This window comes from Lactuca virosa, chromosome 8 (assembly GCF_052849685.1).
Source record: "Lactuca virosa cultivar CGN04683 chromosome 8, Lactuca_virosa_CGN04683_v6, whole genome shotgun sequence".
Lineage (NCBI taxonomy): Eukaryota > Viridiplantae > Streptophyta > Magnoliopsida > Asterales > Asteraceae > Lactuca > Lactuca virosa.
The window spans coordinates 181,514,939-181,587,027 of NC_136433.1; the positions used below are offsets into that span (position 1 = coordinate 181,514,939).

The 72,089-nt window shown below is 35.5% G+C and overlaps 5 protein-coding genes across 6 annotated transcripts; 2 read left to right on the top strand and 3 right to left on the bottom strand.

The window, feature by feature from the left end:
• Positions 1 to 5,841: 5,841 nt before the first annotated feature.
• On the top strand, positions 5,842 to 7,770 carry LOC145128966 (BRISC complex subunit Abro1-like protein). The gene is made up of 3 exons (XM_079063730.1): positions 5,842 to 6,763; positions 6,856 to 6,941; positions 7,470 to 7,770. Exons 1-2 carry the CDS (start codon positions 5,882 to 5,884, stop codon positions 6,901 to 6,903), a joined length of 930 nt encoding a protein of 309 aa, XP_078919856.1. The 5' UTR covers positions 5,842 to 5,881; the 3' UTR covers positions 6,904 to 6,941; positions 7,470 to 7,770.
• A 1,592-nt stretch (positions 7,771 to 9,362) lies between these two features.
• LOC145128965 (MATE efflux family protein) lies at positions 9,363 to 12,789 on the bottom strand. 2 transcript variants are annotated; one of them, XM_079063729.1, is made up of 13 exons: positions 12,369 to 12,789; positions 12,109 to 12,230; positions 11,812 to 11,979; positions 11,577 to 11,716; positions 11,337 to 11,472; positions 11,170 to 11,266; positions 10,984 to 11,084; positions 10,712 to 10,875; positions 10,552 to 10,623; positions 10,341 to 10,457; positions 10,164 to 10,259; positions 9,947 to 10,068; positions 9,363 to 9,857 (listed from the first exon to the last, which is right to left on the bottom strand). In XM_079063729.1, the coding sequence occupies exons 1-13, from the start codon at positions 12,680 to 12,682 to the stop codon at positions 9,821 to 9,823; spliced, it is 1,686 nt and encodes a 561-aa protein (XP_078919855.1). In that variant the 5' UTR covers positions 12,683 to 12,789; the 3' UTR covers positions 9,363 to 9,820. The 2 variants fall into 2 exon arrangements, with proteins under 2 accessions (XP_078919855.1, XP_078919854.1); XM_079063728.1 differs by having other exon boundaries at positions 9,363 to 9,862.
• A 1,479-nt stretch (positions 12,790 to 14,268) lies between these two features.
• LOC145131112 (uncharacterized) lies at positions 14,269 to 14,879 on the top strand. The gene is made up of 2 exons (XM_079065845.1): positions 14,269 to 14,589; positions 14,708 to 14,879. The coding sequence occupies exons 1-2, from the start codon at positions 14,269 to 14,271 to the stop codon at positions 14,843 to 14,845; spliced, it is 459 nt and encodes a 152-aa protein (XP_078921971.1). The 3' UTR covers positions 14,846 to 14,879.
• Positions 14,880 to 20,767: 5,888 nt separating this feature from the next.
• LOC145133861 (protein trichome birefringence-like 35) lies at positions 20,768 to 23,597 on the bottom strand. The gene is made up of 6 exons (XM_079068818.1): positions 23,268 to 23,597; positions 22,459 to 22,741; positions 22,204 to 22,375; positions 21,892 to 22,088; positions 21,457 to 21,609; positions 20,768 to 21,222 (listed from the first exon to the last, which is right to left on the bottom strand). Exons 1-6 carry the CDS (start codon positions 23,494 to 23,496, stop codon positions 20,892 to 20,894), a joined length of 1,365 nt encoding a protein of 454 aa, XP_078924944.1. The 5' UTR covers positions 23,497 to 23,597; the 3' UTR covers positions 20,768 to 20,891.
• A 9,906-nt stretch (positions 23,598 to 33,503) lies between these two features.
• LOC145134651 (protein trichome birefringence-like 34) lies at positions 33,504 to 37,546 on the bottom strand. Its single transcript, XM_079069497.1, has 5 exons — positions 36,938 to 37,546; positions 35,112 to 35,289; positions 34,567 to 34,763; positions 34,097 to 34,252; positions 33,504 to 34,004 (listed from the first exon to the last, which is right to left on the bottom strand). The coding sequence occupies exons 1-5, from the start codon at positions 37,279 to 37,281 to the stop codon at positions 33,650 to 33,652; spliced, it is 1,230 nt and encodes a 409-aa protein (XP_078925623.1). The 5' UTR covers positions 37,282 to 37,546; the 3' UTR covers positions 33,504 to 33,649.
• Between the last annotated feature and the right edge of the window lie 34,543 nt (positions 37,547 to 72,089).

Here is a 72,089-nt window from a genome sequence, read left to right on the forward strand (position 1 = left end):
TTCCTAGTCCATTCCTATATGTAGTGATAAAATTAGGCTAAACATATGGTTTTTAATGATTCTTGGAATCACCTATGTGAGAGAGAAGTGGGGTCGCTTCGAGGGGAATTATAGGGGCACAATTCCTAAAGCTCTTGCAGAACCAGGCTAGTGTTTATGACCAAAACGAACACGTCTATGAGGATATGACCTTGTCAGGGAGAATCCTGTGAGATTTACATTGTCGTCTACATAAATGGCAGCTTAGTTCAAAGACATCGAGATCTACTAACTGCTAGGAGATTAAGTGTAACTTCTTAAGGGAGGGTTCAAAGGGTAATACCTACCTATCCTATGCAGGATTCAACTGTTGAAAATTTCGTTTGGAAATTGGATGTGCAGAGATCGATCTCCATTCATGTGGGGGATTGTTGGAAATTTAGTATAAATATTTATATTTTTACTAACTTTGGACATATATAAATATATACATATGTTGTATATATAACGAACTCTAAGTGGGTTTGTGTTCTCCTCCATGAGGACTTCGAAACGATATATTATATGTCCAAAATAGAGTATAAGTGAATGAGATATCGATACTCAAAGATGGGTATTTGAGAATAAGTTTAGCAAAAGAGAGGAATGTGGGAATGAGTCCCACATTGATAGAGAGACCAAACTCAACAAGGTTTATAAGCTTCATTGCATGGAAGGGTTACAAGCTTGTGTCTATGGTTATGCTACAATTCCTACCCGCGCGCAGGGGGGGTGCAAATCTTGGTTCCGTAGACCAAAAACACCGAACTCGTGCATGGGCACGAATGCAGCTCCGAAAACTCGGGCGCGCGCTACCCTCGTTTTTGCTAAACTTGACAGTTTTGGTCCCTATTTTTGAATTCTGTAACGGATGCATTAATTGCGTAATTAATGACATTTATTGCCATTAAACGCTCAATCAATTAGTGATTTGTTTCCGTTTCAACTATAAAAGAAGACCTTGGTCGTCTCATTCAAACACACAGATGAAAATACTCTTCTTCTTCCTCCTTCTCTGTACTCCTGCTTCCGGCGATTCTTTCAGGCAAGTCGTCATATCCGGCAGTACACAATACTGCTAAGGTTGTTGTACCCTGGGAACAGACGGCGAATCTGTTTAAGGGAATCGAGTCCAACTCGAGCCTCAGCCACATCGTTTGCTGCTAATCTTTTCATTACAGGAACCATTCTTAAGAGGAAAACGAAGACCCTATACTAACATCAAGTTGGTTTATGATACCCTGTGGAGCTCTAAAGATGGACATGTGGAACGTAGGGAGGCTGCCAAGAACAGATTTAATGAGAGTGAGACGGCCCCCAAACGAAAAAGATATGTCTTTCCAACTTGATAATTTGGAAGATATTTTGTCAATAATTGGTTTCTAGTTCTTCTTCAGTGTCATGTTAGCACCCACCGGAACCCCCAGGTAAGTGAATAGAATAGTCTCAGACAAATTTGCATTTGATACTCCCGCACCGAATAAACGCGATTTGAAGAAGTTAACTTTTAGCCCTGAAGATATATCGAAACATTTTAGGATGCGGGACAAGTTTTTAATGTTGTCACGATCTCATTCCCCAACGAATATCGCATCGTTATCATAGAATAGATGTGAAACGGAAGGACCATCTCTTGGTAGTTTGACCCCACGAATTAGAGATTTTTCACAGGCACTCTTAATAGCAATATTTAGTCCTTCCATGGACAAGATGAAGAGAAATGGTGATAGTAGATCACCTTGATGGACCCCTCTGGATATTGGAAATCCTTCGGTTAGAGCATCGTTCACCAAAATTGATGCTTTTGATGAGTATAAACAACACAATATCCATTTCCTCCATTTGCAGCCAAATTTCATTTGACCCATGACAGAGTCCAAGTGCCCCCAGTTTATGGAGTCGAAGTATTTTTTTGAAATCAACCTTGGATAGCATTTTTTTTCTTTTGTTGTTTTGCCCATTGTAATAATAATTCATTCATTACCAGAGGCTCGTCGAGTATGTATTTGCCTTGAATGTATGCCGACCGACCCAATCATCTGTTTCAATCTGATTGCAAGCAACTTAGCCACCACCTTATACATGCATCCAATAAGGTTGATGGGGTGATAGTCACTGAGAGTTAATGGATTAGACACTTTTGGGATGAGAGTGATATTAGGTTTATTGTTTGTAATGGTTGAATTTTATGAAACTTAATTAGAAACCGGGTACCTGATACCGGAATCGGTCCTGGCGGTTTCGGATTTGGTTCCAAAATCTAAGGAATCGATGTAATTGGTTACAGTTCTAGTTCCAAAGTTTCAATATTCGCTTATGCTCACCCCTAGTTACAATGTAGCTTGGAGGCACAATGAATTGGACGACATTTGAATAACAAAAAACGTCAACCAAAAGATTAAAAGTTTCCATTAAACACTGAAATCTAACACGTAACCGCAACCAATCGAAAAGTTACCCCAAACTGAAAGCCACGTCAGTAAACAACAACGTAGCAAAGACTATTATACCCAAATAATGCTTAATTAGGCACGTCCCATAATATATGTGTTTTTATCCTTATAACAACTTAGCAAAAGTCATCTTATAAAAGTTATATAGGATATAGATAACAATTATATATCAAATGTCATAATGACATAACTACAAATTTAAATTCCATATCTATTTTGTATTTTCTTTGTAATGCAAAAAGGTTGGACGAAGACTCTTTATTAATTTCTCGTCTATAAAATAATATCCATGTCATCTATTTATAATCATCATAAAAAATAATATCAGAAAGTTTGTCCTATATGGTCTTATACAATATTATAATGATTAACAAATATAACATAAATATTAATACACATCAAATCATTACTTTATGAACTCGAATGTACGAGCATCTCTAATGGTTATCATATATTATCACTAAAAATTATTACCACCTTATCATTCAATTAATTTTAACTTATAATTAAATAACCTTTCCAATGGTTAACCTCTTTCAATAATTTTTTTCTTTAATTTTATATAACCTATCCTTATATGTTTAAATTGTTCTTTAAAATCCCCTCCATTTAATTAATCATTTTTAAACACATATTATATTTTAAAGATATTGAATGCCACAAACAAACAAAAATATAAATAAAAGTATACCGCGTCTTTATTTTATAAACGTAAAATATGAAATTTTTTGCGGCATAGTTATAAAAAAAGACTAAAAATATTATATAATCATTAAAAATTTATATTTCATAAATAAAATGTTATTAAATATTTGATAGAAATAATTAACTTGTAAATAAATTACAAATATTTAAAACTAAAATACAATTAAGGAATAAAAAGAAATATGATTAGAAGATGATGTGGTTAAATAAACTAAACATGAAAGTATATTGACCACTCAATATATATTGAGTGGTCAATAGAAAAAAAACAAATAAACTTATTGTTTCAATGGTAATAAGTATGGAAATCTATGTCTATAGTATACTATAAAAGATACATTTTCTTTTTGAAAATCTCATTAATAATCACTTGGCAACTTTTTTCGAGAGTTACTCATGCATGGAAATTTTGACATTCAGTTTTTCAATTATTTTAAACAATGGTTTGCTAGCAACAAAGGCCACACAATATGGTTTGAAAGATTGTAAAAATTAGTTCCCATTTTAAAATACATCTAATAATGTATCTGGCCTGCATTGGGATATGGATAGGATCTAACAAATGACAAATAAGAATAACTTGAAAAGCCAAATGTCTATCTGTTTCTGGCATAATGGTTTTACTACTTTAGTCCTGAGGTATATAATGTTGGATCATAATTGAAATTCTAGAATTTTCATTTCGAGAAATAAAAAGTAGATGATAACCATTTAAGAGCGTGTTAAAAGTGCATACATCTGGTAATATATCTCATTTGAAGCCATAGCCTAAGACTGCATCTTTGTCATTTCATCGAACACTTGGAGGGCATCATCGAGGTTGGTAACCAGTGTTTGACTATTGGTAAAAGCTGTTGACTGAAACGAAGCTGAAACTGCTTTGGGGGTAAAGTTTTCAGGTTCTGATTGTAAAAATGATGAAGGATGTGTGAATGAAAGGAGGGGGGAGTGAGTTTTGAATTTGTTGAGAGGATGAGAGACGACAAAAGACGCAAGATTTTTTGGTTTAGTCGTAAGCAGCATAACCATCGTTCAACCAGTGGCGGAGTTAGATGGGGCGTTGGGGTATTACAGTACCCCCAAAAAATTGTTTTATATATATATAAAATATTATTTGTAAACATGTTTCATGTTATTGTACCTCCAACTAAAAAGATTATAACATGTTTTTTAATGTCCGATATTGGATAACTACATATAATATATTGATAATGTTTGTACCCCATATCAAAATTCTGGTTTCGGAGCTTCAACTACTTGGGAAGGGAGACTGCTGCTTTTGATGATACAAAAGAAACGAAAGAAAAATGACCCGACCCGGTTAGAACTTGTAACTTTTACCATTTTTCTTATCAGTTTGCAAAACTTATAAGAACTTAAGTAGGTTTTTTTCTAATTTTTTTTAGTTTACCTCATAATTTTTATGCAACTTGTTTTACCATGATTCCATGTCTAAAGCCACAACACCAAACTTACAAAACAGGTTCTTGTGTTTTTTCTCGGTCTATATTTGCTAGAAACATACTTTTATTATTATTATTATTATTATTATTATTATTATTATACAAAAATATGTGTTTGTGTATGATTGTTTTTATATTCACCCTAAGAATTTAGGGGAATTGAATGAATGGTTATTTAAATACTTGTCGTTATTTACATTGGTTTTTAAAAAGAAATTTACAAATCAAACATGAGATTTAAATTGTGATTTTATTCATTACATGTCAAACAAATAACCATTTGGATAATCATATTGACCCATGTTCAAAACCTTACACTACTCATCCTATATGGTAATGAAAGTTCGTCTGCAGTGACTCAAAGACATGATGCATAACCTTATGTTTGCAGTGAAAGATTAGTCGGTATGCGAAAAATGACGCAAAACTATCGTTACGGAAGTTCCATTTCCAAAAACAAACATATGATTTGAACATATAGCATTCTATTCAATCACGTTTTAATTGATTTCCTTTAATATTTCTATTCCATTAGAGAATTTTATAATCCAAACAATAAAGTGTAGAATTCCTTTATAAACCAAAATATTGATAAGAAATATCATTTGTAGCTCACACCGATTTGACCACATCGAAGATTCAAAATGACTAAATCAGATAAAAAGTAGGTTATAATATTATCAGACTAGATCAACGGTATGTATTAATAATATTTTTGTACACGAGTCAACCTTAAACAAATGTCTTTAACACAAATAAACCAAGAATGGTCTTTTTTTTACAATGGCCAAACCGGATAAATACATTTTATGTGGAAATGTTTCATTATTTTGGAAATTTTTATATAAAATTTATAAAATTCTATTTTTTAAACAGAAAAGTTCTAATTATTTAATATTTTGCTCAAATTAATGAAAAAATATTTATTTTTATTTTAACAAGAAATACCGTGTAAATTAAATAATCAAGACTAGTCTATTCAAAAAAAAATTTGACTTTATAAAAAATTATCAAAATAATAAAACATTTCTAAAAAAAAGACTCCGATAAATAGCCCATATTAATGACTTACAAACAAGAAATTAAATGAGGACTGAAAGTATATATTTAGAAAACAAGGGGATTATAGTTGCATAAATTCGATACCTTATGGGTAAAACATGTCAATCTTAGAAAAACTAACCTTGATATTCCATGTCTACCTCCCTTTCGCAGACACCCACATAGTCAAAACCTTCCGCCATGGACGACATCTCCGTACAGAAGATTCAAATCTCCGGCACAACCCTTGCTTCCTTGATCCAGCGTGTTTCCTCCTCCGTCGGCGATGTCGATGGTCTACTCTTCGGCCGTGTAACTCACATAACCCCTTTAACTCTCTCCGACGATTCTTCCGCTTCCGCCACTGCCACCACCTCCGATCAATCAACTCTCATCGCCACCGTCACCTCATTCTACTCCTTCACCTCTACATCCACATTCTACTCCTCATCCGGCTACCTCGACACACCAACGCTCAACAACCTTCTCTCCACTTCCTCATCCTCCGACGATCGCCTCATCGGATGGTTTTCTGGCCGCCGTAAAACTAACCTCCGGCCATCCATGAGAGAAAGCTCCGTCACCTCTGCTCTCGCATCCAATACCCAGTTCTCCTCCCAAGTCCAAAACTCCCCCAAATCTCATACTTTCCCCCCTTGCATCTTCTTCCTCCTAACGACGCCGTTCCATGACCAATTAATCCACACTCACGAATACAAAGCTTTCCAGTTCCAATCATCAACCGATTCCTTCGACCCCAAAACCCTAGACGTGGTGAATTTGGGTCCAGCTTTCCGGGGTCATTACAGTGATTTCACACCCAAATCCCCATTTCCCGATCTGCCATTTGAGGTGAAGGGATTAAATTGCGAGTCTATGGTTGAAGATTTGGGTAAAAAGGAGAATGAAAAGTTCGAAAAATTATGTGACCAAGGGTTGAAAATCGAAAGATTGAAAAATCTAATGGGTTTACAGGCATCTAATTATACTGCTGAATTGGAAGAGCTGTATAATTCAATGCTTAAGAAGTTGAATGGATTAGCTAAGCTTGTTGAACAATCGTCTGCTAGGGTTCTTGAACAGGTTAGTTTATGTCTCCAATTGTTATAACCTATAAGCATTTAAAATTAACAATTTTTATGTCTTATCAATGATTTTTGTTGAAATATTTACAGGAAAACCATAATATGAAGTTGAGGTATAAAGTTGCAGGATTTGAATGATGCTTGAAGATCATCATGTGTTGTTTTTGCTCCTTGAGGTAAACCTTTCAGTTACAAATCCTTGATTCATTTGGAAATGGAATCTATTTCTGATTAGATGCAATAACATTTCACTTTTTTTTCCCAATTGATGCAATAAACTTTTTTTTTTATACAAAATAGGTTAAGATGTTTCATTTTATGGCCAAAAGATGCAATATTATCACTTATCAGTAATCTGTTTAATTGGTTGAAACGTGATTGCATAATTGTGTCAGTTTTATAAACCAAACAACATTGTTGCATAAATTGGGGAAAAATTGAAATCTTTGTAGTAAAATTGCTTTATAATTGGATAACATTGAGTTTTATCAAAGTATAGCGTTATAATAGGAAGAAATGAAACAGTTAAGCTTTTTTTCAAATTTGCTTTTAATCATTGATGTTCAGACTTTAGACAATCTTTCTTTTGTTATAGTTTAAGTTTCTCTCATTGTACTTTAAATATTTTTTTAAGGATAAATGTAAGAAATATCAACATAGTTTCATTTATTTGTTAATGTATTTAATTATTATTTTTTGTTTAGGGTTATGGGAAGTGAAGTTGAAACTTGAAACCAGAAGCTGGTTTTGTAAAATTTTAGTTATGAAGCAGCTGCTGTGGATTTGGTTGCTTTGGGGAAAAAGAAAAACGTGGGATTCATGATGTGTATAAGTAAGTTATTATGGATTGTATTTATTTATAAACCACTAACAAGTTTTCTTTGTGATTTGAATTGAATTTGAATCTATTCAATGTCTCAAAAGAGTCGGAGATTGGATGTTATTTTGTATTTTTGGAGGGAAATTGTTTCCTTTTGTTGGTTTCAAATTGCAACTTTTTAAGCATCTTTTGGCTTTCTTGAATCTTGTTATTGGCAATGTGATGGTAGTTTAACACAATGAACTATTTAAACTTTTCAAAAATACAACACCCAAACTATAAAAATGTTATGAGAAGGAAAGTTACTACTAGTGCATGTACATTTTATAGTTGGTTTAGTAAATTGAAAGGTTAAAGTTATGAATGAGTAAGAAACCATTTGAATTGTTCAAAAAACATTGTTAAACAAAATACGTTAACACATACATCAGCAATCAAAATTCACATTATAAAATCGAATTCCCAAAAGATAGATCCACTTGAATCTAATAAACTAACCAACAATCAACCATAGGGGTTTCAAGAAAATACATTTTAGTTGATTTCTTGATGATTTTGATGCAGAGACATTGTTAAAAAACGTTGAACAACTCTCCTTGAATTTCCTTATATATCACTTTAATGTTTTTTTTCATCATACTATTAACTTAGTCAATAACCCAAGCTCATAATTAATAACTAGAATTAATTAATTAGTCAATATTCTATAACCAATAATAAATAATTTTTTATTCATCATTGATTAGATAATATATAAAAATAGATATTTTATTTATTTATTTATATTGATTAATTAATAATAACATTTATCACATATAAATAATATTTATTTGATGTGTTATTAATCTTTATGTGTTTATATATAATTAACCGTGTAATTAATTTATTTGTTTCTTGCACATAAATCCAAAGATATGGGTTATGGTGGCAGCGGTTGTGAATAATTTTTGTAGTGCTCAAGGGTCTCTTTTGAACAATTTAAATAGGGAAAATTTCATTCATAGTCCTCATAAACTCTCAATATCAAAAGAGAAATTGATATTGTTATTTTGCACAAAAGAGAAATTGAATGAAAATCTCTATCAAAATTGTTATTTAGGTCTTGAAGTTAATATCATAAATTGACAACAAACTATTCAAAGGTAAGTTACTATTACAATTGCTCAAAAAAAATTCCATAATAAACTTATATATTGAAAGGTTAATGTCATATATTGAACAATTGTAATAGTAACTTACCTTTGAATAGTTTGTTGTCAATTTATGATATTAACTTCAAGACCTAAATAACAATTTTGATAGAGATTTTCTTTCAATTTCTTTTTTGTGCAAAAGATTGAAAAGCCTTCCTCATCTTTATTGTCAGAAACGGCTCTAAAAACGCTTGTCTAGTCTCATTGTCTCAAGGACCATGGTCGTGTGAAAACTAATATCGTTAGTCATGATAGATCTGATTGTATTATGTTTGATTTGTGTTGGATTTACACAGATATCAATGAGACAAAAAGTACAATTATGTGTTGCACCCAAAAAGGTGAGACAATCACCCACTCTTCATCTTTCATGTGTGCAAAAGATGTGTATGTCATACTCATCCTTATTATAAAAAATAGGCCAAAAAAGATTCTCTACTCTCATCCAATTTAGCCCAATCATATTCTCTCATGTCATGTCCTATGTATCAAATGCAGCAGCCCTCATCACACTGTTGTGTTAGAACCAATGGTTTAGTCATTGATAAAAATCGTCACAATTGAAGAAGTGAATCTAGAGAATATGATGCAAATAATCAAACTAGATATAACGATGCTTTTGGAATAAATAACGTAACAAATACGATAATCAACAATTATTACATATGAAAACTGTACAATATATATACATGTAACAAAAGGAGTTTCATTTTGAGTTAACATACTTTCTTCCCTCTTGTTATCCATGGTTACCTAAAAATCGTTTTTAGATGTATACTTTCGTTTATCGATCCATTCGGGCTTATATTCTTTAACTTTTGTGTTCTTTAAAGGTCCCCCCTTTGTGTTCTCAACTTGTGTTCTTGAAAGGTCGCTTCAAATACATTTTTTGTATCTAAAAACCCCAATTGTATGCTCAAATTTCCTTCATATGATTATTGCAAATGTCAACATACTTTTCTCTCTCTCTTCATATAAAGATTTTTCAACATAACTAACTCATCATCATCATCGATTATCTTGATCTTGATCTTTATTGGTTTCAGAGTAAACAAGTTTCCATGGTCCTTTCTTTGTTCCTAACCTAACAAGTAACACACATCAAATAAAAATAATTGAATCTTTTATTTTTTTTTAATAATTAATAAAATGTCAAAACTATTATTACCTCAATATTCCAGCCACTACACGCAATGTCATAAATAAAAACAATCCTGTCCAAACTCCATAAAGACCAAATTGAGGAACAACAAGAAGAAAGAACAAACAAGTTCCTAATCCAATCACCACCTTCAAATTATACATCAAACACCCAAATAAAAATCTTTTTTTTTTTAAATACAAAAAAGAGGTTTTAGATAATTGTATAAAAATAGAAAACACACCATGGAATATGAAGCATATCCAAAATCCAAAACTCCATAGTATAGCCCATCAAGAACAAATGCTATAGCATTCATCGGTTGAGATACAGCTACAAACTACATTATAATTTTTTTAATGAAACCAAAATTACTAAAAGGTCCTTGAATATAAAAATAATTATAAAATAAGTTTCTTACCAAAGTACCAGATCTTGCAATATTTAGAACTTGTAAATCTGTGGTAAATAAAGAAGATAATTGTCCAAACCCTAAGAACAACACAAAAGCCAAACTACCTCCAGATATTAATCCAATCTAATCAAAAAACAAAAATTTAGATTATTTTATTAGCAATATAATTTTTGTAAGTTAAATTAAAAACCAAAAAAGAATAATATATATTCTTAACCTTAAGAACTCTGTCTATTACTCTACGTGCTTCACCATAGTTCTTTTGTGAATAACTACTTGCAAGAATTGCCTATAAAACAATATAATCAGACAACTACAGGACAAAATAGAACAACAGCAACCTTGTACAGTTGTACTAGGTTAGTTTTTAAGGTTACCTGTCCTGCAAGTGCTAAAGCATCAGTAAGCAAAGAAAGAGCCAACCAAACTTCTAAACAGATCTGATAAGCAGCCATGGGAATAGAACCTTCTCTTGCAGCTATTGATGTAGATAAAGTCATAGTTACAAGAACAGCAAAACTCCTCCACATTAAAAGCCCCCCTAAGAAATCACTTAATCCATTAAGCTATATATATATATATATATATATATATATATATATATATATATATGGAAAATGGAAAAGTTATTATTTTTTTGACTTGATACCAGATTTTAAATATCGAGCAATTTTATCTCCATCTACATTTGGAGTAACAAGTTGTACTTCTTGATTTAGTTTCCAAAGTAGGATGAATGCAATCAGATATCTGTTCAAGATTTCAACAATGTGAATTTTTTTTTCAAGGATTATGTAATGAAAGTTAAAAGAAAGTGAAAAAAAAGGATACATACTCAGAAATTACCGTTGCGATTGCAGCTCCACTAATTCCAAGTCCAGAAAAGAAAATGAAAATTGGATCCAATATGGCATTTACCAAATTTCCAGCAGCTGTAATAATGTAATTATAATGTTAATATGTAAATGAAAATGTAATTTGGAAAAAAGATGTAATACTTGCCAATAGCATATAGAGGAGTTTTAGTATCCTTAAAGCCACGAAAAGTTCCTTGAGCAGCTAAGGCTAATACAATTGCTGGAGCTCCAAATGCTCTAATGGAAGTAAACTGTTGTGCTGGTATTCTCATTGGTGAATCCTGAAATAAAAGATTACCAAATATACCCTTTATCAGTTACAATGTAAACAAGATTTGGTGTAGATATGTTTCAATAAGTGTATGAATAGTTGTAAAAGACGTACAACAGGTATACCCATGGTGTTCAATAGTGATCCAGACCCAAAGAAAAGTGCTATGGTTTCCCCAATCCCAAAAGCAGCAGCTAAGGCTAAAGAAGTTGAAACAGATGGCAGAAACTTCTTCTTACTTCCACCCATGCTATCTAAACAAAAAAAGAAAAAAGAAAGAAAAAAGAACATTCATTAGGTTATGTAAGAGTAAGAAACAAGTAGTTATGGATACAGAAATTGGAATTACCATGGCTGAGAGAAGTGGAAACATCATCATCATCATCACCCTTGACTAATACTGCTTGTTCTTCAGCAACAAATGAGGTTGTGATATTGAGTAGGGGAATATTAAACAACTTTGCTACCAGGTTAAATATTGATATGGAAACACCAACAGCAGCCAATTCAGTAGAGCCTAAAAGAAGGAGTAAGTAGATGCATCAGATGCTTATATGAGAATTGTATGATTTTTTTGGAGAAAACATTGTAAATTGAAGAAACTTAATAAGATGCGTTGTAATGAGAATGAGTTTTTAGTTTTTACCTAAATGACCAACAAATGCAGTATCAACGAGTGAAGTAATTGGATCAGCAGCAAGAGCTAATGCAGCTGGCAATGCAATCGACATGATCTCCATTCCAAGTTCATCTAACTTAAGCTTCTCTCTGCACTCCAAAACAGATCAACACAACTAAATCACACATACTTGATACTGCCTAAATCAACTCGTTTAAAACTGCAACTAGAATTCTCGGATATTTAAAATCGATTGTACAAGTTAGACAAATGTGAAGAAATATTACCTAAAACTTTGAATCAACGATGCGAATGGCTTGGATGAAGTCGAACTGGAAGGTGAAGAAGGTGCGACTTCATCCAAGTTCTCGTCGTCATCATTTGAATCAATTTGGGATATAAATCCGGGTTTTTCTAGCGGGCGTTCTGGGGATGAGGTGCTAGGGTTTTGCCTGGATGATGATTTGGGTAGGTTTCGAAATCGAATTGAACAGTCAGGGATTTGTGTGAATGATTGAACTCTGAAACAGCGATTATCATGTTGAAAATTTCGTGAACGAATAAGAAGATGATTGTGGTGAAAGAGACAGATGCTGCTCATAATTTACAGAATCTTAGAAGGGGAAGAGCAACCGGAAACCAGATACAGAATTTGTTATCAACTAATTTTAACGGCTACAATGTAAAGGACTTCCATTGAAATATCTCCGCTCAATTTCTATGTTAACTAAGAAGCCACTCAACTATGTATTTCTTTTTGCTACGTAAGCGTTTTTTTTTTTTTTTTTTTTTTTTTTTTTTTTTGTGGATATTCATTAAAATTACCATATATTGGATCTTTATATTTTCCATACAACTTTCATTTTCTATGTATTTTGTCTCTTTCACACAGAAAGATCAACCTATTTTTTAAACATATGGATTATCGGTTGACAATTTGCTCCCATTGCAAATAAGTAATCAACAATCTTTTGATTTTAGTACATTTAACAATTATAAATGCTTTAAGAATATATTTGTGAGTAGGTTTTAGCCTTTTGTATAACATAGTAAATTTAAAGTTGTTGTAGCTTTAGAATACGTTACCATTTCCATTACTAAAACTAAAGTAGTGTTAAGATGACACTCATTAGTCATCAACGTGAATCATGAACACGTTTGTAAGTGTAAAGCAACAAGTTTGTAATGGTGCAGACTATCACATGGGTGTTTTTATCGCAAGTGTTTGATAATATTCATGTGGGTGTAAATGTATATTGCGATTGTGTAACTATATTTTCACGAGTGTTCCAATTTCCATCTATATTTTCTAAAATATCATTTGAATCAGCATTAGTTATTAGTAGATCCTATTGACCATCAATAGTAAGGTGTTCTTTATGGAGTGATGATATCCCTTTAATGCTCTTTATAGTTATGTTATGCACATAACACAAGCAATTTAACATAATCAAAGCTACATCAACATCATAGCAACCGTCAAAAAGGGTGTATTTCATGTAACATGGTCAACGTTGGAAAGGGGGTAGTGAAAGGTAAAAGTAAGGTAAACTATAGCGGCTTTTGTGTACTTTTCCATAAATTTAAATCTTGAAATTAGTTATGTGAGGCTTTTGTTTTTTACTTTAAAATGTTCAAATTTCATGTAGGATATAACAAGACATTGCAAGTAATTTGATTATTTGAGTCGATTGTCCCTAAATTAGCTAATGAATATTGTTGAAAAACCATCCTTAAAATTGAAGAAAATTTTAATATAACTACCACTAACACAATTAACTTATACAATGGTAATAAGGTATGTTTGTCTTTAAAACAAACAGAAAGCTAATGTTGTTTTTACATAAAAGAATATGACTAAAATAAAAAACAAAATTAATATAGTTACGACCAAAAAGGCTGCCAAAAGAGAACATTATCAGGGTTTCATCTTTTTCCAAATGCAAAATAATGAAGCTCAAACCAAAGTACAACACTCAAGCCGCAAAGTACATGCAAGTAAAGCATTATTACCCAATTCATGGCTAATCAAACACATGCTAAGGATAATGGAATAAAATCTTGTACTACAAGGAATAAAATCATGCATCTTCAGTGTTCTCTTCTTCCTTTTCAGATGTTCTTTTTGTCTCATGTTGTTCTTCAAGTTACTATAAATACGAAAACAGCCGATAGAAGATGCCAAAAATGGGTGGAGATCATCAGAAGACGGCGGAGAAAAGGGTGGTGAAAGGGTGCATCAAGTCGGGAAAAGGACCATGGGTGGTTCAGCGGACCACCAAAGACGGCCGTGTCATCACCAGATACCGGTTTCCCTCCGACAGGGAGAGGCTGAAGAACCGTGAAAGGGAGAGAAACCGGCGAAATGTTGCTCGGAAAATCTTTTCTGGGCTGCGGACTTTTGGAAACTATCAACTCTCAAAGAACGCTGACACCATTGATTTACTGAAAGCAGTTTGTGAAGAAGCTGGTTGGCATGTTGAAGAAGATGGGACGATTTATAAGAAGGTACTGTGTTTCTTTATTTATTCTTTTAGTTTCTTGGATCTCGTTTCTTTTTATATGTTATTAACTCGAGATTAATTAATTATAATTTCATGTTTATATATGGTGTTTGATCAAGAAGGTGTTGCATGATGAGGATGGTGGTTATTGCACTTGTGATGACAAGATGGATACTTATATGGAATCAAGATCGAAGATGCATCCTCAGAAAGACCATGATGATTTCAATGTCACACTTTCTCTCACGTTGGCTAGCTAGTTAGAAACTAGGGTTTTGCATGGTGTTTTAAAGAATATTGATGTTGTTAATTAAGTGATCTGCAATTCAGAAAAAGAATAGAAATTTCGTATTTTTTAAGTGTTAATGCATTATACGAATTCAATTCATACTCTGTTACTAATGGATGCAACTAAAGCTTGTTTGATGGTGGAATGAAAATAGTTTTATATTTCTTTTTCCCCAGAAAACTTGATCCAACATTTTCAAAACATATTTTTCTTTTAAACAAAAATAAATAAGTAATTATTATTATTATTATTATTATTTTTATCATTTAACAAACCAAGTCCTACAGTGGTCAACAATATGCTGTCGTTGTAGACTGTAGTAGTAGGCTGGTAGCCTAATAGGATTGTTGGAATTTGGCCTCGAGAAACAATTGACCAATATTTTTTTGAGTTGACCTACTGCGGCGACGGTTGCTCATGTAGGTGTTTTCTGTATTAACAAAATTAAATAATTTAATAAAAGTAATATCTAAGAGAGAATTTCAATATTAGAAATAAATATTAGAGTTTAAGACTGAGTTTTTTAAGAGAGTTGTTGGAGATGGTAGTGGCTGGAAAGATGTTTGGTGTGGAGATATTCTTTTGAAAGACTTGTTTCCAAATTTGTATGCTTTAGAGACGAACAAAAATTGTTTTATTTTAGATAAATGCAACAATGAGAATGATGTTGGTTCAAGATAGATTTGGAGCTGGTTCAGGCAGCTTAGGAGAGGTAGGGAGGCTGTCCAATTTTCAGATTTAATTGTTTTGCTTGACAACTTTCCGTTTGTTGGTGGAACGGACATGTGACGTTTGGAATGGTGATGATGCTGGTTATTTTTCTGTTAAAGCGCTTTGTGCCTTGATTGATAAACATGATAGTGTTGAGTAGAATTCTTTCAAGTGGTTGAATTTGGTCCCTTTAAATATTAAATGTTTTGTTTGGAGATTATTTAAAAACAAGATCCCTCTCTTTCAAAACCTTTTGAACTCTGGTATTAATGTTCATTCCTCCTTATACCCTTTCTATTAGATTAGCATCGAGACTCTAGATCATGTCTTATTCAACTGTGATGTCGTGAAGGTTTTATGGAGTTGGCTTCAGGGGCGGATTTACGTTGTAGCATGGGGTAGCACGGGCTACCCCTCAAAATTTCCCGTCAAATGTAAATTTAGTGAAAATTCGTCATAAATACGTTGGAAATCCGTCACAAATCCGTCACGAATCCGTTAGCAATCCATCACAAAGTCTGATAATTGTGAATTTTGTGTAAATCATCAGTTTATTGGTGATTTTGTGACGGGAACTACCTTCAGAAATGAGATTTTTTTTCTAATAGTGCAACCCTAAAAAATTATGCAACCCCTGACTTTTCTTTCTGGATCCGCCATTGGTTGGCTTGTGGGGTGGGTTGCGGTTATCAAGAATCCTCCTTATTCGTGCGAGGATCTTCTGGAGATGTTTAATTCTAAGGCTACTGACAAAAAAAAATTCAAAAGCTTAAGGTGGCGATCACTTATTCCACCTTATGGGTCATTTGGAAAGCATGTAATGATATTGTTTGCAGGAACGTTTGGCGAACTTCGATGCTTTTGGCGGGTGATATTTGCATTAGCATATTTAATTGAATTAAATTTAGATCCAAGTTAGGTTATCTTGATTGGTCGATTTGGTGTACTTCTCTTATTATGAATGTTCTCTTATACCCGATTTCTTATACCCGGTTTGACTCTTTGTATTTGGCTTAAGCTTCTTGCTTAAGTCTTTTTGTTTCATGCTAATGATATTGCTCGCCGTTCAAAAAAAAAGATCAAATTAGAAGCGGTATATATTCAATAAGCACAATCTCATTTCTTCTTTATTCTCCTTCACCTAGGAAATCGTATTCCATCGATTTCCATTGTTTTCTATATTTTTAAATGAATTTATAAGAAATATAACCGACTTAAATAATATTAAAATTAATAAAAGTGATTTTTTAACATTAATTTAAATTAAAATAGTCAAAACTACATAATAATAATAATAATAATAATAATAATAATAATAGTTATTCTAGTAAATAAATATTTTTTTTGTCACATATCACACTTTCATTTATCTTGTCATATGTCATTTTGTGGTTATTTTAAAGGACAAATTGCAAGAAAGTCATTATATTATCACGGAATTTTGATTTTGACACCATGTTATTTTTTCGCAATTATGTCACTATATTTACAATGTTGTTGCAATATCAACCAAATGACTGGTTGTCCATGTTCTCTCGGTAACCACTTTTCCTGAATTGTAATTAAGTCGCTAAGTTTAACAAAATTTCGATTTTGACACTGAGTTTCAAATTGCAAGAAAGTCACTATATTACCACAATTTTTATTTTAAACCGAGTTTTTTTCTCAATTATGTCATTACATTTACAATTTTTTTTGCACTGTCAACCAATTGACCGATTGAGGAGATGTTATTATGGTTTAGAAGTTTGATTTAAAAGCTTAATTTATGCAACACATAAATGAAGATCGATCCAGTGGTTTAAACTCACTTACAAATGAGCGAAAATGGCATGGTCATCCTTTCAGGAGATGTTATTGTGTTTAGAAGCTCGATTTGTACAATAAGTAAATGAAGACCCCTACAAGGTCGATCTAAGATCCCATACAATGTCGATTTATACAACAAATAAATGAATACCCCTACAAGGTCGATTTATTTGTACAACAAATAAATGAATTGTTGGGTTTTTATTAAAAAAATAGTCTAAAATAAATAGTCAATTGAGAGGTTTCTAGTGAGCAAAAAAATCAAGCAACTCCTCATCTAAAGCCTTTTAAATATAGGGTTTGCATCGAACCCAATTTCACATATCTTTTTAGGTAGATCATGTGGTTCAAGGTCACTTAAAAGTCAGCGAAAAGGGCGTACGCACCCTTTTAGGTGAAACTTTTTATTATAATGTTTAATGTGTAGTTCTTGTCGAAGTATTTCTTCACAAATGACATCTAAAGGTAAATCTCGTGGTTCAAACTCATTTAAAAGTCAGTGAAAATGGCGTGCTCGCCCTTTCAAGAGATGCTATTGTGGTTTAGAAGCTCGATTTGTACAATAAGTAAATGAAGACTCCTACAATGTCGATTCAAGAGATCCTTAGTGCGTTTGAACCATTAAATCGACCTTATAGGGGTCTTCATTTAATTTTTGTACAAATCGGGCTTCTAAACAACAATAGCATCTCCTGAAAGGGTGACTATACCCTTTTTACTGATTTGTAAGTGAGTTTTGAACCATTTGACCGACCTTTATTTATTTTTTGTACAAATCGAACTTCTAAATTGAGCTTCTAAACCATAATAACATCTCCTGAACTGGTTAATTGGTTGGCGTTGCAAACAAAATTAGATATATAATAACATAATTGAAAAAAAAAACTCGATGTCAAAATCCAAGTTTTGTGGTAATATAGTGATTTTTTTTGCAAATTTATATCGATGTCAAAATTGAAATTTTGGTAAAATTTAGTTACTTTATTGAAATTTGGGAAAATTGGAAGAACGGTCATTTGGTTGATATTGTAAAAAAATGTAATATAGTGACATAATTACGAAAATAATAACTCAGTGTCAAAATAGATTTTTTGTGGTAATATAGTGATTTTTTTTTTGCAATTTGCCTTATTTTAAATTAAGTTTTATCCACATGTCATTTTATGATTTTTTTTTTCTATTTTATTAAATTTAACATAATACTTACATGTAATAATTATAATAAATATAATAATAAATGTACATCAATTTGATTAATGCAACTTTCTTTGTAATTTAAAAGTTTCTAAATTAAACCCTAATTATTTCATTTGTTTATTTATTTAAATTATTTTTTTAAATTTTAAAAAAATAAGCACTTCAATTTCAATAATTAAATATTTTTCTTACTTTCCTTATAAATTCAAACTACTAAATGTTTAGGCATTCATATTTAACTTTTTTTAAATAAACTTGTATAGTACACGAGTTTCACAACTAGTAATAATTATAAAAGCAAACTAAAACATAAAAATAAATTATAAAAATTCACTTTGAATCGTTATCTGAATTTTCGTCCTATTGTCATTTGAATCCTATCCAAATCCATGTCTAGGTCATATAAAAGCAAGATACAATTTCACAAATGGTCAAAATGTTTTTCAAATTTTCCTTAATATAGTCTTTATAAAATCTTTTTTGCATGGATAGTTTTTTGGAGCAAACCTTGCACTCAAGTGGTCCCTTTCGACAAAATTTAGCACACTAATGGCCATTGTGATTAACTTTGTTAACAAATTTTGTTAAATGGTTATGAAATGGCAAAAATACCCTTATTTCCTATACCTTTCCCCCTCTCCATCTCTCAACATTCACAACCACCATCACCGACTACCACCAACCCACCACCACCGCCCACCTACTGCCATCACCACCATCTGCCTACTGCCACCACCAACGTCTGTCTACTGCCACCTCCGACATGAAACACCAATACCACCTCCGACATCAAATACCATCGCCACCACCACTGCCATTAACCACCAATACCTCCAAATTAATTATATCTTGTACTACTATCCATGACATTAATATCAAAATTACATCGGTAGGTTTCCGACGAGAATCCATTGCCCATGTAGCCACAAATCCATTGATTTAAGTTCCCGTTATTTACATACTCATAAAGAAGAATCATGTAATCCCAAATTAAGAATTGAATCAAAATCAATGCACAAATCAAAATTAAGCAAAAGGAAACTAGTACCTATGTGCCCCTTCTGCCCATAAATTATGGTATGGAATGAGAGGATGAAAGATTATGATGTGAGTTGGAGGAAGAAATTAGAAATCAACGATTATTGAGTAAATTCTTGATAACGATTTGAGATTTATCAACAAGAACACCCACCAAAAAATCGCAGCCCCTTCTTATTTTAAGCTGAATCACTGGTCTAATTCTCTCAAGATCGATTGCAACTCCTTCTATCTTCTGAATCGACATCATAGGTGGATGCGCAAGATGATAATAATTAGTGGGGGTGAAGGTGAAACAGTGTTGTCCGGTGATGATGATGAGATTGCGAACAAAATACGACGAATTTGGTGTCGGAAAAAAATCCTCTGTTTAGACTTAATCATCACCATTGCAACACTCAAACCATCACCATCTCAACCCCTATTCTTCATTGGTTTCAGTTCGTTGAAAACAACCAAAGAGGGGGAGCAGTGAGACCTAGGGTAGAGGTGAAGATGGAGAAGGTTCTTTGAATGTCGATTTCCAGATCTGGAGAAGGTGGTGTTGAACGGTAGAGACAGAGATGGAGGCGATTCAATTGTGTTGGTGGACGGTGGTGAAAGTAAGCGGATAGTAATGACGGTAACAGACGATGGTAGTAGTAGAGGGGCAATATAATATTTTCATGTTAGATTTAACAGAAAAACTAACGGTATTAGCCATAAGGATTGTTTACGTGCATGCTCCAAAAGGACCTTCCATGCAAAAAAAAAAAATCATAAAGACTGTATTAAGAAAACTTGAAAATCATTAGGACCATTTGTGAAATTTTGTCAAAGCAATACGATGGATGCAGCAAAATGAAATAAAAAATAGAGTTCGAATGAAAAACAAATTTAAGGACGAAAGTTGCAATCTTTTAGCAAGTATTGAACTCATAACAAAATTTAAAGTATATATTTTTACGAAATTTTAATGCGATTGAAATAAAAACATATTCAATGATAAAAATCATATCTCTACATCACTACCAAAAAGTAATATATATCTGGGATTGAGAAAAGGGAAAGAAATGGTGGTAGTAAGTTGATCTTATACTTATTTTTAAAGATTTAATTTCCCTCTCATTTACCAAACTACAATATACAACAAAGAGAGTAAAAAATGCACTTTCTATTCACCTTCAATATGCAAATTCAAAACCTTGTTTTCACCAAAAACCCACAACACCATAAAAATACAAAACATTCAAAAAAAGAAAAAAGTCCAATTAACTTTCTATTTATAGAAAATGGAATAATAATTCATTCCAAACATCCGGTACACCTGGCAAGCACCAATGAATGCAATCGGAATAACTCATCGGATTCGCCAATTCCGCCGCACTTCTACTCTCCCAAAATTTCCGATAAATTGATGGGTGGCCGTCTTTTCTGTATTCCGACATCTGAGTAATATTTATAATACTAACCCTCGACTTCAACTTATTTACAACATTATCCACCATCCTCATTGTCGCTAAATCAGAACCACTTCCCCAATACCCTTCGTCTGTAATTGGAGATTTTTCACCGTAACAATTCCCTTCGGTTCCCGATTCCCATTCCCGACTCCTATCAATTCCAAAACGGTTCAATGCAATAAATAACAACGTACTTTCAATGCTTTGGTACTATAGCATCGTATTATTTTACTGTAATCTTATTGTGTTCTCTCTGTCTGTTGTTTGACAGACACAGACAGTGTCTGACAGAGGGTATTATCTTATTGTAAAAAAACAATGTTACCGCTTACCAGAGATGACAGAGGGTATTATCTTATTGTAAAAAAACAATGTTACCGCTTACCAGAGATGAGTAGGGGACATGGTAACAAAAAAGACTTTTTTCTTGAATGGATCAATGTTAGATTTTATCCAATTAGCCCATGCTTCCATGGCCAATTCCATTGCTTCTAACCCTTCTGCTTCTTCACAAACTCTGTTTTCTTCGTTACTCCATCTACATGATTAAAAAAAACGGCATATTAAATGTGAGAAATAGTAATGTACTTTTATTGTTTTGTTTATTATAGGATCCTAGCAATATCATCCCACAATTGCTATGATTCGATAGATTTTGAAAAAATAATGATTAAATGCAATAAATAGCAACATACTTTAATCTACTTATGTGTTATTATAGCATACTATTTTTTAAATTTTCTATCAAAACATTATACAAATAAATAAAAGTACGTTGCTATTTCTTGTATTTTAATAAAAAAAATGGAGATTCACTCACAACAATTTCACTGAGCCTTGTCTCCACCACAAATATGAATTAAAGATCAATATATCAACATGCTCCCATTCAGATGCGTGTCTAAGAACTGAATCTGGACGCATTATTCTCTCATCCAATCGATGGTTGACCGGATCATCCGAGTTTGACTCCACTATAAGTGGGGCCCACTGAAATTCCACTGTGGCATTATACTCCTATACACAAAATGACAAAACAAATCATACAAAATTGAAACTTGAAAAATTCAATCTTTCATTTCTTTAGCCAAAATTAGAATTACGGATTTAACCAAAAAAGGAAAGAATATACCTCTGCTCGGAAGATGGTAAGAGGGGCATTTGGGGTAATTGACTTTTTTTCTGGAGGGATTACAGACTCTAAAAGACATAACATTGATATCCATTGGCCTCTGTTTAGTGAATCCCCTACAAACATCAATCTTTTGTCTCTTAACTTTTCCCACATCTCAGTTGCATTCCATCTAAAATTCATGAAAATAAGTTCAAGAAATTCAATTTCATGTAAATAAATTACTTATATACCCTTTTCTTGAAAACAAATTACCTCTTCAAATTGCAGCCATGAGGTTGCCATCTCCAGTACTGATACTCCAAATCAGGCCTTCCATGTTTGTGACAAGCCAATTGATCAGACATGTATGGGCATTCAGACTCTTTATAAAGAGGATATGAAGTGTTATCAAATACCCATTTGCCTTTAAACAAATCGCATGAATCCTTCTTTTCTTTTTCATGTTTATCAGATTGAATCAAATTGATATCCCATCTGGCTTTCTGCCCACTGTAGTTTACTGTAGACTTGCAGCTACTGAATCTATCCAAAGCCACTGGATTAAGATATCTTGTTAGGATATTGTACTCTAAAAATCTCTGTGATTTTAGTAGCGAAGATTGCTTTGTATTTGAAGGACATTGTTAATTTGTTATTAAAAAGATAAATGAAATTAGGATACAATTACTTGTGTTTAATCGTAATAGAAAACTCTGAGTAACAGGCCCAAGTGGATCGAATTGCCGTTTTAGATCTCCAAATGTTATGGATTTCGTATGATTGACAGTTAAATTCAAATGGATGTTCTTACAGCTTTGAATCTCAGATATGGCGTCGGTTATGAAGTGTGGAAGTTAAATGGAATGATCATTTTTTTTTCTTGAAATTAAACAGAACTCATGTGAAGGTGAAGTTGAAGTTGAAATCACACTAAGAAGATATCGAATTAAAGTGATTAGTGACCCATGAAGCTAAATCGCAAGAACAAGGTATTTATGAAGTCGAAATATGAACCCTAGTGAACTAAACAAGTAAAGTGTCTCTTTGAGACATATAATCAAACAGGTGATACACATACAGACCTGGAGGAACTTTCAGGCGACTGCTGTTCAGGGAAGAGGGTGTGGGTTTGGATAAAAACGCCTGCTTAACATCATTACGAGTACCAATGTCATCTCCTTTCCGATTTTCTTTACGGTGGATTTCTTGAAATCGGCGCTCGTTAAAGAAAATGGTACAGAACACGAACAGGAAGCAGACTAGTGCTATGAGTGGAAGTTGGGTTTTCTTCTTGTGCCATCTCTGAATCATCCTAGAGAGAGAGAGAGAGATGGCGTGGTGATTATTTGATTATCATTCTTGAATCTTGACTCGACAAGGGTCTTGACTTTAATTCAACCATTTCCAACATCTCCAATAATATTCCCGTAACATTTACGAAGGTAGTTGTCAATACAATTATCTTCATTTGATAACTATAAAAGGGTAGTTATTTATTCTTACATCGATATGCTAATTATAAACATATAAAATCAAGAATGTTGGTTGATTAATTGATGAAGTAATAAATTATCAATTTTTTGTTAATTTGAATATAACCAATTTTGTTATTAACCTTTGAAAGACTCGTCATTCGTATTGTTGATGGTTTTTTTTGTTGTTTTAGGAAGGTATCTTCTTTTATATGAGACCCGTTTGAATGATAAATTTTGTCAATAATACTGTTATACGCTATGGATTTCTCTAGTTTTGTAGTGTATTATAGAAAGGGAAAACAAATGTGACTACACATGTGTATATCATGTTGTGTCTCTTAAAGAGTTGCAAATTGGTGAAAGGTTATGAAATGTAATGTTGATATCTTCCCGTTATAATTGATATTGATATGCTATTAGGAATGATAGCGAAATTGAGATCTATCTCATATTTCTTATAATGATATAACTAATCATGTTAATAGAGGAGATGAACCTAAGGGCAAGTAAAATGCCATTGATATTGAACCAACCGGTAACATATAGGGTAAATTGGTTTGCTATTCAGTTCTTTCAAATCGTCAAAACCGTATCTTGGTACTTTCGGTTCCAGTACCATCAGTTAGGGAAAATTCGGTACTAGGTGTCAGTACCAGTTTTGATCCTCATAAATTTTTCGCACGAATTTTGAATGTACTAATTATATATTCAATATATTTTTCTTGGTCTTGACTACAAGTCAGAGTCAAGAATCAACTTTAATTGGATAAGTATTAACTCAATTCCTCAAATGTGGGATGGGTGAGGTTGTTTCGGTTTTTTAATTGTTTTTGACTGACTCTCATAACCTTTTTGTACGAATTCAAAATGAGCTAATTTTCTTTATTGCATATTCTTTAATGTCTTGGCTACAAGTTAAGTTCAAGAACCAACTTAATTAATTAATTATTGATTGAGTTACAGAGCCTCAAACATGGGATGTTAGGGGTTGTTCTAGCCTTTGTAATTGTTTTTTTACCATATACCAACCTTAATAACTTTTTCATATGAGCTCGAAGAGTTAATTTTTTTCGAGCATATTTTTTGTTATCTACAAATTACGTTCAAGAATCTGCTTAATTGGATAAATATTGGCTGAGTTACAGAGCATAAAACATGACTAGTTAGGGATCTTCAAGAGTCCGATACTGAAGTACTGGTATTGGTATATCATATTCGGTTTGGGATTTGTGGCTAACATTGTTAGGAATGCTTCTGACCATCTTAGGCCATTCTTGATGATGGACCCTCCGGCAACTTTAGAAGCCTTGGTCCATAAGGGCTCTTATCTTGAACTAACGCTTTGATCTCGGCTTCTAGATCCATATCCTTTCGCATCAAGAGTACTCGCGTGTCTCAAACCCACCTTTATCCCAACAACCCCATGATGAACATAAAGGAACCCGATGAGGGAAGTGGGACAATGTTCAGACCTTGGCTGTCACAACAAGCAACCAATCAGTTACAGTCCCAAGGGCTCTCAAGCAGGGAAACGCAGGATGGAAGGCGGAAAAGGCTTGGCTTTGTTTCACAGAAAACGGACTAAGGAAATTGAATTTTCGTAGTGGTGATGCTGGCTTCAGTTGACCTGGTTGATAAATAAATAAAGATTTTTTTTCATTTATTTATATGCAAGATCGAAGACGCGATTTGCGCGGGTCTGCTTTTTTTTTTTTTTTTTTTTTTTTTAAGAAAGTAAGGAGGTTATTTGTTCGTTGGGTGATTCAGCGAGCCAAATCGCACTAATGCGATTCATTCGCCTACTATCCTATAGAGCAATTCAACCTCTTAGTAAGACTAGGGCTAGGAAAACACATTCTATCTGGGGCCTGGTAGGTGAAGCGTCTAGCTTGGGGGGAAACGCCCAATCCCTGAAAGGCCTTGATTGATTCTTTTATCACATTGGGAGATTTTACATCGTTGAATGGGCCTATTCGAAAACAATTGGATGATGACAAAATTATCAAAGAGTGAAATTCCTTATTTCGATTCAACAACGTATGCTACCGAGGGTATGGATAATCGTCCAGGTCTTATTGTGAAAGAAAAAAGCCGCCCCGCCACAGCAGGCGAGTTGCTTCCTCTATCGTCACCGGGGAGCTCTTGGCGAGGAGACCTTAGGATAAGTTGCTAAAACAAACTGGGGGGGGGGGGGGAGGATCGACCCGTTCAGTAGAATTCCGAAGAAAGACTGTTGGGAGCAGTTTCAAATCTTCTTCTTGCTTTCCGTTGATATTTTGATTTTCACTAAAATTGGAATTGATATTCAAATTAAAAAGAAGTAATTTGATTGGAATAAACCAAGGTTTCTCTTTATATTTATGATAAAGTCTCACAAACTTTGGAAAGAAAAAAACTTTCGGATTCGATAGGAGGCAATTTAAGATTAAGATTTTTTCATTCATTTTCATCCAATCAAAAAATACATTTTTGTAATTTATTTCCAAATTTGAATCAATCGGAAGATAAAAAAGACCATTATTATGAATTTTATCCTTTATTTGGTCCTTATTTTTATCCTTTATTTGGTCCTTATTAGGTTCAACCTTAATATTTGTTTAAACAACGAGTTACATTTACGTACTATCGGTGCCAATATTGGCATATTAGGGGCGATGAAAGAAATAACAAATTAGTCCTTCTACTTTAGGCATTATTTTTTATTTATTTTTAGAATTAAGAAATACTCATGGTAACCATTCAAGCCGACGCAATTAGTAATATTATTCGTGAACGTATTGAGCAATATAATAGAGAAGTAAAGATTGTGAATACCGGTACCGTACTTCAAGTAGGTGATGGCATTGCTCGTATTCATGGTCTTGATGAAGTAATGGCGGGTGAATTAGTAGAATTTGAAGAGGGTACAATAGACATTGCTCTTCATTTGGAATCAACTAATGTTGGTGTTGTATTAATGGGTGATGGTTTGCTGATACAAGAAGGGAGTTACTAAAAGCAACATGAAGAATTGCTCAGATACCAGTGAGTGAGGCCTATTTGGGTCGTGTCCAGTAACAAGTAAGAATAGCAAATTTTATTCGATAAACGAAAAAGAACAAAGAATGAAATAATTGGAATCACTAATAGTGCATGCTTTGTTGTATTAGATCAAAACCAGAAGGTTCTTTCCGGGTCCAATTTCTAATGAAGCGAAGGTCCCCCTTACTCCCTATTCTATCTTCAAGCTTTATCAAGATCTAAGAGAAAGGGTTGGTTAAGAACTATTGACTGTAAACGATAACAGTTACAGTCACTCAATGGATATGCTCGCCTTTGGAATGAAGATGGATGAACATGTACTTGAGACTGGAACTGATGAAATTCGGGGAAAACATGGAACCGGTCACTATAGCGGGGGGCGAGACATGACCACGACTTAAGATTCAAGTACTGTTGAAAAGACTAAAGGAACGGGGGAATGACTACCTGTAATAAAGCACATGCTAATACGAGCCGACCAGAAGAAGCAAGGCTTTAGATTACCAGATCCTGGACATAATCTTCCTAGAGATGGAGAGCCCCTGCCTTTTCTAGCCTTTCCTTCTTGCTTGCTTACCTAGATCTTATCTTAGTGACTCTTCCTCTTTTATAGGTTGTTCTGAGTGTGCAAACGGTAGATTTTTCAGTTGCCAATGAATTGGATCCGCCTCGATTCGATCAATAATGGGATTCTTGGCTAGAGAAAGGTTCTGTGATATGGACGCCCAACCCAACTCGGTCGGTCGGTTGGCCCACCTAAGATATTAAAAATTATCGATCGATTTGATCAAATTTGAAAAAGTCTTTCTCACTATTCAGAATAGTGGAGCTTTTGATCAAGATGTTCTCGCCTCCCCTGTTTGGGCTCTCGCTCGAATCGGAACCTTTATGCGTTGGTAGGATTTCGACTAAATCTAATAGCCTACCTATCGGGCGCCAATAATAGAGAAAGTTTGTGCATGGGCTCATTATCTGATACAGAACCGATGCGAGGGGAGAATCAATATGGGAGAAGCGGGGACTGAGAGCTTTCAAGAACCAGTGGAAAGGAAAGACTTGTTCCCTGCATTCCTTTTTTTTCCAAAGAGAGTCATTAGTACTAGGGCATAAAAGCTTTGATTGAATGAACGCCACCTTGGTTGTATTGTTTTCAAACAAATCCAATGTTGGGCCAAGCGTTGCCAGCTGGTAATAGCCGAAGGCAAAAAAAAGGGGGAGAACTAATAAAAGTTTCTCATTTAGAAAGAATGGCGAAAGAGGCCTCCTTGCATTGCCCAACTAGAGCGAAAAGCCTTATTGCGTTACGGCCCTAAGTAGCTATGGGGTGTTGATGTACTTGGAACCTAGACCAGTTACCTGAGTATGGCAGTTTGGTAGCCGTTCAATGATAGCATGAGATCCTCGCTTCGGTAAGTTACAAGGATGAATGCAAATAGCAAGGCGTTGTGTTGTGTGAAGTGAGACTGGCTGCCCTAAGTTGAGTGCTTCCTTATTAATATTAATTAATGATCTTGCTCAGTAGGAGGGCTTTCCCCCTTCTGTGTAGCCTGATTCTCTCTCTGAAAATGAGATACCTTCATCTTGGAAATTTCAGGTCCCGGTACTTTCAATTTGGCACCGGTTCACCGAGCTCACACCTGTGTGAAATTGTATTTAGAGAGATCATAATGATAATGAAAATGAAAAGGACTGTGTTTTAATATATACTTTCGATAAAGAAGGCAATGGATTATTAAATAATTTGGGTGATAGGTGGTGATCAAAAAATTGATTCTAAAATAAAATGTAATGTCTCGAAAATTATAAAGAGATTTTTTATTTTTATTTTCAAAATAGAATAACCAGTTAAACATTTGCTTCAAAAACCATTAAATAACATTTGATTGATTGAATCCATACACTATCAGAGTTAAATTTACAGAAACGTGGAAATGAACATCTTCAATGCGTGTGTATAGTCCTGCGCGAGCTCTTCGCACGAAGGACCTGTAAAAATGTTTAATCCACAATTATAAGCATAAAGCTTAGTGAGTTCCCACGTATACCACATATTCCATCATAAATACAATGCATCCACACACGATCGCGACTCTAGCACCGAGCAACCAAATCTCCTAACCACATACATGAATCATATGCAACAAGCCCATCCCATGAGTTTATAGGCCCAACCCAACTTTACATAACGGGCCTCGCCCAAGCATATATAATGGGCCCTTCCCTTTTGTGCATAACGAGTCCCACCCAACATACATAACGGGTCTCGCCCACAGAGTAATGTGCCCAACCAAACGTCCACATCCTGGTCTTCCATACAAGACATAAAGTCGTATGTAGTCAGGAATCAGATAGACAGTCGAACAGATGATCGACCCGAGAGCGAACAATCAGACAAGAACATCACAACCAGGTATTAGACCAAGAGTTCTCAGGCTATCCAATTCAATCTTTTACATACACTACCACATAACCATATATCATAAACACATGCATAACTAATATAGTACATTCCCTTGGCAACTTGCCTTCCTTAGTTACCCTGCAAAACATGCCTCCAAACAGAATCATACGATCAACAGTCAAGACCCTACCAGTCTAACATACAAAATCTATAAGTCCTCTAAACTGCAAAGCATAACAAGGACCAACCCTAGGACACTAACATACTTGTACTCTAATAGTACCTCTATCATACCATGCAAATTATATACAATAGGATACATGGCATACTGAGAAACTCACCTAGACTAAAGAACCGAAGAAGCACAACAACACTCTTGCACCTTTCACTACTCAAACCTGCGAACCGACTAATCACCAAAAGAAAGGAATCCTCAATTAATAACCCAAATCCTCCAAGTTTGATCCCAAGTCAAACTGGTCAAAAGTCAACGACCAACAAATGCCAAAATCAATGACACATCATGACCATTCCTTGGTCACATCATGGGGATGCAAGGACAAGACAATCATGAATCTGGACTTTGCCACGTCGTGGTCATCCCCTGGCCACGTCGTGGTAACTGGCAGATTGCTCCAAAACTCCGTTAAGAGCTTAATCAATACAGATTAAGGTCCAAAACTTCATATCTACTCTTTCACAATGACTTAATGGATAAAGTTTACCAAAGGGCTTCTAGCCCAGCGGTATCGGGTTTTGCCCTCCCTCCTTGAGGTTGAGGGTTCAAGTCTCATTGGAGATATAGGTGGTATTAGGAGTAGTTAGGAGTAGTGTAGATTTGCCGTTCTAAAAAAAATGGATAAAGTTTCCAATTTTATCCATTAGGACCTCTCCTCAAGACAAGATCTTAAACCCTAAGTCCAACAATAGCATAAAACCTTCCCAAAACATGCGTTGCTTCAAGAACAAGATCAAAATGCAAACTTTCCCAGTCTATCAATATTATCAGGCGATATAATGAACTCCAGAGGTGTTTTGGAGTTGAGTGAACTCCAACACCAAAAATATGACACAAGCTCTTCACCAAAACACTTTGCAAGAAACACAAGTTCACAAGGACCAAAAGGACCAAAACACTTCACTCAACTCCAAAAAATAAGGTCACAAGGACTAAAAGGACAAAAAGGGGAAAATATGACCAATCTACAAGATCTAGCATACTAAAGATCAAGATGGAAACTTTATACTTACAATGGTCTAGAAATGAAGTCCCTTAGCTAGATCTACACTTGAGCTCTTCACCAAAATACTTTGCAAGAAACTTGGTCTTCAAGCTCCACACAAAAAGATGATGAATGAGTCTTCCAATGGCCAAGAACACCAAGAACACTCAAAGAGGCTAGGGTTTTCGAAATGGAGAGGTTGGAGGCTAAAAAGGATGCCCTGTCTTGAAGTTAAAAGGTGCTTAAATATGGAGAAAACCCTAAAAATCATGGGCTTGGGCTGTAGCATTCGCCACGTCGTGACACCCTTCATGTCACGTCGTAGCGACTATCCGAACTACGTATTATTCATTTTGTATACCACGCCGCAACACCATTCATTTCACGTCGTGACACATGTTTTTTCTAAAAAAACATGCCTTTTACTCCTATATATCATCCACCGATCCATTCTGGGAAACGGGTGTTATATAAAAACATAGTTCATTGATTATTATATAACAGTTAGAGTTTTGACACCGAGTTAATTGATGGGTTTTGAGCATAACAAACAAAAAACTATGTGTGCATGCAACCCTAATTGAAGATCTATGTTTTCTCTAATTGAACATACAACATTTGAATATCAATTGGAAAACCCTAGGAATCCTATATTATTTTCGAAATTAACATCTAGGGTTAGAAAACCTACCTTAATTGTTATATAGTAATAACAATAAAATCTTAGTTTTCTTGAAACCTTGAGAGCAAGCGTCACAAGTGTCACGCCTCTAATGGTTCACACCCAAACTAAGCAAGAGGACGAGAGAGGAGAGAGGTAGAATTTTGGCCCTAGCTTCTTTAAGAATGCTTATACGAAAATATGAGCCTTAGGGGCCTTTATATAGTGTACCCAGAAACCTTAGATAAGTCCCAAAACAATAAAATAACATTATCTTACTTTTAGTATGTATCTGGTTTCCTAATTATCCTCAAGGATAATCCTAGATATTCTAGATATTCTAGATCCTCTAGAACCATGGAAAAACATCCAAGGCTCTAGGATGGTTCTAGAATGCCTCTTGTTCAACTATTGAACAATTGCACTTTAGCCCTACACTTTTAATTAATTCATTTAATCCCAAAAATGAATTCCAATTAATTTCTGATTAAATATTAATTAAATATTGCTATTTATAATTAATATATTATTCTCATAATATATTAACACACCATTTATTTCAATTTATTAATCAAATGATAAATTCAACATCTCTCTCTCCAAAAGTCATCCTGTCCAATTGCTAGTTATGAGGGCAACCCAAAATGACCGTGCTACTATCAATTCAAGTATATCAATTATAGTTATGGGCTTAGACACCTAATCCAACATTAATTTGTTGCTATTAAGTGGCACTGTTTTATGAACGTTAGTGATGTTTGTTGGATTTTATTCAAAAATAGTCTAATTATAGTGTCAAAGATGATGTGATTAGCAACGAAAGCAGTTTTAGATTTGAATAAACTAAACCCATTTTACCCACCAATGATCATTTTTCAAAGCTTAGAAAGATTAAAACAACCACAGAAAGGAAAGAGTTTACAACATTTAAAGACTTTGGTTCCTTTTGGCAATTAGGAAGTTAATGAAGATGATATGAAACTCCAAAGAAGAAGCTCTCTACATGTATCCTCGAAGCAAGGAAGTACCACTAAAGATGCTAGTTTTCACTCGTATATATGTTGTTATTAAGCCATGAAGACATATACTAAAATATGCTTAAGGAGAAGAAACATATAAGCTCTTAATTCTGGCACCAAAATTGCAATAAGAAGAATAGAGGGATTAAGGCTTGCAAATCTCAAATTTTGGTAGCCAAAGAGGGAGAGAAAGAGTGATAAAAAATGTACTAGTTTTTGGTTAATTAGTTTCTATTATATACCAACATAAGAGAACCAAGAGGTCATACCATCTATTAGTCAAAGCACTAAAAGGACAAGCACGAATGTTAACTTGAAAGACAACAAGCGAGCCTTTGCTTGCTTCTCTCAACATACGCCTTTTGGAGACAAAAGTCAATGCCCAAAAGTGTTAAACACTCCATCTCATAACTAGTTAGTTATGTTCTAACTAAGTGGTTACTCTAAGTGTCCAAAATGTTGTATAAAACATTAATAATCATACCATGTCATATTTCACTAATTTTTGTTCTCTTTATTATTATTATTATTATTTTCTAGAAACAATAATACCCAATGTTTGTAAAATATTATTTTCATAAAATAATGTTTTTCCAATTAAATACAAGTGTTGATATTTATTAATGATCAAAACTACTCTAATAAATAAAAAATTAGTAGTAACTTGTTATAACGTATGACCCTACAAGATCATATGTCATTAGCAATATCATTCTATAATGACTCTTGGGCATAAAGATCTCTCAATCTCCTACTTGCACAAGACTCGTCATAAATTGATATAGACAATGGTGAACGCATACCAACATTTCATTGCCCTAATAACACATGACGAAGAATGTCATTCTTTAACATCTAATTCCCAAAGCTCAAAACTACAATTGATGTATAAGGTAAGTTTATTAGTTATCCCATTGTTACAGACATTATGTTGAACATGAGTCTTGGATTGTAATCAATCTCAATTGGTGTTCAACTTTGGGTAACGTGCGTTAGATGTCTAACTCTCAACATATAAGATGAACAAATCTCATCTTGACTACATAAGCCTCTTGCATAGTTCACACTACACCTGATAATGACTTTTTCCGGTTAAGGATAAACGTTTGACCACATCAAAGCATAACACTCGGTATATTTAAGTGTCATTATGTATCTCAAGTATAAAGGATACGAAAATAATACCTTTGTATCAAGTATCACCCACGGAAAAGATCTGTGAGGTGATCTTGATGCGGGTCCATTCAATATCAGTTCTTTGACAAGTATCTATGAATCTTGATTGCAATCCATTGCCTACTTTCATTTGATGAGAGTCAACCAATCCAATTCATATTAGTCTTACTTCATAATTGTTCCCACAATTATAACCGATTATAAACTTTTAGAATAATGAAATTGTTCATGAATTAAACATGTTAATATAGAACACAACAAATATCATTGTGAAGATCATATAAAATATCTGACTAATAGGTTACATGTAGATAAAGAAATCATCTAAAATAAATAGCACAATGATCATGAACATACAATCATAATTTATTCTAAAAACTCAAAGATATATTCATGTATATAAAAAGAGTCAAATTTACATTTCATAGTATTAAAAATAATTTTTGATAAATATAAATGATTAAACTATCCTATCTAAAAGAATTAAATTATATATGTTTGCGAAGCATATGAGCCAAGAGTAACTCATTCCAAACATCTGGGACACCCGGAAGGCACCAATGTGTACAATCTGCATAACTTGAAGGGTTGGAAAGTTGTTCGTTCGTTAACGGAGAGTAGTGCAATCTGTGAATTGAAGGATGCGCGTCTTTTCTATATTGTGTTAATTGTGTTATATTCATCATTTGCACATTCACCCCTCTTGTTTTCAATTTGTTCAAAGATGACTCTAGTATCATCAACATTTTCAAATCAGACCCACTTTCCCAAAACTCATCTTTCATTATTGGCTCAGTTTCATTTAAGCAGTTTTGATCATCTTGCATGCCCCATTCTACACCTCTGAAGACAAATTTACAATGAAACTGTAAATATCCACACATAGCAAAAAATTTAGGTAACTGTTTTGAAGAAAGTAGTTTTTAGTACATTACTTGTGATGTGTTGCAGTCATACTCATGAAATATGATCGGGTCCTTGTGTGATTGATATGGCTATGCAACCAATTAGACCATGTTTTCAGAACCATTTTGTAACCATTATGGTTGTTAACTATGTCGTATTGTGTAGAGTCTTCAAATGATCCGTTCCTAATGAAAAACAATACTCTAAAAAGTTAATGTCATAAAAGAATAACAAATTATATTGTTTATCACAAAATACGATTTTCTAAAAAAATATACTATAAGGAAGTAAATAACTAGAACTTTGTCTTCACAAAATACCATTCTTTCAATGGTATTTTGTGTATAAAACAAATACTTTGTTAAACATCATTGTACTTTTTTAAAACATTAATGTTTTTAAAAAAAATAGTTCGTTACTTATTTATGATACTAACTTTATCTTAGAATTCTTTTACAAAAACTACAAGACTAGTGTTGCATTTAGAAGTTACACTCACAATATTTTTACTGTGGGCATCCTCCACCAAAGATACGAGTTAAAGACTAATATATCAGCATTAATCCAATTTGTAGCATGCTTCTCTATGGAATTGATACGAACTATACGTTCATTCGTTTTGTGTTTTGATGGGTGGTCACCATTGGATTCTACTAATAACGGAGACCAATAGAAGTCAATCGAAACATTATAATCCTGTATGTGCTCATTATTAGAAATATTCTAAAAATAGATAAAATATAATGGAACGAACATAAAGAAGATAAAATATGAAAACAAATATCGTTGGGTTTAAGATCTACATATGTACACCCATAGATTTAAGATGTGAGGAAATAAAGCAACGCATGAATGTAATTGTGTTTTTCATCCTTTGGCCCATTTCAAAATTTTATTAAATTTCACTCATTAAGCATTTGAACTCATTAAGCTAAATTCTAACTAAAATTTGATTTATTTTTAGTTATGGCATCGATATAATCAACAAACAATGAATAACAATATTTCTTGTCAAGCAATATAAGTGAGGATAGATTTACTCACAAATGCTTTAAAGGTGAACAAGGAAACACCATGAATTTTTTGCATCTTCTTTCGACCAAGAGGGATGACTGCTTGAAGCATGCAGACCATTGACACCCACTGGTTCCTATTCACTGAATCTCCAATAAAAATTACCCTTTTACTCCTCAGCCTCTCAAGAGCATCTTTGGCATCAAATCTACACAAGGTCAACAACCAAACAATAAGTTTACGAATTCAATATCACTTGAAATTCTAATTCTTCTTTGGTTCTATGAAAAAGTAGTATATTTTTAAAATTTTTGGGTTGTATCGGTAGAATACAACATTTTATTTTAAGCAAACTTTTTAATCCACCTTACCTTTTATTTTCTAGCAGGTAGTTATTTACTAATGAATGGAAACTATTATCATTGCTAATTAGCAAAATACATAAAAACCATTATATTTTATCAAATTTACGATTTAACCATTATTTTTCATTTCCATCTATAAAAATCGGTCAAGGTCAAGTCTGACAATTTATATTATCGACCATTTTAACATGTTATAGCTGTTATATATCAGGTTACACGGTAATAATAATTTTTTTAGCAAATTGATTGCTTTTATATAGTAGTGGTCGAAATATTTGATGTTAAAGTTTAGTTTCAACTAAACCACTAAACCATTAAACTTTAATAAAAATTTCTGGCTATTTTGACTTTCTATTAATTTTCTTTTTCAAACTTGAATGATTTTTATTAATAAAACTGGAATATAATAGTTAAAACACAAAAAATATAAAAAATATATAGTGATTTTTTTTTATATTGATTTGATTATTTTCTCCAAAAAGAAGGATATAGAAGTTCTTTAAACTCTAAAAAAATTCATTCCTCTGTAATTCATGTCATTTTACAACAGTGGTTCAAAAAAAAATTTACTTAAATTTTACGACAAGAATCTATTTCTACAAACATTTTGTGGTTCAAAAAGCCCATAACTAATAAAGTATATGACTAATATATTGATATAATTAAATAATGGAGTGGTTATAGCTCATCTATCAAACATTAATGTAATCCATAGTCTTCAATAATTGCAAAAGTTTGATTCAATATATATATATAGTTAAATAATAACTAATCAAAATACTTTAAATATTTTAATATTTTATAAGAAGACATTGTTCTCTAGAATGAACACTTTATACCAAGGTTCTAAATAACGTAAGGCGTGACTTGACGGCAATGTCAAACCTCAAGCTTTTCCGAGCCTTTGGCGAGCCACGTCGTTTGTAAGACGTGACTTAAGGCGGCAATTTTGTATATAATTCATATTTTTATATGTATTTTCTACTATTATTCATTATTATACACATATATGAGTCAAGGCGGCGTTTTGGTAAAGTTTGACGGCACATACAAGCCTTGGAGTTTTTTAGAACCTTGCTTTATACAAACTATAAAAAAAGTATTCATAGACAAAAAAAAAAAAAAAAAAAATAGAATTCATAGAATTGTGAAAGTGAACCATCATTTCACGTGTCTCAATAGATTTGAAGTTTAATGGAGTAATAATTAAACTTTTCAATGGAGAAAAAACTAATTTTTAAATATTTATTTTATTAAAATATGTTGAATTGGGTTTTATAGAGTTTAGTTTATAGAAATTAAATAGTAGATTGTAGAAAAATATATTGTTGATGTGATAATACATTAATTTTATAAAATTCAATTCATTATCGATATTTTAAACATAATTCATGAATCATTTCAAAAACCATTATCCATGGAACATATATAGATTTGTATCACGATAATTAAAGATTGAAAAGAACATAGATATTATACATATTTATATACCTTGGAAGGTTACAAGCATGGGGTTGCCATCTCCATTGTTGATACTTGGAGTCCATTCTTCCATATTGTCCACAAGCATAATCACCACGAATATAGGGGCAATCAGAGTCTTTATAGAGAGGATATGAGTCGTTGTCATGAACCCATTTTCCAGAAAACAAATCACATCCTTCTAATGAATCGTAAACAGAAGTATCGTAGATGACTGCTGGACGAATTGCTTTTTCTTCTTCATTATTGTTGATGTTGATATAATAAAAAGCTATGGTCACTAATGCTCCAATTATCAACAACATGATCTTCACACTGCTCTCAACCATTTGCAATGGCTTCTTCTTCCTCATCTCTCTCTCTCTCTCTCTCTCTCTCTCTCTCTCACACACACACACACACACACATACACACACACAATTAAGTAAACACCTGAGACGTATACAGAAACGTAGAACACGGAATTGGTTGCTTTTTAAGTAGAGTCTTGTTGTAATCAGTCAACTGATTGAATTATGATCAACGATGGCTAAAATGGAAATATGTGCGATATTTGGTGTAGTTATCTCTTGAACGACAGCTATGGTGGTTATAAAAACTAAACAAAAGTGTCTAATAATTAATGAAAATGACAAAAATAGTGTTTGTTGACATCACAATTAATCAGCCAAAAATAAGTTCATCCCCATCGACTGGGTTTAATTAGTGGATTTATATTATGAATTTAGTTTAGCGTCACAAATTTTCTTTAATTTATTTTTATTAGAACAGAGGTATTTTAATTTAAACACTTTATTATTATTTTTTTAATAATTATTACATTCATAAGTTATTCGAAGAATCAAAATCATGATTTGCCCACAATACATTTTAGTTATTATCATGCAACGAATGAGAAGGCAAACGGGCAACAAGTTGCGCCGTTAAGCCCTTTTGTATGGTAAAACCAATTCTTTTGAAGACTACATCTATAGATCTAGGGGATATAACATTGCTATGCATGATCCGTTGTAGTCTACTAAGAATCTCCACCGCATCCGGCGCAAGGAAACCAAACGTATCAAATGCAAATAGTATGAACGCGTGTTGATTTTCCATGCACGGTTTCTCATGTTTGGTGATCTTGCATGTAGCGGCTTTTAATGCAGCCGGTCCCGCCGTGAAACCCCCGGCCCTCAAGCTTACGAGAGGGGATACTCCTGTAAGGTCCACACATGTGTGTTTCCCTCCAACCCATCCAAAAATCAAAACGTCAGCCGGTCTAAGGGTTGACCTTCCTTCTGTCGGGTCAGTCAGGAAATTCACAGGAGCCTCTTTCTTGGCGGAAACCCCGACACGCTTACATATGTCGACCAAAACATCCCTAACCATATCGTGGCTGTATTTGAACCCCGAGAGTTCTTTGCAATGAACTGCATGCTCGCCGAAAGAGTCCAAACATGCCTTTCGGCACACCGGACATATTCCATCGGCCGGGAATATTGGAATCATGAGTCGATATTTGAGGATGGTACGATACTCCACCGGAGACATATGTTGGCCAAGCCCATCTATAGGGATAGCTAGAAGAAAATCTTGAGCATGTGGTGCACGTAAACACTGGAAAACTGCTTTCTGTCAAGCCGTCATATTAAAATTCACTTCCATATCTTGGATAGTTTTACTAAAAAGGGCACTCGCCAGTGTATTCTGGGATTTAGGGGGGGCGATGTCCTTAGTAGTAAAACTGCTAAGGTCAATGTTCGGAAGTTTGTTACGAAGAGAATCTAAGGCACAAGCATAATCATAATCCATACCATAAATGCCACTATCTCGTAAGATGTGGTCTTGCAATACCCGAGATTGGGGCCTTGAGGCAACAAAAGCATATGAGGTAGCCTCTACTGTCGAGTATAAACCCAAACCACCAAACCGAATGGGTAGGGAAGCAAGTCGCCACTGTAAGTCGCCAAAGAAGGAGCCACCACAAACCACAATGTCCTCAATCGCTCTGCGTAATCCATTATCGAGTAACAACGCCGCCTCCTCCATGTGAACGGGTTGGCACGTCCTTAGCCCAAAGAAAAGTTTAGCAATACCCATACAAGACCGAAGTAGAAGGAGCTCACTTTGCGGGTCAGACAATTGTGGAAGAAGGCGAATCAAATTCACAACGCCTTCAGCTCTCTTTATGGCTAAGTTCCTAATGAAACTAGCATCTCTGTTAACAGCTCCCTCAAGAAGTTTCACCCCCAATGACGGCCTCCCGATGCCAACCGGGAATAGCCCCTCACGCAGCTTCCTTCCATCATACGAGGGCCAAAAGAGCTCGATTTTATTGATATTCAACTGAATGCCCAATTTTGGGCCAATAGCCTTAATGATGTCTAAGGCTTTGGCCACCTCCTCAGAATCTCCAATAAATGTGTCATCATCTAGGTACCATGCATGGAGAAGAAGCTTGCAATTGTCTCTAATATTATGCAAGAGCGGGTGTAACACAAGGTCAAAGAGAAGTGGTCCCAAGGGGTCTCCTTGTTGAACTCCAGTAGAAGACCAAATATGCGTGTCCCCTAGATACAACCTTGCTGCTTGACCATATAGGAATTCTACCCACAAGGATATAGAAGGGCACCTAAATCTGACCTCATGAAGTAATGCGGATCTGTCAACAAGGTTAAAAGCATTGGAGAAGTCCACAGTAAGCATGGAAAGAGACCCGTCATTGTGGCGTTCACTCAACACTCTGTTGGCGCTATGTAATACGGCTTCAGCGCCACCCGACACCCCGACCCCGAACTGAAAATCATTGAGATACTTGGCCATTATTAGAATGTTTTCTTTTAACTTTCTGTCACGTTAAGATTTTATCTTTTAGGGCAATTTTCTTGCACCTGTCATATTTACAATACATTTAACGTGATTACTATTTAAAAAGAATATACGTCCCTATCGATTTTAAATTTAAATTATTAAATTTGACACTTATTAATTCATAATAAGATAACAAATTGAAAACAAATGAAGCTTAGGAGGATTCTTTTAACTATAAAAATATTCATATTCTTGTCGAAAGAGAAGTAGATTTTCTAACGCTTTATAAGTTTTATATTGCGAACTACCAATAGTTTCCTCTCCTATATATCAAAAAGTATATCCTAAAGTTGTGAAGTTAGTATATAATCTTGAACTTCAAATTCTACAAATAGTATCTGACAAAGAGTAAATTGTATGAGACTAACTTTATTGATGGCCATTGGTGATCGATTAGCCAATAAAACTAAAAAGAAAAAGTATAAAAAATGGAGAAAAGAAATATATTTGTGTGAAATGAACCTACAGTTGTCGGGTGTGGGTGTAACGTGAGCATGTTATACCCAAGTGTCACATGTTATAACATGTGATCACGCCCCATTCCCTCGGTCCGTTATGTTAAGCTTTGTGGCCGGGGTAACATCACGTTACAAGAGGAGAGGATATCTATGTGACCGTTAGGGATGAGTTTGTGACCGTTAACATTTAAAAGTTTAACAAATTTACCTACAAATACCAACTTAATCTTATATTTTTATACACAACAATTTCAAACAACACTTTGTTTCTCAATATTTTTTACACCTATTCTCAAAATATGGAGCAACCCGACCCCAAGCACACCACCATCCAACCAAAACAAAAACATACCTACATGGAAAAATACTTATGGTCTAAACACTTCACCATTGAGGTTTTCGCAATACGATGAACATTTTATGAATTCTTTGAATTGTACCTTCACAAGTTTATTCCAAAGTTTTTCACAACCATCATTTCAACAAAAAAAATTCAACAAAATCCATATCCACAACCATCTTTTCAACAACCATCATTCTATCACAACTATTTCAACCAAATTCATCTCAACCTTCCAACAACTGCCGGTTCATTCATCCCAAGAAGAAAGCGTACCACAAATCCAAGAAGTCAAACAAACAAAACGGAAAAAGAAAGTAAAAAAAGTCAACGCCCAAAAAAGTTCCTCAAATTTAGACCCAAGATGAAAAAAGAGGTTAGTCAGCGCTTGGATGGTCATATCCTCTGACGCAATGAAAGGGAACAACCAAACCAATATTAGTTTTTAGGAACGGGTTGTACTGCATTTATATAGTATCATGTGTTCGGGTGGGTATCTATCGTAATATAACGATGTTCTTACCGAAAAATATTGCATGTTGAAAACTAGTATTTCAAAATTTAGCGACATTTACGGGGAATGATAGCATGTGCTAATCATTGTCATATCATTTGTTGGGATGTCACCTAAACATACCATGGTGCTATGAAGTGATTGTGAGTTTGCTATTAATTTTGGAAGGAAAAAAAGAAAAACACTAAAATAAAAAGAGCCAATCATGGTCTCCCAAACACTCTTGTTCCACCCTTTCCCTCTATATCTCTCCACTCTTATCTCGCTACTGATCTGTCGTGTTCTTCTTGGCATAAACCCTTAATTAGCACATGTTCGGGGTGGTGTTGGCGCATGCCAAGCTACTTGGAGAGTGGGCCCGACACAATCATTCCCAATAGTCTTAGGGTGGAGGAAGTCCACATTTTCCACCCCTTCCAACCCACTTGTCACATCAGTTTTTCTCATTTCTCTTACTTCCGCCATTCTCATCTCACAACACATAAAAACTCATTTTTCTCATATCTCTAATTTCATTCAACCACTCAACTTTTTATTTTAAAATAAATACATATTAATTAAAACTTTGAAAAACCAATTAACAAAATATTATAAACATACAAAACTATATATATATATATATATATATATATATATATATATATATATATATATATATATATGGTAGCGGGTAGTTTGTAGTGGGTAGTTTGTAGCGGGTAGCGGATAACTTGTAGCTTATAGTGTTTTGTTAAACGCTACATGAAGTAGCATTTGGATTTGGAACGTTTTGTTTAAACTAAACGATAGAAGTTTGTAGTGCCAAACAAGACTTTCAGTTCAAAATGAAGCGTTTTGTCAAACGCTAGAAGCTCTCAAACGCTCCCAAACGAACACGCCCCATATTCTAACTATCTATTGTGTGGATGTAAGGTTGATTGTGGACCAATAATTTTAGTTATTTTAAGAAAGTGATTAATAAATATTATTAAATTAAAGATAATAGAAAAACACCATCTAATTTCACTATTATGGTATTTTAGTCAATTTTGAAAAGTTTAAAAAAGATAAATTCCAAAATTTTGGGGATAATTAATTATCGTCATTTAAAAATTCTGATTTTTTTAATTAATTCAATTTTTTCTAATGTAATTTCTAATTATATCCGATTTTTATTCTGAATAACATTCTGTTAGAATAATATTTTATAAGAATGTCATGATATATATTTCTGACAGAATACATATTTTGATTAAATTAACTTCTTGAAGAAAGACAACATTCTTGAACCGTTAGTTTAAAAATAACAAGATCCTTGTATATTCATGAATATTTGAATATAGATTCATACATATTCTTATAGAATAATAGTATTATACATTTTAATACAATTGCACATATTCTAATTGAATGTCATGAAATGAAATAAGTTTAAAAAAACATAGCTTGCTTAAATATACGAGAAAACATTTATATTCATCATCTAATATATGCAATGCTCATGTCTGTGCCAAAAAAAAAAAAATACACATTATCAAATCCTATGATAAAATACCCTTACAAATATTAGTGATTCTGAGATAATGCATACCACATGGTCATAACCAAAGAATTTTGTTTGAGAACCAAAAGAATATTGTCCTTCCTTATTGTGAAAGAATATTGGTCTTCCTCATTCTGACATAATGCATACCATATGGTCATATTCTCTTTCATGCATTTCCACAAACACATGTCATGATATATAAGATTAAAGCTCAAAGTATAAAAACAAAGATCCATCAGATGAAAAAAGATTTAAAAAAGCGAAATCAAATTGCTTGATCAAAAGTCTCCATATATATATATATATATATATATATATATATATATATATATATATATATATATATATATATATATATATATTATTTAGTATGAAACTCACTTCCTTCTTTGAATTTTGTTTAAACCTCAAACAATCAGGGAAAAATCATTGTTCTTTTCCTATGGAAAACAAACACACAAAAAATATGATGTTTCTTTTCTTATTTCCAAAATCTCATGAAAGCACGAGGTAAAACAAAATTCAATTCATACCATTGTACAAATTCTATAAACAAATCCATTATCACATTATCCACTATCAATTAAGTTTGTAAAAGGTCAAAACTAATAAATCATATAACGCATTACTCAAAAAAAAAAACAATAAGGCTTCAAGTATCTGAAGCTAAGAATTTCAATGAACATACAGTGGTCGAACACAATTCAAATGTCAAAACCTTGAATAGTCAAAAGAACAACAAAATTTTATTACTTCATGCAATACCCCTTCATCTATGAAGTCTACGATAAAGAGGCGGTCCACCCTCAAAATCCTTGCAAAACTAGGCTCGAACCTCGATTTCTGACCTCTCTTCCCATACCCACAACTCACACCTTAACCAACAGCGTGCCCTCTAACCTTTCTCTTGGATTTCTTTCTCGAACCAGGTTGCAGACCCAAATTTTCAAGTTGGACTAACAAAGTAAGAGATCAGAGGTGGATTGGTGGTACACAACTTACCGGGAAAAAAGAGACCGTATGTGATCAGCTTCAGTGTCGTGTTGTGGTTGTGAGAAAGTTATGTGTTGATTGGATTGAATGACGATAATCTAATGATGGAATGGAGGTATTGATTGTGATGGTCCGATGGGGAAGGAAAGATGACGATGTGTAAGTAGGAATGTGTGGTTTTTTAGCGTTGATAAACTAGAAACCCAGACAATAATGAACAGATGAAGATAATAATCGGTGGTCGATGTGAGGCGCAGGAAAAAGAACACTTTTGGTGCATTTGGTTGTAGGAAACTGTTTTTATTTTCCAAGAAAATATTTAAGAAAATAGAGTTGAGTTTTCAGTTTTCGATGAAAATTTTAGAAAATGTTTTTGGTTGAAACTGATGGAGTTTTCATTTTTCATCTTAGAAATTTAGAAAACTTTAGAAATTTGTAAAAATCAATTTTCTAATTTACATACAACTTGGAAAAATGAAAATTTTCATTTTCTTAGAAAACTTTGGAAAACCAAATGAACCAAACGCGTTTTCAACATTTCCGTTTTTCTTGGAAATTTTTCTTTGAAAATTAAAAAATTTTCCACAACCAAACGCACCATTAGGGTTTTAAATCATTAAACTATCTTTCCTAAATTAAAGACATTAACTAAATATTTATTTAATTACAAAATTTAATTAATAGCTAAGATTATAATTTTACCCTCATTTAGGTTTTTAAAATGATTGACCTATATTGATTCCTACATTCACACAATAGATAGTTAGAATACATGAACCTATCTCTCTCTCTCTATCTCTCTCTCTCTCTATCTCTCTCTCTCTCTATATACATATATATATATATATATATAATATATATATATATATATATATATATATATATATATATAGAGAGAGAGAGAGAGAGAGTTAGGTTCATTTGTTTAAACTAATTATTGTGTTATTGTATGCATAAATGTGGGACAATCAAAATTTATAATATAAATAAATAACTAAATAAGGGTAATTAGGTAATTTTATAAACAACTTCCCCAAATACTTTCCTATAATTATGCCAGTTGATTTTAACCTAATTTATCCCCTTTTAATTACCACCACGATCCAAAGTTTGGATTTTAACCTAAACCCCCCATAGGAACTAGTCGATCCATCAGGAGGAGGATCGCCGTCTCTTGGGCTCGATGAGGCCGAAGCATCGAAGACGTGAAAAAGCAGCGATGTGGTCTCCTGGGTTCGACGTGCCGAAGGGAAGAACGGGATAGGGTAGGGCAACAACATCGTCGCGGTAGGAGAGAGGTCGAGGGATCAGAGGGGGTTGTCGCCTCCCGTGTTTGCTTCGGGGAAACACCCACTTCGGTAGGTTTTGCTCTCGGTGGTTGAAAGGTGCGTGGATGGGGGCTGCTACGGCAGCTCCCCTGTTCTTTTTCTCTCTTTTTTTTTCTTGATCTAGCAATAGCTCCATTGAAATATCTGTTTCTGGCTTTTTTTTGTGATTGTTACTGTAGACTACCAACTTTACTTAACTTTACCTGAATCACAGTTGGTCTATAAGTTTCAATCTTGGCATGCTTAACGTAGTTTAGTGATTTTACTTCTATTAGCAATCTAATTATGTAAATTTCGGACCAAATTTGTGGATATTGGTTGCCAATTTTACACGATTGGATTTCCATTTCTTGGATCTTTCTTATTAGTTCCATGTCATCTTTTTGTTGTTTGATTCGATCAGAACACATGTATAATCTCACTTCAATCTTTTATATTTTGTGTTTGATTCCATTGATCTTTTAATACAGTGTAAATTTGTTTACCAAATAGCATCATTACGCCTAGGAAAAGATTCATTTTTACAGTCCTCATCTAATCAAGTGATATCTAGGCACTTATGACTTCACTGTTCAATCCATTTGCCAAGTCTCTCCCAGAATTTTATTCAAATTTCTTTCTTTCTTTTATTATCTTGATTGTTGGGACATTAAGGAAAAAGTTACATGATGCATTACTACTTTTCTTTTTCCCCTTATAGATGATTGGGAATATCTTACTTTCACTTTAAAAATCTGTAGGAATATTGACTAACATACTAAAAATTACTTTTTTCAGATGATTGGTATCCGGACAAGCTTACCCCTGCCATCACTAATGGAGATCATCTCTCAATTGTTTGTTTATTTTCTTGTTGAAGACTTCACAAATTATTGGATCCATAGATTTTTACATTGCAAATGGGGATATGAAAAAATTCATAAAGTTCACCATGAATACACTTCACCTATAGGATATGCAGCTCCATATGCACATTGGGCTGAGGTTTTGATCCTTGGGATTCGATCTTTTCTGGGACCCGCCATGGTTCCTGGCCATATGATTACATTCTGGTTGTGGATTGCTTTGAGACAGATTGAAGCCATTGAGACTTACAGTGGGTAAGTAGTAAAAGCTATAAGTTATAAGTAAGCATGCTTTTGCATTAAATTTAACGTTTTGATATAGACTTTTCCTTTTGATGAATTGATGATTAATAATGGATTAAAGTTAGGCCTGATTAAAAATAGTATGATCTTAAGTATAAAAATTGACTTTTGGCCATATGGAAAATGTAACAACGTAAATTTCCAAAACAAATTTTCATTTTTAAAACATACTTTTATTCATAAGGTAATATCAAAACATAATGTATCCAATCTTATCATAACAAAACATGTCCCAGGAATCACAAGACATAAACTCCATGAGTGTGTACGAATCATGTCGGCGCCTTCCCGCGATCCTCGCTAGTACATGAAACACACAACACAACAACTGTAAGCATAAATGCTTAGTGAGTTCCCCAAAATACCACATAAGTACATATGCCACTCAAGGCTATAAGACCTTCCGGTCGCTGTGTCTCAGAGGACTTCCGTCCCACAACCCTGGTAGACCTTCCGGTCCTACCCGTAATGACCTTCCGGTCCATATCATGTTGACCTTCCGGTCCATACCATAATGACCTTCCGATCCTTAGCATAATGACCTTCCGATCCTTAGCATTCATAACATACATACCACATCCATATCATATAACAACATACATCACATACATCTCATAGCATATAAGACCTTCCGGTCACACATAGGTACCACTCCAGGTACAGTATAGTGAGAAGACTCACCTCGTACGATGTCGGATAACCTCTCGTGCTCGATAACCCGACCTAGCCTCCTCCTATTAACATAATAACATTCCTGATCAATACCCTCTCATAGACTCATCTCTAAAGATTGGGTAGTAGGCCATTTTACCCCTCCCTGAACTCTCCTGAATCAGCTTGACCAAACCCTAAGGTCAACTGAAGTCAACAGTCAAACTTTGACCCGACTCGTCGAGTGCACATGGGCGAATCGGCGAGTCCATGTGGGCCCTCTGAATCCTTCTAGCCTCACTTGGCACGTCGAGTCATCCCTTCACTCGACGGGTTACACCTGTCACGAATTGCGGGGCAACTCCGACTCGACTCGTCGAGTGCACTAATGGACTCGGCGAGTTCCTTCCATGGCAACACTCAAATGACCTTCTGAGGCCAGATCTGTTTCTCTAACCTATAGATCTGACCTTACCATACCCTAAAATGACGTAAAGGTCCGACCTTTACACTCATGCAACGTCCAAAAAGCTTCTTTTGGTGAAATAACCCCAAAAATGGCAACCTAGGTTCATATCTCAAATGGAATAGCATAAAGCAAGATAGATAGGACTCTCTGGACCTCTTAAGGTCCAGATCTAAGAAGAACTCCACCTTGGGACCTCACATACTTCGAATCCAAGCTAAAGAAGGCATAAGAAAACCCTAGATTCAAGTAGATCACCAAATACACGAGATTGAGCATAGATTAATACCTCTAGCAGCCTCCTCTGATCAAATGGTGGTAGATCTGAGCTCCTCAATCTTCCTTTCTTGCCCTCCTTTCTTCTTTCTTGCAAAAACACACTTAGAATGAAGAAAACGGCTTCTTGTCTCTCTCACAACGCTCTCAGGTGCTCTGGTGCTCTCAAGGGCGAAGGTGGCCGCAAATGAGGGCCATAAGGTCCCTTAAATAGGGCACAGGCACGGGGATTTAGGGTTTCCACCCACAGCGCCTACTAGGCGAGTCTACTCTTAGACTCGTCGAGTAGTTCATTAAACTCACGTGGCCACCCCGCTCCTACTCGACGAGTTATCGCACCAACTCGTCGAGTAGATCAAAGACTCTCAAAATAAATAATTAAAAATAATATACCTGGGAATCCGGGTGTTATAATTTTCCCCCACTAGAATCAGACTTCGCCCTCGAAGTCACGCTCCGCAAATAACTTAGGATACTGCTCCCGCATCTCCGCCTCCGGCTCCCAAGTCAACTCGGACCCTCTCCGATGTTGCCACTGGACTTGAACCAGGGGCACCTCCTTGCTTCGCAGGACCTTGATCTTCCAATCCAGGATCGCGATCGGTCTCTCAACATAATTCAGTCTCGCATCCAACTGAATATCCTCCAGTGGCACCACCGCCGACTCGTCGGCTATACACTTCCTCAATTGAGACACGTGGAAGGTATCATGAATCTGGCTCAACTCCGCAGGTAGCTCCAAACAGTACGCTACCCTGCCCACCCTCGCGGTCACCATGAACGAACCAATGTACCGGGGCCCCAGCTTGCCCCTCTTCCTGAATCGGATCACTCCTTTCCAAGGAGACACCTTCAGGAGTACGAAGTCTCCGACCTGGAATTCAAGCTCGGATCGTCGCCTATCCGCATAACTCTTCTGGCGAATCTGAGCTGTCAACAACCTCTGCCTGACCTGCTGTATCTGCTCAGTCGTCTGAAGCACTATCTCGGTGCTACCCATCACGCGCTGCCCTACCTCTCCCTAGCAGATGGGAGTCCGACATCTCCTCCCATACAACAACTCGAAGGGAGGCATACCAATACTCGAATGGTGGCTGTTGTTATAGGAAAACTCAGCCAACGACAAGTACGTGTCCCAACTTCCTCCGAAGTCCAACACACATGCTCGAAGCATGTCCTAGAGCGTCTGAATCGTCCGCTCACTCTGCCCGTCAGTCTGTGGGTGGTAGGCGGTACTGAAGTGCAACCTCATACCCAACTCCGCATGGAACTTCTTCCAGAACCTGGAAGTGAAACGTACATCTCGATCTGACACAATCGAGATCGGTACTCCATGACGCGATACCACCTCTCTCACATACAACTCGGCCAACCTCTCTGCAGAAGAGCTCTCACTGATAGCAAGGAAGTGAGCGCTCTTCGTCATCCGGTCAACAATTACCCAAATTGCATCGACACCCCTCACGGTCCTTGGCAATTTGGTGATAAAATCCATGGAAATCTGTTCCCACTTCCACTGGGGAACCTCAAGTGGCTGCAACTTGCCATGCGGACGCTGGTGCTCGTCCTTAACCCGGCGACAGGTCAAGCACCTCTCAACGAACCACGCAACATCCCTCTTCATACAGGGCCACCAATAGTCTTTCTTCAAATCCAAATACATCTTAGTGGCTCGGGGATGGATCGAGAACCTAGATCTATGCGCCTCCTCCATCAGAATGGTACGTGCCCCGCCTGCATACGGTACCCAAATCCGACCTTGAAAGGTCATCAGCCCTCGACTATCGGTAACGAACTCAGACACCTGTCCGATCACCCGCTCCCTCTTGCGATTCTCTGGTATCACGGCCTCTGCCTGGGCCTCCCGAATGGTGTCCAACACCGGAGTCATCACCGTCAATCGCATACAAGTGTCTCGAATCGGGGCACACTCTACCCTACGGCTCAGAGCATCAGCTACAACATTAGCTTTGCCCGGGTGGTACAAGATCTCACAATCGTAATCCTTCACCACATCCAACCATCTTCTCTGGCGCATATTCAGGTTGGGCTGATCCATCAAATACTTCAAACTCTTGTGGTCCGTGTATATGGTACAACGAACCCCATACAGATAGTGACGCCAGATCTTGAGGGCGAACACCACTGCCCCCAACTCCAAATCGTGGGTGGGATACCTCGTCTCATGAGGCTTCAGTTGCCTCGATGCATACGCTATCACATGCCCTCCTTGCATAAGCACCGCACCCAACCCTGATATCGATGCGTCGCAGTACATCACAAAATCCTCCATTTCCTCTGGAAGGGATGACACCGGGGCTTCGCACAACCTCTGGCGAAGAGTCTCAAACGAGGTCTGCTGCTCCGGACCCCACAAAAAAGCAACGCCCTTCCGGGTCAACTTGGTGAGAGGCACGGCAATCTTGGAGAAATCCTTGATAAATCTCCGATAATAGCCGACCAACCCCAGAAAACTCCTGATCTCGGTGGGGGATCTCAGCACCTCCCAACTCATCACAACCTCAATCTTGGCCGGATCGACCAATATCCCATTCTGGTTAACGAGATGCCCCAAGAACTGGACCTCTCGTAACCAGAAATCGCACTTGGAGAATTTGGCGTAAAGCCTCTCAGACCTCAATACTCCGAGGATCTCTCTCAAATGCTCCTCATGCTGCTCTCTGGATCTCGAATACACCAGTATATCGTCGATGAATACGATCACCGAACGATCCAACATCGGTCTGCACACCCTGTTCATGAGATCCATGAACACTGCCGGTGCGTTGGTGAGCCCAAAAGGCATCACCACGAACTCGTAATGCCCATAACAAGTCCTGAACGCCGTCTTCTGGATATCCTCATCTCGCACCCTCATCTGGTGATATCCAGACCTCAAATCTATCTTGGAGAACCAAGATGCTCCCTGCAACTGATCGAACAGATCATCAATCCTCGGTAGTGGGTTACGGTTCTTGACCGTTAACTTGTTCAACTCCCGGTAATCAATACACATCCGGTGTGAACCATCCTTTTTCTTGACAAAAAGGATCGGCGCTCCCCAAGGTGAGCTACTCGGCCTGATAAATCCTTTCCCCAATAGCTCCTGAAGCTGTAAGGATAACTCCTGCATCTCTGGTGGCGCAAGGCGATAGGGCGCCTTGGCGATAGGCGCCGCTCCCGGAACCAAATCAATACGGAACTACACCTGCCTCTCGGGAGGCACACCCGGCAACTCCTCGGGAAAAACATCCGGGAACTCACGCACTATCGGAACATCATCAACCGAACTCGGCCTCCCTGCGGCCACTCGCGTATCCATCACATAAGCTACAAACCCGCTGCAGCCCTGTGGTAGACTCTGCCTCGCTCTAGCAGCCGAACAGAACGCTGACCCAGATCAGGTACCTTCGCCGTATACCGTAAGTATTCCCCCACTAGGGTCTCGTATCGTCACCAACTATCGCTCGCAGTCTATGACAGCCCCAAATCGGCTCAACCAGTCCATGCCCACTATGACACACACGTCCCCCATCGCAATCGGGACTAGACCTATCGGGAACTCAACACTGAAGATCTCGAGTACACATCCTCGAATCACATCCGTAGCATACACCGCTCGCTCGTCAGCTATAGAAACTTGTAGAGGTCGACTCAACGCCTCCTGCTGGATTCTGATGTGCAGACTAAACGCTAAAGACACAAATGACCGACTCGCAACCGAGTCAAATAACACCAAAGCAGGTACATAACTCACAAGAAAAGTACCTACGCATATCATAATATAAGCACAATATCCCAAACTCAGCATAAATAAATGAAAGAATACATACCAGCCACAACATCGGGCGCTGCGCGGACCTCCTCCGTTGTCAACTGGAAGGCTCTCCCGCGAGCCTTCGGTGCCTCGGCCTTCATCGGCCGAACTTCAGTAGCTCGCTCGGCAGCAGGGGCAGATCCCTGCGGTGCTCCCTATGTTGTCCCCCGCAGCTGCGGACACTCGACCTTCCGGTGTCCGGTTTGGTTGCAATGAAAGCAAACCATGAACCCCTTGGGGCAATCCTTGGCTATGTGCCCCTCCTTGCCACATTTGTAGCAAGCACCTGATCGACAAACCCCATCATGTCCCTTGCCGCACTTCCCACAAGTGCGGCCCTTCTGGCCTCCAGATCTCGAATCGGTGGGCTTTGCCCGCTTGGCTGCTGGCTGAGACTGTGCCGGCTGCCGGTCCCTCCCCTGAGACTCGGCCTCTTCCCGGGCCTGAGTCTCCAGCTCAATCTCCCTCTTCCGGGCATTTGCTTGGAGCTCAGCAAATGTCCGGTATGATGAGTTCGCCACAAACTCCTCGATATCCCTCCTCAAAATGCTCAAGTACCGGCTCATACGTGCCTGCTCAGACGACACGTGCTCAGGGCAAAACAACGCCCTCTCATGAAACATCCTCGTAATCACCGTCACAGACTCAGTTCACTGCTTGAGGGACAAGAACTCCTGGGCTAAACGTTCCCTCTCCACAGGGGGAACATACTCATCTCGAAACATCGTGGTGAACCTCTCCCAGGTCACCACAGTAAGCTCCGCCGTAGTGAAGTCTGCCGTCACAAACTTCCACCAGTCCTTCGCCCCCAAGCGAAGCTGGTTCAGTGCAAACCGAACCCTCAGATGCTCCGGACATGAGCAGGTGTAGAAGCATCCCTCGATATCAGAAATCCATCTCATCGCAGTAATCGGATCCTGCGTCCCATCAAACTCTGGTGGCTTCGTGTTGCTGAACTCCCAGAACAGCAACGAGTCACCCCTCTGAGGTCTAGCAGCAGCAACAGCTGCAGTAGCTGCAGCAGCCGCAGCCTCAGTAACCGCTGCGTACCGCTCATCACAAGTCTTAATCAATGTGGTCTTGATAGACCCAAACATCTCCGGAATCTCGGCTTGGATCGCCGCAGCCACCTCATCGTGGATCATCTGACAAAGCTCCTCGTCACTCACGCCGCTCGCCTCAGTTCTGTGGCGTGTCCCAACCATGATGTCTCTGAAATACAACATAAAAATATCAGAGACTCGCTCGAGCATACTCGCACTCGATAACGCAACCCTACTTGTTCCCTAGTACCCTAAGGATTCTTACTTGGACTGCGCACTGATCCGGTGTCTTCAGTAGTACGGGCCCTATACTACCGTCCACACCGCATCAGTATTCACCCCAAGTCCTCTTCCTAGGATCCCAGATCACAAGTACCCTACATCTCGCTGGCATAGGCTACCCTTCGGTAGACCTCTCATAAGCTCCTCACTGCTACCTACTCACTCTCAAGCATCACATAGCAGCAGAAATCTTCCTAGGCTAAGGCATCACAAATCAGGCCACTCTAGTCCTAATATGAATACCTAGCCTACTCTAGCATGCATAACATATCATAACATATCTTATGGCACATAATGTAAGGGTATTTTGGGAAATCACCGTTCGGGCGCTAGCTGATCGTACACACTGCTCCTTTCTACTTTTCTCAAAATCTTTTACTCTTTTAGAAAAATTGTTCCTTTTTATGAAAAACTTTCTGAAATCCTCAGTTTGAGTTCAGATACGCCCGAAGGTGCATCCGAATCCCTCAAACCAAGGCTCTGATACCAACTTGTAACAACGTAAATTTCCAAAACAAATTTTCATTTTTAAAACATACTTTTATTCATAAGGTAATATCAAAACATAATGTATCCAATCTTATCATAACAAAACATGTCCCAGGAATCACAAGACATAAACTCCATGAGTGTGTACAAATCATGTCGGCGCCTTCCCGCGATCCTCGCTAGTACATGAAACACACAACACAACAACTGTAAGCATAAATGCTTAGTGAGTTCCCCAAAATACCACATAAGTACATACGCCACTCAAGGCTATAAGACCTTCCGGTCGCTGTGTCTCAGAGGACTTCCGTCCCACAACCCTGGTAGACCTTCCGGTCCTACCCGTAATGACCTTCCGGTCCATATGATGTTGACCTTCCGGTCCATACCATAATGACCTTCCGGTCCTTAGCATAATGACCTTTCGGTCCTTAGCATTCATAACATACATACCACATCCATATCATATAACAACATACAACACATACATCTCATAGCATATAAGATCTTCCGGTCACGCATAGGTACCACTCCAGGTACAGTATAGTGAGAAGACTCACCTCGTACGATGTCGGATAACCTCTCGTGCTCGATAACCCGACCTAGCCTCCTCCTATTAACATAATAACATTCCTGATCAATACCCTCTCATAGACTCATCTCTAAAGATTGGGTAGTAGGCCATTTTACCCCTCCCTGAACTCTCCTGAATCAGCTTGACCAAACCCTAAGGTCAACTGAAGTCAACGGTCAAACTTTGACCCGACTCGTCGAGTGCACATGGGCGAATCGGCGAGTCCATGCGGGCCCTCTGAATCCTTCTAGCCTCACTTGGCACGTCGAGTCATCCCTTCACTCGACGGGTTACACCTGTCACGAATTGCGGGGCAACTCCGACTCGACTCGTCGAGTGCACTAATGGACTCGGCGAGTTCCTTCCATGGCAACACTCAAATGACCTTCTGAGGTCAGATCTGTTTCTCTAACCTATAGATCTGACCTTACCATACCCTAAAATGACGTAAAGGTCCGACCTTTACACTCATGCAACGTCCAAAAAGCTTCTTTTGGTGAAATAGCCCCAAAAATGGCAACCTAGGTTCATATCTCAAATGGAATAGCATAAAGCAAGATAGATAGGACTCTCTGGACCTCTTAAGGTCCAGATCTAAGAAGAACTCCACCTTGGGACCTCACATACTTCGAATCCAAGCTAAAGAAGGCATAAGAAAACCCTAGATTCAAGTAGATCACCAAATACACGTGACTGAGCACAGATTAATACCTCTAGCAGCCTCTTCTGATCAAATGGTGGTAGATCTGAGCTCCTCAATCTTCCTTTCTTGCCCTCCTTTCTTCTTTCTTGCAAAAACACACTTAGAATGAAGAAAACGACTTCTTCTCTCTCTCACAACGCTCTCAGGTGCTCTGGTGCTCTCAAGGGCGAAGGTGGCCGCAAATGAGGGCCATAAGGTCCCTTAAATAGGGCACATGCCCGGGGATTTAGGGTTTCCACCCACAGCGCCTACTCGGCGAGTCTACTCTTGGACTCGTCGAGTAGTTCATTAAACTCACGTGGCCACCCCGCTCCTACTCGACGAGTTATCGCACCAACTCGTCGAGTAGATCAAAGACTCTCAAAATAAATAATTAAAAATAATATACCTGGGAATCCGGGTGTTACAGAAAATGATCAAATTACTTTTCCCATTCTAACCCCACCCATCCTTTTCTCTACCCTACTTTTTGTGTGTGTTTTGCTTTCTACATCTTTTTTTGTTTCTTTTGTGATGCCCTCAAAGGCCAAACATATCATCAAAGTTATATTTACATTGAAATTTTAAGCAACAAATAGTAAATACACTTTTGCAGTTATGATTTCCCCTGGACATTCACAAAATTTATCCCTTTCTATGGTGGAGCTGATTATCATGATTATCACCATTATGTTGGTGGACAAAGTCAAAGCAATTTTGCATCTGTCTTCACTTACTGTGATTACATTTATGGAACAGACAAGGTATTATAAATTTATAAATTTATAAGTTTTCTTCTGCTCTTTTTTTATTTTAAATTACGAATCTGGTTTTTATTTTATCCAATCAGGGCTATCATTACCAGAAGAAAGTCTTGGAACATGTAAAGATCATATTTTAAGAGAATGATGTTGGTTATTAAAAAATATTGAAAAAATGAATATAAGAATCATAATTCTGTTTTGATGTATTTCAGTTAAGAGATGGAAAAGGAAATGATGGATCGGATGCTTCAGGACAAGATATAAAATCTGAGTAGCCATGGATATGGAAATCTCTTATTGGTATTGATTTTCAGAATCCTTGGTAGTTTTTTATGAAAAAGTTGGACATTTTCTCTTTAGGTTACTAGACTTAAACTTGTGTTAGTTTTTGAATATTTATATCAATAGTTTCATTTCACCTCATTGTTACGATTTTTATCATCGTAACAATGAGTGGTTGTATTTCTCATTTGCAGGTATACATGAAATCAAGAAGAAGAATGTTCTTGTTTTCTTCGCTGGGAAGGGTACATATGAGACTTACAACATTCTACTGGAATGGAATCTTGAATTCCGATTATGTCAGAATAGAATCTTTAAGATGAACATTCTACGGGATGAAGATGAACAATGACCACCAATCTTCCAAAAAGAATGAATTATTCTAGCAGAATAATAGTATATTCTGGTAGAATGATTTATATATTTGTATTTCTTTGTTATTAATAAGTGTAACATTGTCATAGAATAGTATATAATTTTTTTTCTTTTCTAAGAATGTAATGAAACTTTTTTTTAACTTGTATCCAAAATTTTGTTATTCTTCAAGAAGTTCATTAAATCAAAATATATATTATGTCAGAATGTGTATTCTTGTATGGTTCAATAATTTTTGTTATTTTTTATATATTGATAAACATATTCCGTCAGAATTTCCGAATTAGGAGAATTATCATCCATACTATCAGAATTTTAAAATTAATAGAATCTATTTTCCCTTAAAATATGTAATTTACCTTAAAATATGCAAATTTCCTTTATTAAATCTATATTAACTGACTAAAATACCCTTCTAGTTAAATTAGATGGTATTTTTTCAATTATATTTAATTCAATAATATGTAATAACCACTTTCTTAAAATAAGTAAAATGATTGGCCCACAATCATTCATACAATAACACAATAATTAGTTAGAATAGAATAACCTAGGCCTATATATATGTATATATATATATGTATATATATATATATATATATATATATATATATATATATATATATATATATATATATATATATATATATATATACATACAAGTATACTAACATAACATACAAATAGTTAATGCATAATTTGATAATGATGGAATAGGTTATGGGCGTGTTTGGCATAGAGTGTTTGGAAGCGTTTAGGAGCTTCTAGCATTTGACAAAACGCTTCTTTTTGAACAAAAAGTATCGTTTGACAAGCTTTTAACGTTTAGTTTTAATAAAATGCTCCAAATCCAAAAGCTATATCACGTAACGTTAGGGATGAGAATTTGGTCCGAAAACCCGAACCGAACCGAACCGAACCGAACCAAATTAGGCCCGAATAAGCAATTCGATTCGGGTTGCGGGTATCTATATTATGTTTATTCGGTTTGGGTTACCCAAATAAGATCTTATTCGGTTCTAAATACCCGACCCGAATAAGTATTCCTCCTCCCCTTTCTCTGATCGATAGAAATCAAAATTACGATTCATACTTTTGTCCTCTTCGTTCTTAACAGAAAAAAACCTATGATCGTTCTCATCGTTTCAAAATCGACCAATTTTCTTATCTATTTCCAAACTCAAAATCACTTATGTCGATCCTTCCTCTTGTTTTAAACTTTCAAAAATCGACCATTTCTATTGTCTTTAAGGATTGACGAATTTTTACTTAGCCTAGTCATGGAAAATTGGGCTCAAACTCAAGAAACTCAAGTAAGAAATTAATTCTCATTATGTTATCTACTATGTAAATGTTATTCTTTCAATGTGTTATTGTGCTGTGTTAGTCTTTGAATGTTTTATGTTGATGTATAAAAGTTCATTGTTATTCTATTATTCGGGTTATAGAATCATAATACGGTTTATTCAGGTTTTCTTTCGGTTATATTAGGTCCTTAATCATCTTGTACATGTTATTCGGGTTATTGGGTAATAACCGAACCGAACCGATTAATACCCGGACCGAACCCGTATTGGTTAATCGGTTCGGTTTTCGGTTCATGCAATTACCCTTATTCAGTTTTCGGGTTATTCGGGTTCGGATTGGTTCGGTCCGGTTCCGGCCCGAATAACATCCCTACGTAATGTTTAACAAAATGCTACCAACTACCAGCTATCCGATACCCGTTTCCCACTACTTGCTACCAGCTAGTTTTGTCGAACATGTCTTATCTAACTAACTCACTGAAGCATACATTTGAGAGGTACTTCCCACCAAGAAATGATGTTCATGAAAATACAGGTGCTACCTCCCCATTTTTTCATTCAACCAACAAAGGCTCCCTTCATCCTTATGGGTACTCCTCATAACCTAATGATTCAGTGCAACTGTTTTATACAAAGAAAGGTTCAAACCAAGTGTCACATATTTATTGGTTGTCCTTTTTTCTTATTTCTTTTTAATTATTATAAGCTAGAAAATAATCATAGTTAATATATATTTAAATAAAAAGTTTTATTGGATTAAAATGTTAATAAGCTATAAAAGACAGTTGATTTAGATTATATATAAACATAAAAAAGTTTTTATTTTATTTTATTTTATTTTATTTTTTTATTTATTTTATTTTTAAATTGTTAAATTCGGTTGGATTACTGATGAAGATAGTTAACCTTTATTACATTTCGTCCAACATGAATAACATAGTAAGAATTGAAATACCTTTTATGTTTTAAGTTTTTAGCTATTAGTAAGTTCCATGTATATTAATTATATGAATTTAATAATAGTACAATGGAGATAGGTTCAAAGGACATATTCCCTACAAGAATGATTAATTATGAAAATGGGTGAGTTGGATAATTCTAACAAGAAAAGAACACAATAATAGTTTATTATATGTATGAAATATTGATAATATTCAAAAAGAAAAGTTATAGCTGGTCTCTTCACTCTTTCATTATAAAGACCACGTTTGTCTTCACCAAATATTCCATACAAGTTACTTGCTAAATAGAAAAGTATCCAAGAATAGAGGTCAACACACTTTAAAAAAATTTCAAATAGGTCTCACCTTTCTAAAATAATTATAGATTAAGGGTAACAATTACGCGATATTGCGGAAAATTTGTGTATGCATAATATGTAAAACATAATTCATAGACATTATGTTTAATTATTCATATGAGTGAACTTATCATTTGTAAAAACGAAAAAAAAAACGAGGTTTACATGTTATTATAACCATGTATAAAAACTACGAACATATAAAACATGATTTTTAAAAACAGAAAAAAAAACATTCATAAAACGAAAATGTACAAAGAAATTGTAAAAATGTAATTTTGTAAAAAACAATTGTAAAAGAAATATACTTATAACTAAGTATTTTTAAAAACCATATAAAAAAAATGAAAAAAAAATAAGGATAATTTATAAAAAGGTTTGGACCAAATGCGAATTAAAGATTGGGCTAAAATTGTAAAAATGAAAGTTGTATGGGGCACACTTGGGTTAGGATCTGGGGTGGTTTACCCGAATCCAAGTCTGGATCCGGTTTTCCACCGTGTTGTCCACCGTCTGGGTCGGGCCTGCTAATTTTGGTAATTACGCCACATATCAATAAATGAACATAAAATCCATGCTTAAAATCTCACGTTTCTATAACTTTGGAAATGAGTGATTTACTAAAGTGGTTATATACTGGGTCATTATATCCGTTCTTCACCATTATTTTTACGGATTTAACAAAGTAACAACGTGGTCCGCAAACGTAACCTCTAAAATTGCGAAAATAAGACAAAACGTCCCATAAGTCTCCACATTAAAAAGTTCATTCTCGTCGCATTTCGTCTGTATTTTGTCTCTTTTTATCATGAAAACGAACGAAGATCATCCTATTTTTGCGCGTGTCGGTTATAGGATGACAAACATATTCCATTACAAGTAAATAATCAATAATTCTTTGTTTTTAGTACACTTAACAATCATGTAACTGTATCAATAACATTTTAGTAACTAGGGTTTAACCTAGTGGCGGACCTATGTAATGTCAGGAGGGTCCCACGTTACGACTCCGATTCAGCCCCGTAGTGTAAAAAAATGTTTTTCTATTAGGTACAAAGTCTTCAAAATATGAGTGCCAATATTTTTTTTGGTGCCACCACTATTTAAATGTTCTGCGTTCGCCACTGGCTTAGCCTTTTAGTTTATTTCATATTGTTATTATAGTTTTATCAACATACATTACCATCTCCTTAACCCAAACTAAAGTAGCGTTAAGAGAACACTCCTCAACACGAATGATGAAAATGCTCGTGAACATAATGTTGGATTAGGTGTCTAAGCCTATAACTATAATTGATATATACTTGAATTGATAATAACACAGTTCTTTTGGGTTGCCCTTAAAACTAACAACTAGATAGGATGACTTTTGGAGAGAAATGTTGAATTTATTATTTGATTAATAAATTGAAATAGATAACTTGTCAATATATTATGAGAATAATATATTAATTAAAAATAATAATATTTAATTAATTTTGGGATTAAAAGAATTAATTAAAAGTGCAGGGGCTAAAGTGCAATTGTTCAATAGTTGAGTAAGAGGTTCCAGAACCTTCCTAGGGAAGGGGGTGGACGGTTTTCATATGGATAATCTATGGTTTCTAGATTATCCCATGTGGATAAATAAGGAGTCGGATAATTACCAATTTGAAATATTAATATTATATTCAGATTAGGGTTATCCAAATCATCCTTGTTTCACTATATATAGGCCTCTAACCCTTAGGATTTTCGGCCACTTGAAATCCTAGAGAGATAGCCGAAAATCCTTAGCTCCATATCCTCTCCCCTCTCTCATCCTCTAGCTAGTGTTGGGTGTGATCTACTAGAGGCACGGCATTTGTGGTGCTTGCTCTTTAAGCTTCAATAACACAAGGGTTCTTGTTATTCTTCAATAACAATAAAAGGTATGTATTCTAAACCTAGTTATTAATTTCGAAATTAGTATATGCTTCCTAGGGTTTTCCATTTGATGTTCAAAAGTTGTATGTTCAATTAGAGAAAACATAGATCAAGAATTAGGGTTGTATGCACACATATGTTTTTGTTTGTTATGATCAAAAGCCATCAGTGGTATCAGAGTCTTGGCTTGTTTTCTATTGAAAGGATTGCAATTGTTCGAATTTGATCAATTAAGGTTTATGACAATTAAACTCTTTTGGACTTAGGGATTTCCGATTTTAGGGTTTTCTTGAACCCTAAGTTTCGAAAATAAGGAAAGGGTTTTAAGCTAAGCCTTTCCCTTGCCTTACAGTTTTCGAATTAGGGTTTACTTAACCCTCAAGGTTTCGAAAATGGCAATGATTGAAATCCTTGCCTTCCTCCCCAAGATAAGCCATTTATGAAAATCCTAGGGTTTTGGTAGGGTTATCTTATTTTTGGTAATTATCTGTTTACTTGATTAATTGGATAATTATAAAATTTGTTTTTATCCCTCCCATGATTTTCAAAAATTAGGGGGAGAGGATTAGGATTAACTTACCTTGATTAATTTAATTGGATAATCCTCAATTGATTTAATAAATTAATTAAACGTTTAATTAATAGATAATTATTAAATCATTTGTTTTTTAATTTTAATTTTAAATTATTATTTTTTAATTTCGAAATTGAAAATTTAAAAAACCCTGGTATTTTGAAAAGTTTAAAATACACCTTATACTATATGTAAATATAAATGTTTAATATTTACTATATGTATAAGACTAAGTTAGTCGAACCGTTAGTACGCCTCATTCACGAAGCCGATCTATAAGGGGGGTATAAGGAATCTGCCTATAAAATGGTAGTTGATTGGGTGTCCACTCTCACCCACCGCTTCCTTGATTGGTGGATGGTCGTTAGCCGAACGGGTTTGATAGGAAAAATAATTCTCATTAATAAGTATAATGAATTATAAAGTAACTAAATTCTTTTTCTAAAATTCTCAATCTTAGTTACTTTAGGAAAAATGTGAATTTGCATGCTAACCCATGAAATTGTACATTGCACTTTATAAGTCGTTAGTGGAGCGTGTGTGGTTAACCGACACACTAATAGGGACTAATAAAGAGTATCAATGGGTGTCTCGTAAATTATCATTCATTAATGGAGTGCGTGTGGCTAACCGACACATTAAAATGAGATGATAAATGACATCGAGAGTATCAAGTTAATTTGCATGGTTATTCACATCTTGTTTGTGATCCTCGGTATCCCAGTCACAAATGGAAGAGCATAATCGAGATTAAACATGTCATTGAATAGTTTAATGAATCTCAAAAGATCTAGGAATTTCATTAAAAACTGTCACAACTAGCATTTTTAGCTAGGAAATTTTGTTTTCATGTAAACACCAACTATTGTAAGACATGTACTCTAAGTGGATATCATACTCTATGCTCAATCAAAATCATCCATTTGAATCAAAACTCCTGAGTGAAGTTTAAAACCTAATACAATACATCTCATATACTTAACTACGGGTCTGAAACCCTAAATATCCCAGTTCAAATTTAATATGGACTAGGATCCTCTTATTGGGCCTAATGGACCAGTAAACCTTCTATTTGATGATTTTGGACCAATGAAACCCATTTGGGCTCTAGTTGGGCCCATATTCGTCAAACCATAGCAATTGGGCCAAGTTGGGCCTAAAATCACTCACTTATTTGTCATGGGCCATAATGGACCGTGAACCATTCTATTTAACCCAATTGGGCCGTGAACCCATCCTTTCCCATTCACGGCCCACTTTAAAAAAAAAAAGAGAAAACAAATTAGCAAAGGATATTAAGAGTGCCACCTCATGTTTACAAGATGGATTTTCAAGCCATTATCCAACAAACTTCCATAATAATCTCATGTCTCAATGCAACCATCACATCTCAACCTCTCTCCTCTCTTTCTCTCTTCTTATTCACGGCCATAGAGCCAAAAACCACCACCACCTTGATTTTACTCTCAAACTCACTCAAGCACTCCTCTTTAAGAACACTCAAGAAACCTCTTCTATCCTTCCTAAAATTCATGTGTACTTGTGTGTGTCTCAAGGAAAATCTCGTCAAACTTCATACTAGGTAAGATCATGTAAATTCAAAATGGTTTATTTCATTTTATGATAGATCCATCCTCATAAGCATATGTTTTCTTGATCCATGCTCTTAGAACTTCATAGATCTCGAAAATCTCCCCAAGGAAACATCTAGGGCTGAAATCTTCTTCAAAAATCTTCATCAAACCGAGAACAACAACCAAAGTGAGTTCATACCCCCTATTTTCGATTTTTACTTTGTTTTGGGGGAGAATACAAGTTGTTTTGTGTAGATCTATGTGTGTATGCATGATTTTGTGTGTTTTTCATGTTATATATGTGATTATGTGTTAAAACTCCATGAACTTAAAAGATCTACTAAAAGATGATGCTATTAGTTGAAACATAACACTTATTACAACTTATCTTACAAAGAAGTGGTTTTAAAATACATACAAGTTACTTGAAACTAACCAAAATCGCATAAGAGGGTCAAAAGTGACAAAATGACTAAAAATGGGTATACTTTATGTAACTCACGGTTAGTAGGGGTTCAAAAAGGATTTTTTATGCTAAACATGGTTAATTTTGACATTTGAGAACTTACAAGGACTAAAAATGTAAACATTTTCATAAATGGGCCTTATTTGGGCTTCTCACGGCTTTGGGCCAAAATTTGTAACTTTTGGAGTTTTGTGGGCTTAAATGTCATTTTCAACAAAGTTGTGCCAAAAATGTAAATTTTTGATAAAAGGGTTTAAAGATGTGAAATTGTTAAAATTTGGGCCAAAAAGATGAAATTATCAATAATGGGCCGAAAATGCACATTTTTATAAAAAAATCAAGCCAAAAATGATATTTTTGACAAAAGCGAGTTAAAAATGTTATTTTTACAAAAACTAGCCTTAAATGCATGTTTTGTTCTAAAAAGGGGCCTAAAATGTTATTTTTACCAAAAATGGGCCTTAATTGTAAATTTTTGGCTTAATGGGCCAAGAATGTCAATTTTACAAAAAGGTGGGCCTTTTATGTCATTTTGGTAAATAATTGAACCAAAACAAACAATAAACTAACAAACAAGTTAATTTTGCCAGTCTCATGTTATTGGGCCTTAGTGGCCCATTTATATGCTTGATAGGTCCTGAATACTCTTTATATGTTTATTGGGCCTTATTGACCCATTAACATGCTCGACGGACCTTGGATACTCCTTAAGTGCTATTTAACACACATGTGAAATGGGCCTTAGTTGTCCTTTTACATATATTTTGGGCCCATGTTATATAATCTCATTCCTTTCGAGCCTTGAAATGACTTACATGTTTAGTGAGCCTTAGATGTTCACATACATGATTCATTGGGCCTGGAGTGTGCTTTATATGTTTCTCTTCGCGTAAATTTCGATTAAGGATCTAGTGAGACGTTTCGGTTGACACCTATTGAGTGTACGATCGTAGCCTGTAGTTATAACCAGAGTCTCTTTGAGGGAGAGCGGAGATTTGTGTATAGATCTATACGGGGATGACACCCCACACCTGAGTTGTTCGCTACAGTTAGACTAAATTAGTCTAGGGTGACGAAAACCTTATTCTATTTCCGTCGGCGTCCATAAACGCCAAGACAGGCGAAATTGTCATTATCTAGTATGGTTATAACGACTCACTTAGAGGAATTAACATTACAAATTTACGGGAAAACCATTCTCATTTCTCTTTGGATTACTCGGTAACTTACTCGCGCCGGTACGCAACCTCAGGGGTTGTTTTACCAGCATTCTCTTTTACAGACAACATCGGGTTGTCTGGGTGCATTCTCCTTACATTCTCTTTACATTCTCTTTACATTCTCTTTGGCATTCTAGTAAACAATAACACATATGCATTAATACAAGATCGGACACAAACATACTAAATTGTTTTCAGAAAATATAGGATTTTCTGGTGGTTTCAAAGTTATACAAATCATTTTCTCAAACATGCTTATGAACTCACCAACATTTTTATGTTGACCTTTTTAAATTAACTTGTATTCTCAGAAAACCGTTGAGCAGGTTGGGGAGAACGAATTCATGGATATTTTGTCATATTTTGCATCATCATATTTTAACTATTCTGGTATGTAATCTTGAAATACAATGCTTGATGTAAACTATGAATGTTATTATATTCCATGTGTGATGATGATGATGTTATGTTTCAATTATATACCATGTGATGATACTACAAGGATGAAGTCACACTAAGCCCCCAGACGTTTCCGCCGTCTGGTTCGGGGGTGTGACAGATTGGTATCAGAGCATTGTTTATAGTGAACTGACATATCTAATCAAACAAGATATGCAACTATAAATACAATGGGACTAAAACACTCTAAATAAAATACATGCCTAGGTGTAAGGGTCGAAGACCTGTTGTAATATGTCGAAGACTTAATGTTATTTTACAAGGCATATTTGTAACGAAGCTTAGATGTTTAGTCCTTGTAATTTTTTGTGTGCTTTCATATTTCCTATAAATAGGGACATTACTTAGAGTTAGATAAGAGTCTTTGGATGAACTTGTCTATTTTCTCTCTGTAACATTTGAAAGCATAATAGAGCTGAAACCAGATCATATTTACATCGTGTGTTCAAACTACATTCGTTTAACTCTGATTTGATTCATACTTGATTCTACACTTCATCAATTGGTATCAGAGCAGGAATCATAATCTGCGATCTGATTTTCACTCTGATTCAAAAGGTTTTTGAATCAAATTTCTGGTTCAAAAAGTTCTGCACCTTTTGACGTGAAAAAAGCGTTCTAGATCTTCAGTTGTGATTTGATTCTGCAACTAATTTGTTGAATCGAGTATTCTACTTGATATTTCTGTTCAATTCAGCAATTTGCTTTCAAATTCTCTTCGATTTCTCATAAATTCTCAAAAATTTTCTTCCGTACATCGATGGCGAATTTCAATCTCAACCCGATGACTTCATACTCTCATCTGCTAGGATCTTCAACTAAGATTCCTATGCTCATTCTGGAATACTATGATCATTGGTCTGATCGTATGCAAGATTACTTGAATGGACTCGATGAAGAGCTCTGGTCTTGCATCTCAGGGAATGTTACTCTTCCGACGAATCTTCAACCAATTGGATCGTCGTCTGGTACTAGGAGTGTGGATGCTCAAACTGATCGAATGAAGAAACTTGAAAAACGATGCATAAGAGAGGTGCGTGGTGCATTGCCTCCATTTGTGTATAACTATGTCAGAAGTTGTACAACTGCAAAAGATATCTGGAATAATCTCAAAGAAAAGTTTCAAGGTAGCGAGAAGACAAAAATCAATTCAGTTAAGCACTGTTTGATTGAATTGAAGGATTTCAAGCAAAAAGATGGTGAAACGATTGAAAGTTACTATGATAGGCTGAACGAGCTGATTTACAAATGCAATCGTTATGGAATCACGAGGTATGCCATGGAATTCAATCTCACCTTTGTTATGGGACTCCGTAAAGAATGGAGGAGTGTTAGCATGATGGTGAAAAATCAACAAAGTTTCGACACATCTTCTTTGAATGATTTGTACAATCAACTGAAAACTCACGAAAGCGAAGTGAACGAAATGGCAGAAGAGTCGAAGCTTAGTCTGGGAGGTCCATTAGCACTTGTCTCTAAAGTGTTTGAAAAGGAAGTAGTCGAAAAAGATGATTCTGATGATGAAGAGGGGTTTATCATGAATTCTGATGATGAGGCAATAGCTTTTTACTCAAACAATCGAGTCAAAAAGTTTTTCAAGAAACCGTTTAATCCAAAGGTGAAGCAAAGTGAGGGAAAAGGAAGTTTCGTGAACAAGGCTGCAGGAGAGGAGAAGAAGAAGTATGAGAAGAATGATGGGAAGGGTGCTGAGGAGAAGAAAGAGAAGAAATTGAAAAGAGATTCTGGTATGGATTGTCATTATTACAATGGAGCAAATCATCTAGCAAATGATTGCATGCTTCGAAAGAAGGATGAGAAAAAGAATAGAGTAAAGGACGAAGCGTATTATGTGGAGAGATTGGAAGAGGTGCGTACGAAGGCGAAAAATTTGTCTTTGGTGGCTCAAGGTGAACAGGAACATACACAAGCAGTTGATTATTTCTCTTGATAATTAACAAAGTAACCTTTGCCTGGGGTTTATCTGCTTTTGTGTCGAACATTTATTTGTTTGATATCACATATCCAACGTTAATTTGCTTCTTATCTTATCTTTGGAACACTGCACTCACGAAATCCTTGAGGTTCTGAGTAATACCAACTTAGGCTGATGATTTCGAACATCTGGCACATGACTTCGCTTTTTATCCCAAAAGTGAAAGAGCGTTACCTCCATCCGAAGGTTGGTGATGGTTACAATTCAGTTGGGATAAACGATCAGACTGTTTGAAAAGACGTTTTGTATTCAGTCCGAGTTTCTAGGCGATGTGATAGCTACTTTTTGACGCATGGCTACTTTATCGACATAGTGGTGCGAGATTCAAGGTGCCACGTCGGATCTCATTTAATGCCAGTCCCGCTTCAAATTCAAACACTAGGGTTACATATAAAAGGGGAATCAAAGGGTTTTATCAGTTTACGCTTTCAAACGTAAAATTCCCAAATTCTCTCTGCAAATTTGGTCTTCGGGCTCAAGGTGAACAGGAGAATGATGACACATATCAAATTTGGTCTTCGGGCTCCGATGATGAAGAAATGCGTAATCCTACGCATGGAGCCATGTATGCGAAGCTGGAGGAAGATTCAGACAAAGAGGTGACGGGCCGATGCTTTGTGTCAAAGTCTGCTGATGAATCTCCAATGACTACGAAGGTACGTACTATTCTTCAGTCTTTCAATATTCCTTTAAGTGCATATGATTCTGATCTAATTGCTTTTGATGATAATGTTGCTTATTTCGATGCTTTGGTTGTATCTGCTAGCAATGAGGCTAAGAAATCAACTTCTCAGTTGATAGAAGTTTAGAAGAAGTTAGATGCCAAGAAAATAAAAATAGAGAGTTTAGAATTGCAAATTACGAACATTATGTGTGATAGAGATTCGGTGTCTAGTGATGTAAAACTCTTACTAGCCCAACAAAACATATATTGTAACTCTGCTAAACGTCTATATGGCAAGTTAACTGCATTGCATCATTCGTGTGAAATTAGCAAGGAGCAACATAGGAAATTATTACCTTTTTTAGCATATGAGAGAGCGAAGGTTGATAATATTTCGTATGATTGTGAGAAAAATATTGCTGAGTTTGACAAAATTCCTGATGATAGATATGCTTATGGAATTGTCAAAATTGACGAATGTCTTGATTCAAGTGAATTAGTTAACATTGTGAATGATACTTTGACAAAATCAGAACAAATCAAAATTTTGAAAAAGACTGAGAATTCGACATCTGATTCTCAATCTAATTTTGCTGATATTGAAGATAACTCTGACAATATTAGTGAAATTAGTGATATTGAGGATGTTGATTGTTCTCAGTTGTCTGTCATTAATGTTGCATAAAAATCTAAAGGAAAAGAAAAATGTAATGATTCGTTGGTTCAGAATGACACTGACAAACCCTCAAGTTCGAAAGTTTGTGATTTCGACAATGTGAGTGTCAGAGATAGCCAAACAGATAGTAGTGATGATGAGGATGAAGCCCAAGTTTCGAATGAATCTAAACCTGCCAAACTTGTTTCAAATGAACCAATCATTCCACGTGTTGTTGTTGATCAAGTGATCGGTGACACTGAAAATTTCAACAAACATCTGTCTGAAAAAGGAGCCCATTATTTGGAAACAAATCAAGCGGTGTATCCAAATTTCAAGTGTACTGATAATGTTGTATTTCCAAATCAAGTGTTTGTCACCACTGGAAATGTTGATAAAATTAAACCTGAATTCAACAAAATGGTCAAAGATGACAACAAGAAAACAACAGACGAAGGATTCTTTTCAAATCAAAGCATTGTCGAAAACAATCTAACAAAAAATTCGTATGTTTTTCAAAGACAAAAACCACAACGCAAATGGGTTGAAAAATCGAAAGTTGTGAAAGAAGTTACAAAAGAGGTTGTTGTGGAAAATGAAATTGTTGTCAAATTAAATTCCAAAGAATTTAAAGAACAAATTGACAAGTTTTCAAAAGAAAATGCAATTTCAAAAAGACAAGCTCGAAAGAAAATTTTCTGGCAAACTGTTGAGTCTCAAAAGAAACAAAATGGTTTGACATTGAAAACTTCTGAAAACATACAGTCTAAATCTGTTGAAAACAAGTCTTCAAATTCAGCATCTTATTCAGACCAAAAGAAAAATCCCGCTCAATCAAACAAACAAAAGTCTGAATTTTATCCAAAAACAAGTTCTTCGAAAGTTTCAAATACCTCAAAGAGTGTTCAAAATCAACCCTCAACACAACGATTTTCTTCTAATCAACAAACAAGGTTTTCTCAAAAACAAAACTTTAAGAAACGATTTTCTCAAAATATAAGCGTTGGAAACAATGATGGAAGTCGCTACGCCATGGCATTTCGACCTAAATCAAATGTTGATTTTGTTCCACAAAAACCAAAATTTCCAAATCCATCTGGAAAGAAACATTCGAAAGTATCATACACAAAGGGTTCGACAAGTGTGAAGAATATAGATCATTGGCTTGAAGGACAAGGGAAAATGTTTCAATCTCGAAAATATTCCCAACAACAGATTCACGAAGCATATGAGCAATATTTGAATGATTCTTCAAATAGTAGTTCTTCTTCCAAAGAATCAAATGTTCATGTGAAAACATGGAAACCAGTTTCGAAAGATAAACAAGCTGGAAAACAAACTGAGAACAAAAAGGCGAAAGTCAGTGAAAAATCTAAACCTTTGAAAACTTATATTTCTGCTCCTTTACCTAGTGATGTGGACTTAATTGATAGTCTCAAAACTAAAGTTTGTGATTGGGTTAAAAGTTCTGCATTTCATTCTGTTTTTAATGCTAATTTCCAAGGACCCAAACAGCCTTGCGTACCTAAATTCTTTCATTGATTGCAGGTGCTATGTGACGAGCAATATGATGAGAAATGGTATATCGATAGTGGTTGCTCACGTCACATGACTGGACGAAAGGAAAATCTGCGAGATTTTCGAAGCTTGGAAAATGCAGGTGTTGTGAAGTTCGGAAACAATCACAAGTGCCAGGTGAAAGGATTTGGCAAAGTCACGAATGGAAAGTTCACTGTTAATCGTGTTGCTTATGTAGAAGGTCTTCAACATAACTTGATAAGTGTTTCACAACTTGTTGTGGGCACTGGTAATCAAGTGGTGTTTAACGAAGAAGGCAGCATCATTTCGAATGTTGAAACTAACGAAGTTTTGCTCAAGTCCAAACGACATGGTGACATGTTTACTCTTGATATCAAACCGATCATTGGCAAACCCTCAGTGTGCTTACTTTCGAAAGCTTCCTCAGACATCAGCTGGCTATGGCATCGACGTTATCACATTTAAACTTTCGAAATTTGAATAAATTGGTTGTTGATGATCTTGTTCGAGGTTTACTTGTACTAAAGTTTGACAATGATACCTTATGTGCAACTTATGAACAAGGGAAACAACATATGAAAGGACATCCAATTATGATAGATTCGAAAATTGTGGAACCGTTGGAACTTCTTCACATTGACCTTTGTGGACCATCAACTGTTGAAACTCTCAACAAGAAACGGTACATTTTGGTTATTGTTGATGATTTTTCACGATTTACTTGGGTATATTTTCTCAGGTTAAAATCTGAGGTTGCTCAAACAATGATCGAGTTTATAAAGAAAATTGAGATAAGTCTGAAGAAAAATGTTCGAAAGATCAAAAGCGATAATGGGTCTGAGTTTAAGAACAAAGTGCTGGATTCGTACTTAACCGAAAAAGGAATTTCGCATAACTTTTCTTCGCCCTATACACCTCAGCAAAATGGTGTGGTTGAAAGAAGAAATAGGTCACTATGCGAAGCAGCAAGAACTATGTTGACATATGCGAATCTTCCTCAATATCTATGGGCTGAAGCAGTTTCGACAGCATGTTTCACTCAAAATAGATCTTTCATTCATCGTCGATTCAATATCACTTCGTATGAAATCATTAATAACCGAAAACCTAATGTCAAATTCTTTCATGTTTTTGGTTGAAGGTGTTTTGTAATGAATCTTAAAGATAGCCTTTCAAAATTTCAAGCTAAGGCTGACGAAGGCATATTTTTGGGATATTCGCACAATTCGGTTAGATACAGAGTGTTAAATAAGCGCACACGAAAAGTCGAAGAGACATTCAATCTTACTTTTGATGATTATTATGTCAAAAAAGTTGAAAAACAATTTGAACAAAAACCAATTATTAATGAATCATCTGATGAAACTGAAGAATCAAATTCATCTGACTTTGATTGTGATTTAATTTTTGGTATTCCTGACAGGGCTGTGGATGCTGAAGTTCATGCGAATGATAATCATCACTCTGAATCTTCGAAGCATACTGATGACGTGGAAATCCCTCAAACAATTGTAGATGTTAATTCAACAACGAATTCTCCAGGAGTTGGCGAAAGTATGCATAATAATCCAGTGGAGGGGGAGCACTTGGATTCGAATACTTTGGTTGAGGGGGAGCATTCTTTCGATGGGGAGAATGGGAGAATGGATGAAGTTGTTGAGGGGGAGCATCTAGTTGAGGGGGAGCATCAAAATGATAATATTGTTGAGGAGGAGCATGAAGATACTAATACAATAAATCTTAATCAAAATGATGAGTTTCATGATCTAAATGATAATGTTTCTGTTGCAGGATCTGAAAATGAAGAGATGTACGAAGATGCACATTTGGAATTTGATCCGGCATATCCACCGTTAGAGAAATGGACAAGGACTCATCCGAAAGATCAAGTCATTGGAAATCCTCAAGATGGAGTATTAACAAGAGCTCAAATTCGTGCAAAGAATGAGGTATTAAATACTCATCAAGAATTTTGCATGTTCAATGTTTTCATCTCGAAAATTGAACCAAAAACAGTTAAGGTTGCAATGGAACACTCAGATTGGGTTGTTGCAATGCAATCTGAACTGGCTGAATTCGATAGAAACAAGGTATGGAGATTAATTCCTAAACCTGAAAATGTTTCAATTGTCGGGTTAAAATGGATTTTTAAAAACAAAACCTACAAGGATGGAAATATTGTACGAAATAAAGCACGACTAGTTGTAAAAGGATATTCGCAACAAGAAGGGATTGATTATGAAGAAACCTTTGCCCCTGTCGCAAGACTCGAGGCTGTTCGAATATTTTTAGCTTATGCAGCTCATAAGGATTTCGATGTCTATCAAATGGATGTGAAATGTGCTTTTCTCAATGGTGAACTTGAAGAAACTATTTACGTTGAACAACCTCCATGTTTCGTAAATGAAATGCATCCTGATCATGTGTACATTTTAGATAAAGTTGTATATGGGTTAAAACAAGCACCAAGAGCATGGTATGCAACTCTTACCAGTTTCTTAAAACAGTCGAAATTTAAACAAGGATCAGTTGATGAAAGAACCCCTTTCTAAACTTTCGTACTAAAGACATTGTCACTCCAAAACATGCTACATGCATATTTATAAAACAATATCTTACATTGATAAAGTGATTACAAAAGATTG

What these genes read in the sequence shown, in the direction of transcription:
- LOC145131112 (XM_079065845.1), top strand. Translation starts at nt 14,269, where the DNA reads ATGGGTGGAGATCATCAGAAGACGGCGGAGAAAAGGGTGGTGAAAGGG. An exon ending in ATGGGACGATTTATAAGAAG is followed by an intron (nt 14,590 to 14,707) that starts GTACTGTGTTTC and finishes TTGATCAAGAAG; the next exon opens with GTGTTGCATGATGAGGATGG.
- LOC145128966 (XM_079063730.1), top strand. Translation starts at nt 5,882, where the DNA reads ATGGACGACATCTCCGTACAGAAGATTCAAATCTCCGGCACAACCCTT. An exon ending in CTGCTAGGGTTCTTGAACAG is followed by an intron (nt 6,764 to 6,855) that starts GTTAGTTTATGT and finishes AAATATTTACAG; the next exon opens with GAAAACCATAATATGAAGTT.
- LOC145128965 (XM_079063728.1), bottom strand. Translation starts at nt 12,682, where the DNA reads ATGAGCAGCATCTGTCTCTTTCACCACAATCATCTTCTTATTCGTTCA. An exon ending in TCGTTGATTCAAAGTTTTAG is followed by an intron (nt 12,231 to 12,368) that starts GTAATATTTCTT and finishes TTTGGAGTGCAG; the next exon opens with AGAGAAGCTTAAGTTAGATG. An exon ending in TTGCAAGATCTGGTACTTTG is followed by an intron (nt 10,260 to 10,340) that starts GTAAGAAACTTA and finishes ATTATAATGTAG; the next exon opens with TTTGTAGCTGTATCTCAACC.
- LOC145133861 (XM_079068818.1), bottom strand. Translation starts at nt 23,496, where the DNA reads ATGATTCAGAGATGGCACAAGAAGAAAACCCAACTTCCACTCATAGCA. An exon ending in CATGGCTGCAATTTGAAGAG is followed by an intron (nt 22,376 to 22,458) that starts GTAATTTGTTTT and finishes CATGAATTTTAG; the next exon opens with ATGGAATGCAACTGAGATGT. An exon ending in ATGTCCCCTACTCATCTCTG is followed by an intron (nt 21,223 to 21,456) that starts GTAAGCGGTAAC and finishes TGGAATTGATAG; the next exon opens with GAGTCGGGAATGGGAATCGG.
- LOC145134651 (XM_079069497.1), bottom strand. Translation starts at nt 37,281, where the DNA reads ATGAGGAAGAAGAAGCCATTGCAAATGGTTGAGAGCAGTGTGAAGATC. An exon ending in TGTTCACCTTTAAAGCATTT is followed by an intron (nt 34,764 to 35,111) that starts GTGAGTAAATCT and finishes GAGCACATACAG; the next exon opens with GATTATAATGTTTCGATTGA. An exon ending in ATGACTGCAACACATCACAA is followed by an intron (nt 34,005 to 34,096) that starts GTAATGTACTAA and finishes ATTTGTCTTCAG; the next exon opens with AGGTGTAGAATGGGGCATGC.